The sequence below is a fragment of the Scatophagus argus genome, chromosome 10 (genome assembly GCF_020382885.2).
Source record: "Scatophagus argus isolate fScaArg1 chromosome 10, fScaArg1.pri, whole genome shotgun sequence".
In the NCBI taxonomy this organism is placed as follows: Eukaryota; Metazoa; Chordata; class Actinopteri; family Scatophagidae; genus Scatophagus; species Scatophagus argus.
The window spans coordinates 3,748,316-3,807,459 of NC_058502.1; the positions used below are offsets into that span (position 1 = coordinate 3,748,316).

Consider the following 59,144-nt stretch of genomic DNA (forward strand, 5'->3'; position numbering starts at 1 on the left):
TCATCAGCTGTTTCATTTGTCATCCAATTCATTTCAAAATGAACTCAATAAAGCCAAGCCAAGTTGTTTATTTCCAATAAAAAATACATTATTAATGACTTTTCCAACTCCCGAAGAATTCTGTTGCGTATTTAAAACCTAAAAAATGATGACTGAGTGAGACCCCCAAGAAAGTCTTTCATATCAGTCCCTCCAGGCCAATTTAGAGTAGCCAATTAACCTGATGTGCATGTTTTTGGTATTGTGGGAGGAAGACAGAGAACCCGGAGAAAACCCACGCAGGCACAGGGAGAACATGCAAACTCCACATAGAAGGGGCCAGACCGGGATTCAAACCTGGAACCCTCTTGCTGTGAGGCAGCAGTGCTAACCACTGCACCATCATGCCAGCTCACTTCCCACCAGACAAACAGTAACATCCATGTAGCCACACCAACATAACACTGAAAACATTTGGAAATCTTGACAATCCATGCAAACGTGGGCACAAAATCCTGACATGAAGGACGCGATTATGTGATCACTGTCACTTTGTCTTTGTTTTGTCTCCACCTTCCTGATACACAAATGTACAAAACACACATTGTTTTCCGTCTGCTTCTTTCATTCTCGCTTTCTAAAAACAAAAACTGCGGATCCTTAGCCTTAGTCGGTATCTCTGCTCTCTCTTCACACACGAGTCTGAGCCTCATTCACATGCCGCCCGCCTCCCTGCTGCTGAAAAGCCTCTCCAACACCCCTGTGTGGCTGTATGGCAAAGTCCTCGTGGCAGATAAAACAAGCACAGCGGCGAGATCCAGGAATAGTAATATCAACTATGATAACGCTGATAAGGATTGCAGCATAATCACTTTCTCCACTGGGCAGAGGTGTTTACACGGTATTGTGTGCGAAATCTCAATTTAGACAAGAAATTACGTTTCTCGCCATCCCATTGTGTGTTGGTTTCATGAGGATACAAATCAGTTGTCTTCTCCATGTCTTTGTGTCACAAAGGATGAAAGTGGTGCAAAAACGCTTTCTTTCTCTAAAATTACATTTCTAAACCGTGTCTATTCTCCAGTTTTCTCATTTTAGATTATAGTTCATTTCTAGGCTTTTGTGTTTAATGTTCTTTATGTGCCTTACTGTATATCTCATTTCATGCATTATTAAAACGTCGGTTTTGCATCTGTTTAAATCTGATGGGGGCTTAGATGTAAGCTTCCACAAACGGCTGCACCCGTATCAATAACAAATGACTTAAGATTCTGGACTTAAATGGTCATAAATCATTCATTTAATTTTATTATTTCTCATGAATTAACATGCCCATACATTGAATGTGTCAGTGATAGCCACCAAGCTTATTTTAGACTGCAGCTCTTTGATAAGATGTTCAAAAAGCACTGAAGTAGCAGGTCTAGAAATATAATTAAGTCATTTGATAGCACAGGGTTTCATAATGACATTTAAAAGTTGTAGCTCCTTCGTGCTACAAGCAGGGTGTGTATGCAAATATTTAAATTTAGAATAAGAGAAAAGAAGAAGACAGCAACTTAACCACAAAAGCATCAAAATCAACAGCATTTGACCAACAAAACACAGATGAGTAGTTCTGTTATTTAGCACATTTTACACTCATTGGCCTTGATAAGCATGGAGACAAGACAAAGTAAAATGTGGACAGCAAAGAGTGTTTCAAGTGTTACTAAAAATAATTAATTTCACACATGTGAGCAACTCAGCACAAAGTCCTCACACTTCCAGATGTACGTCTTGGGACACTGGATGAAATGACGCCTTCACTCCTAGTGGGAGGACAGTTTCCAAAAGCTTCAGATCTGTTTGACCTCTTTGAAATGCATCTGTAACCACACCCAACAATGTGTGGGTGTCCTGGGGTCCGTTGCTACGTCACAGCAGCACGGTGGGAAGTTAAACCACTGGATGTCAGCAAAAACAAGACTTTCCACTTTGCACAGGGTCCAGAAGAGTCTCCAGCTGTAAGCGGTTAAAATCCAAGCAAATTTTAAAAGGACCTGGAAAATAGGACTCTCAGTGAGTTTATTTGGATGGCTTTTGAAATTCATCTAGCTGTGCACATAGTGTCAATCTGTTTTCTATTCTGCTCAGTGTCATGATGTTTCTTTCTGCTGTCTGGTCAGGTCCTGGAAAAGAGATTATAATCTCAGTCATACTTGGTTAAATCAAGGAAACATAGGCTAATTTCCCAATAGAGGTCTTTGCCATAAAAGGGCAAAAAATCTTATTAATTTTGGTCCGCAGATATATATATATATATAAGATGAGAAAGTAGCAATACAGACAATAAAACCTATAATTGGATTTTGAAAAGTCATTTTAATTCTCGTATCGTGTCTCAGTGGGATACTTTCAATTGATTTGCAGTGACTCACTGTGCTGGGAATCCCGTCCGTGACCACCGGACCTGAACCACTGCATTACATGATGACAAACAGACTGTGAGCAGCAGCCCGCAGCCTAATGGGATGGCTCTTTCTCAAACGTTGTCAAAGCAGAATAGCTGGTAGTGGATGTTTTGCTGAAGGATTTTGGCAGAGCGCAGGGTCTTCAGGTCTTTTTAATGACTAAAGTACCTTTCACTGAAGCTGTGACAGCAGTGAAAGCTCTCTCTCTCTCTCTCTCTCTCTCTCTCTCTCTCTCTCTCTCTCTCTCTCTCCCTCACTCCCTGTGTCTCTCTCCCTCCTTCTCCCCCTTTCTTCCCCTCACTCTGCGGAGTGCAGCCGAAACAGAAAGTAGTGTCTTGCCTCTGCTGTCACTGCCGCGGAGTCAGGCGGATGTTGGCGAAGGCTGCGGACGCAGAAGTGCACAATTCATCAGGGATCTGGAAAGTGTGAGAGTGTGGAAGAGGACTGGAGTGGAGTAAGAGGCAGACTATTTCCCTCCTTCACTCACAGGGCTTTTCTGCAGCATCCTTCCACTTCATCATGGATCTCTGGAGTCAAAAAGTCCAAGGAATTATTGCGCAGGTCGTCCTGATACTTTTCAGCTCACACTGGGCAACAGGAGGAGGTGAGTGGAGATTTGGAAGTGGATTGATGATCTGATGCTGAGTGCTGATCAGTTCAAATCTGAGATGTTTGAGCAAAAAAGTGCTGCTCTATTGCCTTCTGCAACAAAAAAACAGGAGTTGCTGATCATGTAAATATTTTTACCTTTTAGTTGTGCATGTTGTGAATTAAATGATGCGAATGAGTTTTTTTTTTTTTTGAAAAGTGTCTAAATTTAGTGCAGCGATGTATTTTCATTAATTTCTTTTCATATGTTATATACATTATGCAAAGATTCCCATGCAGAGTTATTGAGCAGGGCAGTGGGAATCACTGTGTGCTGGTGGGCAAAGTCAATGAGAAACACTTTCCTCTCACTATCACTATTAAACAGTAGCCCTTGAGCAAGGCACTCAAGCCTCACCCACTCTGGTGGAGCTGCACAGGCTGCATGAGTCTGTGCTAACGCTGTGAAGCAGGGCATCACTCGTATCAGAGAATGTTTTTGTAATTTAGTTATTATTAATAACTAAATTATTATTAATAACTAAATTACATAATTAATTTAATTGCTGAGGTTTTGAAGCCAAAACTCATCCATTGTTGTTCATAAAGAAGAAAATGTGACGCAGGAGGCATGAGACTCTTCACCTGTCTCTGCTTCACTGTAGTCAAAAGCAAACTTGAGAAAAAATAGTTTAATTTCCTCCATGTTATCTTCCTATTTTTCTCCATCAACTTGCTTTATCTTCTTATTCTATTTCGTTTTTCCCACCATTTCAAATAATTTCATCTTTCATCATCTGAAATCTGACAGGAAAGAAAAACTGTTCCCAAAAGCCTTTTGAGTTACAAAAACCCACAGCAAAGTTTCTGCTCTATTTAGGATCAAGAAGCTGTTCACATGTGTCAGAGGGTAAATGTTGTCCATCATTAGGCTCATTCTGTATTAAAATGTATTCTGTCTGGGAAAATAAGATTTATTAAGCATCTGAGGGAATCAAATGCCACTAAAGGATTCAGTGTGAGGAGAGTGGCAGCAGATAAATTGTAGATATTACAAGACCAGGTTTATATTCCCCTCGACAGACAACAGCTGCTTGAGGGAGCCGCACTGATATTATGGGCTTTGAAAGAGTAAAATAAAGGAGATAAAGAGATTTCTTTGCCCTGAAAGAAATTGGTCTCACCAGAGTGCCTATCAGAAACCATGACCTGCATAACATAAATGCAGCTGTCTCTCAGATCAATACGAAGGGCTTGAAACCATTTATTTGCCCTCTTAGAGAGCAGACGTACAGTACATCATCCACTTAATAATCTCTCTTCACATTTTATTTGACTTTGTGTTTGTGCTGAGCCAGTGCCACAGGCAAGGTCTGGCTCAAGCTATTTGTCAGAGCGACCAGAGGAGGTAAAAGTATCACGAGAGGGCAGATGCTTCTGTTTCTGCTGCCGGTCACAGTGACCCTGCTCAGCACTGAAGCAGCAGTGCACTTTTAACAGGGAAGCAGTGGGTGGAGCGGCTGGAGTGGGTGGAGAGGCTACGCTGTGACACGGTGAGCGACGCGGGTTTTCTACATAAGTGAATCCTCAAGAAAGAAAAATACTCCACACAAACTAGTCAAGTTGTCCCGCAGATATCCAGTATTTATAGTTCCCATCACTTTTTATAGGGACTCATCTGTACAAGGACCAATATTTTGAAAATTATACAGAAAGAATTCAATGACAAGGATTCAAAAAATAAACCAAATAAATAAATACTGTGTACATAGTAATAAAAATAAGCCCAGATAAAAATCCACCCTTGAGCCTTTACTGTTATGGTCCAAGTGACACACTAGAGCTGACATTCAACAGAAACATCTGGGGAGGAGGTCATATATCATAAAGCAATGTCATGTACCATGAAAAATGCAGGTGTGTGGAGGTGCTGGGGATCGGGGACAACCTGAAATATCAAATGGTGGGAAGTTTGTGTTTGTGCAGTCGTGGACACTTAATGTGCAGGAGAGCAGAAGAATCACAAAACTAAGAGGCTAATTGGCTGTCGACGTGAATGTAACCTTTCACTGCAGGTGTGAAGAAAGCTAAAAATTTACTGCAACTAATTCACTGAAACCCTTTGTGGTGCCAAGCAATACATTACTGGAATTAATTCTCCTTATTTAATTATCAGCAACAGCAAAATGTGTTGCGTTTTTCACTCCACCAATTTAGAAAAGTGCTTATTTAGTCATACATTAGTTACTCAGGGCAGGTTACATGCAATTTAATGCATGACATTGACAGTAATTATACATTTGTGTTGATGATATTTTAATTCAACGAAAGTTTATTAGAAGTTTACCATTTATATGTTTCCCATATCCAGTCTAGAGTAACGTTGTTCCCATCAAAACAGAGAAACACACCGAACAACCTCAGTTTTGTGAGCTTTTCCATCACTAAACCTGTAGCGGCTTTCCTATAAGCCGCTTGCTGTTGCTGTATAATTGACGCACGCCACTGGCTTTCCTTTACGTATCAGACACAAAATGACTACAAACAATTTCCGATCTCCGTGATTTTCTTGCTTCTTTTATTTACAACAATAACATTCGGATTGACACATATCGCATTGTTCCTCCTTTACTGCTGTGACCACGGTCAAATTTACAAATAATTAAAAACATTTATAAATTCTTCCACTGCCCTTTTCCGGTAAATGCCACCCAGTGTTCGAAACATACATTGCAATTCAGTCATTATTACAGAAACACAAGAAAGGGACAACAGGCTCTTACAAAATCCATAAAAAATCATTAAAAGTATTGTTGTTGTTTGGTCAGGGACGAGAGCTGCTGCAGACACTAATTAAATGGCTGCACCTGTGCCTGATGAGGACTGGGGAGACTACAAGCACTCCAGAGTGTTGAAATGGAGAGAGTCGAGCAGGGGCAGGAGGTTCTGGGGTGCAGCACCCAGTGTGGACATCCAAACCTGGCAGAGCACTCGTTGCTGAGGGTGGGGGGACCACTGGATGTCTGCACCAAGTGCTGCTCCCTCTAACCGCCTGCTCCGGCTCAACTCTCTCCTTTTCAATACGTAAGGGACAGTTTGGAGACGCTTACAGGATGTAGTCCATCTCCCCGAGTCCTCATCTGCCACAGGTGCAGCTACTCAGTCAGCTCCCCTCCCTGACCAAACAATACAATGATTACACACCAAAACACCTGAAGGCAGATATAACCACAAGTTCACATTTGTTTTATAATGAGCACTTGTGTTTTGATATTTCAACAAACCAACCGTCCACAGGAACATTGAAACCTCACGTCTGTTGATCAGTCTGTTAAGAGGTCTGTGAGAGTGACTGTCGGACTGGCAAACTACAGACACCTCCAAATCACTTCATTTCATGTCAAGTTGAGGAGCTTCTCTGAAAACTTTGTTTTCTATTTGCCACCAACAGTTGATTTCTCACTCCAGAAATTCTCAGAAGTGGATTTAAGGGGCAAAAATGGTATATAACTTGTTGACCTGGTTTCCCTGTACTGCTTTGGTGGGAACAACACAAGCTGCTGGGCTGATTCGCTCTCTTCCCAGGACTGTGCAGTACAGAGCCAACAGTGCACAGTGTTTGCACCTGCTCTTCAAAGACAAAGATAATTTTGTAGAAAAATGTGTGAACCCAGTAGGTACAGCTGTGAGTGTACAGCCACTCCAGTTATCTGCACAGTGCTCCTGCAAATACATAAGCGATAAAGAGATGCGCTGCATACAGCTGACATATGGTGAGTGCGTCTGATGAGGCAAAGTGCACTTCCAGGCTGCTCCGTCTGTGGGAGAAATTTCATGCACGGGTTTAGCCTTACAAACGAGGTGCATGAGGCTTGTTGTTCTTCAGGTGTGGAAGCAGAAGTCCTCCAGGATTTTTATTCTTTCTCTCAGCTGATTTGGAGTCAGTGGAGGGTGTGTTTTAATTGCAGTCTAGTGACAGGTAATACTGCTGCTGACTGAGTGTGTATGTGTGAGATACGAAGCAAATAGCCATGTGTGAACATGGTGCATCGCTGCAGTGTGTGTTTGTGTGTGTGCACGTGTTGCCTACAAATGTGGCTAGCGTGCTTGTGTGTGCACATGTTGTGTTCAGATAACAAATGACTCACCACTCACGCTCAGCAGTCTCCAAGGAGAGACGTTGTCAAGACTAATGTGTCAGTAGGTGCTGCATCCAGAGAGAGGAGAGACAAGAGGAAATGTTGTCTTTGCTCAGTTCAGAGTCAGCTGGATTTGTACCAGAGCTGTCTGAAGGTGTCTGTGGCTTCTGTAGGTTCTGCTCTGTTATTCATCAAGAGACCCAATGAGAGTTACAGGTATTTTACTATATTTTTACAAAGTAAATTCAGTTCTCCTTTTCAGCGAGTAGTAGGAAAGACTCATGATGCACCCGAAAGCAGAAGAGTACAAACACAACATTGTGATATGAGCTGCTGGGAAGTTTCAGCAGACCCAGTATAGGGTTTTAAGATTGAATTCTGTGAACAGGAATGGCTGCTGCTGTTAAGGCTACTGAATGTGCTTTAAGGCCAACAAACTGATCGGAGTTAGAATTGGTTGGTTCAGATCCGCCTATGACTATATGTTGCGAGTCAGTACAGCAGAAGTATGGGCAAGGAAGTACAAAAATCAGGATACTATACATAATGTTTGCCAACGAACAGAGGATTCCCTCTTCCTTACATGTGATTGCAGGAGTTGAAGACAAACCTTTCCCCATGAAACTGTCGCCTGTCTCTGTGATCCTTTCATGGAGGAGAAGAGTATTTCACATTGGCAGGGGTGTCATTTTGAGCCCTGGTCTCATCCATCAGTAAGTGAGCAGAGAAACTGGCAGAAGTGCTTTTGAGCAAAAGGCTGAATCCAGGCCAGTTTTGGCAGCGCTGTCCAGCACATGTGTGATCTGTGCCACTTGTAGGTGGAAACAAATCAATAAAATATCAATCATTCTATCTATCAGTTCATTATTATGCCTTTGAATGTGCAGTCTTGCACAAATCAGCTTGATTGAGAGGAAGTCTGGGAGGGAATGGACTTAACTTTATGCCAGTCATCCATATTATATCCCACTCTGATGGAGGATCTCCAGACATCTTGTCTTACTCCCTTCAGAAGATCATTATTTCTTTTAACCACATAAATCTATTTCGGTGATCATGACATTTTGATTTAAACTTGTCATGCTTCAGTTGAATTGAGTGTGTTTAATGTCGAGTTCTGCTTCCTGAAAATAACCCCACAAAGGAGAGAATGTAGACCTCAACTGAGAAATCTAATGCTATAAAAAAATGTAAAACCAGGCACTGAGTGAAGCAGGTTTGGTCATCCAGGTGATTTGATGATGCAGGTGCATGTATGGTTCAACAGACAGTGTTTGTATTTGTTTTCTAATCAGATTTATTTTTTATAAACATCAATAATTCTTGGTATTGAGCTTTGTGCTGTCTACTTCAACAAGAAAATCAGAATTTAATATTTTTATGATCTGAAGTCCAACATAAACTTGTGGATATAGTCCAATCAGGGTGCATGTGTTGTTCATTTCCCTGCAACGCCTCACCTGTCCGTTGACAGCATATTTTTTGCTCCAGTGTCATTTATGACAATGCATATTTAGAGAAGAGAAGCGATGAATGCCATCTGATGAAGTCAAAACCACATGACGGAAAGAGCGGCTTTTGGCTTGAGCTTGTAACCGTCAGTCAGGAATCGAGATTTATTAACCCAGGGACAAGTCGTTAAGTGATAAAACTGAGGCCTGCAGTTCATCCATCTGAGTTTGTGACAAACTGATACTTGCTGAAGGCTACTCCCACTGGAGCTTTGGCTCCCTCAACACACACTCATTCATCACACAGCCCTGTCATCACTTCAGATGTCATGTAGTTGGTCCAGGAATCTGTCAAACTCAGCTGAGGTCGTGGTGCTCTGGGACTCCGGGTCCTGATGTGGACTGAATAAAAGCAATCCTGGCTGTAGGCGCAGAGGTGAGTAGAGTTACAGCTTTGTCACGCCACAACATTCCCTTGAGCACTTTCATTAAGTTTAGGAATACTTAGGTGATGTTTCTGGTCTTCTGAGTGAAGGTTGTGTGCATGATCCACCATTGAACCCCAACCTTCATCCTTCTTGGGACTTTCTCGCTTGCAAACTATTCCACATTGATATACAAGGATACCCTCTGCATCTGGATGAGGTGGAAGGAGGTGTCAAAACGGCCACATGAAAGCTTACAACCGACAGGAACGCTTTACTGATACTGAGCCCAACTTCTGCTGTGAAATGAGTAGAAGAAGAGCAAGAAGTAGAAAAAGAGGATGCAGAACAGCATGAAGGAAGAGAAAAAGAACACAAGGAAGAAGAACAAAGAACTGAAGAAGAAGAAGAGAAGAGGAAGAACAGGACAAAGAACAACAGTTTAATCAAAATGATGATGAAGACGCTTTTCCCTCTGTATATCCCTCATTAGTCAGACACATACTGTAGCTTTCTGTTCTGCTCCTCATGAGAGTTGAGTGCTGTAACTGCAGCTTTGAGGTCTAATTGTCTTACTCAAAAAGTGAACCGAAAAGTGAACCAACAACCGGCTACAACGTCAAGGAATCAAAGACCTCTTTACCTCTGGACCAGCCCCTAATGAAATCAGTTACGTATTCTACTTATTCTGTGACTTTCGATGACTGATCGCAGTCCTCCAGAAAGAAACTACTGCATACCAGGTTAACATGTCATTTACTGTTACCGTCTTTGCTGTTTTTAATTAACGTTGTGACGCAAACAGATGCCAACTGAGGGCTGTCTTCAGAATTCGGTTGATTCATGATTTCTATAGTTGCCAGAATCCACTTCTGAGGATTCTGGAGGAGTCCTGGGCAAAAGTTATGAAAACATATACATACTGGGGCTGTCTCCACAAATCGTCATCTGTTTCCTCTCACACTACAGGCTGCAACAAGGCATAATTAGATCAGAGGCAGTGTCTTGGTAAATGTGAGTGCAGAAGAAATGTCAGTGGTATTAAAGCCTGTAGCTGACACTGAACACCACAGGCAAAGGCTGAGTCAAAGCCAAAGCTTTAATGTGCAGACAGAGATAAAGTACCTGATGAGCAATTTAATGACTGAATGAGTTAATGAGACGGAGGAGAGCATAACAGCAGTTTCTAAACTAGCAGAGTTTTTCTGAAAGTTTGTCTCCCGCCTCATTTTCATGGTGCTTCATGTCAGGGTCAGTTACAACACAGCAGCCCTGCAGCTGGCAGGGATTCAATATCATTAGCCCCAAAAGGCTGATGATACTGGTGCATCATGTTACATTAAGCACAACTCATGTAGTTTCAACAGTTTCTCCCTCTCTGTGTCATACGTGCTTAATCCCACAAAGGAGAAAACAACAGATGATGTAATGATCAGAAAATCTGTCAAAGCATTGACAGCCATGGCTGCAAATGCACTCACGAAGATGACTAAGCATCAAAGGTTCCCCTCCCATACTGCAATACTGAGAAATGCATCTCTCTGTTCAAATTAATACTTCACATCGTGTTGTCAGGAAAAATAAAACATGGAATAAAAAATGATGACAAACAGTCTGATCTTACAGGTTGGTAGCATAAAGTGGAACCTAATCAGTTCGAGTTAAATGTTTGATTTTTATGCAGCTTCATACTGTAACACATTTCAACAAGGAACAACAATTTCACGGGACGTGTCTGTGTCACCATCAATGCATCCATGTAAATTTCTCTCTGCTCCACAGAGGGAAATGTTTTTAAATATGCATAAGCTAAGCTTTGTATATTTATAAAAACGTTATGCTGAGCTCAAACAAACTGTAGTACAAACTACAGCCAGGATCATACAGTAATTGCAAGACTGATTCTCAGAGTAGTGCCATGATTTCTGATCATCATGACGCTAATAAATATCATATCATATCATATCAAATATCATTTTAATTCTTGAGAACGTGGCTCTGTGCTGCAGGGGACCTTGTCTTGGAGTCTTGTCGTAAATCTGACGCAGTAGGACGAAGTTTAGGAGTCTGTCCTTCAAACAGGAAGTCAGCAGGCCTCTTGTGAAACACTGAACACCTGCCAAGTCCAGAAGTGCTGATCAGTAGCTTAGTCTGCACGCTGATCCGCCTGTGAAATATCTGCTTCACGGATCAATAGAGTAACACAGGAAGATGGAGGTTGTTGATTATCAGCGGAGATGATCAACAGGTGATGGTGTTTTAACATTTCCTTGAGGAAGAGCCTGTAACACGAAGGCATTATGAAGAATGACTGCAGCACAAGTGTTGGCGGCGAAATTAGGCAGTCACGAGTCACTGACCTACACAACACACACACACACCCACACACACCATCTGTCTTTGATGTTTATGTATAATTTAGGCTACTGCAGTGCTGAGGAATGCTAAATGAGGGTCCACAGTCCGCACTGTACTGTTGCTTTCACTCCAACATTGTCTCTCTTCAGTTGGTGCGACGTTTTCGCCCTAACGTGTCTGTTCAGTTCGCTCATTTTAATCATTTACAAATGTTTTTCTCTTACTGACGGGGTGAACATTGTTTTATCCTGTGATCTGACTAAATGGAACAGCCTGAAGACTTTCTTTCTGTCTTTGCATAAACGACTAAAAGTAAAATGCGTTTGAAATAAGGCAAAAGTCTCCTGCTGTGACAGCATATGTTCTTGTTCGTATCGTTAACAAGTAGCTGTAGCTCCCAGCTGTTTTGAAGACAAATAATTCATTTGATTCAGTGTTTTAATGACTATCGCCTTTTTTAAAATTATGAATAATAAACAGTGCCCCCAAAAAAGCTCTTCCACTAGTGATTTTTTTTATTCTTTTGCTTTGTTCCTTTTATTCCCCCGTCACTCGGCTGGGGGGAGCTTGACATGCATTGTTCAAGGGGTTCCACAGTGTTACTGGTGTTTTTTCAGCGAGATTCTCTTGTGGCAGCTGTGGAATATTCACTTTTCTGTCTGTGTGAAGGTAAAGGTGGCAAATTCTGGGTGAAAACGGTTTGCAGGATTGTGCCACCCTTTTGGTAGTCAAAAGAGTGGAGATGGTCAGAAAGCAGCAGAAGCAGGTCTTTCTGAAGTAACTTTAAATATGAACTAATGTGAATAATACTGCAACATGTTTCAGTGTTTGTGCTGCTGCCAGAAGAGAAGTGCAGTTGTGGTCTTGACATGCTGCCACAAACGTCTGGTTGTGGGCACTCATAAGGTTGTTGAGCTGAAATCCCTCACCGCATATGCTTCCTGAGGTGCTACCATGTTTTTTAATGCCCTTGTCCTACATGAAATGCAAGTGTGAGACACCGAGTAGACTTGCATCAGTGAACACAAGAGCAGCACCAACAGGAAACACTTCTAACTTCGCTGTTTCTTACAAGTTCCTGCCTGGAGTGCAGACATTTTTACACTGTTAGAATTCTTCACCACACTGAGGGTCAGGCCCTCCCGCCGGGGAAGGAGACAACCAGCAGTTTTTAATCTGTGGAGTACATATCAGGAGGGACATAAGGAGGAATCTGAGCCCTTTTGTTTGCCTGTCTGGTCCGGTCTGTATTTTGTGTGCAAACTGGAGACATTTTCCAAACATCTGCATGTCGGATTATTGATTTTTTTTCAATATTTGCTTAGTGCATTTGATTAATACCCCTGAAGCAGTCACCGTGATTGTGTCAGAGTGGCTTACACTATAAAAATGCAATAAATATACTGAATAATGCAGTCCGACATGATATTCAGCATAAAAGGCCACATGATTTGTGCTCAACATGTTGCCTTTCCCACTCATTCACAATAGAAGAATACCAAACTGTGTTGATGGTTCTTAATGACTGACAGTCATATTTCAATTGGTTTCTGGAACATTTGACCCAAATACGTTTTGCTGTTTGAACTCGGCCACAGACTCTGAACTCGAACTGTAGTTTCTGGTGTCACAGTCGTGTGCTTTTGACATCCACTGTCCAGCCTGGTGCAGGCATAAATGCATGAATGTAATGTCTGATTCCGTCTGGACAGAATCCAGGTTTCTGTTTCCCTTTCGATGTATTCATTCTTGCAAATTATTTGAGTATAAACATAATTTCTGCAAGACATAGTCATAGAAAATGAGTGGCACATGAAGACCTAGAAATGCTGTTTTTGAGCATCCAGGCCTGTGGATGTGCTGGTCGTCACAGCCCAGTAGCTGTCTGACAGTCAGGCTGCTTTCCCCAGCTGGAGAGGTGTGCTGGGAGGTCAGGACAAAAAGCTCAAAGTGCCCTGTCATTGTCAGCCAACTGATGTCTCAAAATTCCCCAGTAAAAGTGAGTGTGAAAACATTTCTCTGAATACGAAGCCTCTTTATCACTTTTAAATTAGACATTCAGTTTTTGTATTTCAGGCTAAACATGTCGCTGCTCTGCTACTGTTCTGTGTTTACACAACCTTCGTCATCTTAAATATAGATCCAAAGATCCTAGTTTTATTATTTATTTATTATTGATATTATTTCTACAATGGATGACTGTAATATCTGGATATCTAACGGCTTTGCTTCGAGACCTTTCAGGCACTCAGAATGTCACTTTGAATAAAAATTACACCTAAATATCAAAAATGTAAAATGCCATGTAAATGTACATAGCATGTACTATTTATGCTGCTGCCTTGCTAGCTTTCTCATCTTATCCTTATATTACATTTAAACTTTAATGAGTGCATCAGTGGCAGGAAAAAGAGGATACATCACTGTATACACAACTTCAAGTTTTAAAAGTTCATATTTTTATAGCAAATTTAATCTGAAGCAAGAGCAGCCTTGGGCTCTCTGTGACCATGATTTTTTTGTGAATTACGGCGCATGTTTGGGGCCACAACCTCACTGTGCGCAGAGATGCATGACTCAGTGGTTTCAATAAGCTCTGAAACTGTAAATCTGACTGCTGTTGTTTATTGTAGCAGATGCTCATCAGCTCGATTTATTCATGGTAACCAGTAACAACACGGTAATGTAAGGAGATATGAGAGGACGCTCACTGATGAAGCTCACTCTGCTGAATGTGAGAACTGACAAGGTGGAAATGACTCATGATTCACAACATCTCTGTTCAGACCAAAGGCTGTTCAGGTAACGCTGCTTCTGAGATGCTTCTGCAATGTGCTAAAAGTGAGCCAAAACGAGTAAAAATATACACATGCAGTATATATGTATAGTTAGATGTGAAAAAAAAACGGCGTCAGAGAAAAAGTCAGAGAAAAACCACCAGCAGTGACAGTTGAGCATAGCAGTTGTCAAGGTGGACTGTGTGGTTTCTGTTCTCTCGGGCTGGAAGCAACAAGATCTGAAAGACAAACTGTAAGATACAAGCAGATGCTGAGTGTTTGTGTAACCAAACATTTTTTAATATACAGCAAGCAGTGCTTACCTGTACGACTGGGCTGTTAGCATTAATGCAAAAGCTATGAAAATGTCATGTGACAATATCAATTCTAGCTATTACCGTCTCTTATACGTAAACTATGCGAATCACGTAAGCAGCTGGTGTAAAATGTTCAGTTCACTACAAAGGAGGCTCATATTGTCAGAAATGCCTCTGGCAATACGGCCAAAGTTACGGATTTTAATAAGATGGGACGAAATGTTAACAGCTCATATGATACTGTGTGTTCAAAGCTGTCGCATGAAGAGTGCAAATGTTTGTCGGGCTCAGTGATCAATACTGAATGTTTAGGGTTTCAGTGGCAGACATGCAGATGGATGACTCAGAATGGAAAATGCATCGTGTTATTGCATTTTCCCTTTTCAAGATCCTTCTGACTGATCAATAACGCTCATTAAATCCTGTATTGTCTCAGTTTAGTATAACCTTTTTCTTCACCTGTGATATGACTGTAATGGCATAACCAGAAGGTTGTTTTTGAACTGTAGAACATTTCACGCCCACATGTGTACATTTGTCAGTTTTTATATCTACTATAGCTGCTGTTTATCATCACATTATCGTGTGTCAGATGTCTATAAATTGTGGCATGTTGTTTAAAAAGAAGGAAACGTTTGGCAGTGCGACAATGAGGGATTCATGACCCAATCACTTCGGGTCATAAATTTGGGTCTCGGCACAGAAAACCTTGTATTTTAGATGGAAAAACAACTGACCAACTAATTTTGAAAGGCAAGCTCTCTTTACACCATTAGGGCGAAACCTCATATATAATTCCTGACTGAAATAGGTTGAAAAATCATCTCTCATGTCAGAACATTGAGACATGTTTGAGGAAGACTTCAGTAAAGCTTCTGGAATAAGGCAGAAAGATTTCCCATCTTAACGTTTCACGGAGTTTCCTTCATTAAATTCTCAGTCAGTGTTTAGCAGTTGGGGATCCAGCGTGAACTCAGAATTTATTTCCTCTTCCTGCTGGCGTTTCGTGGGATTTTGTGCCCCACTGGTTGCAGTCAGCAACCCAATTGCAAGTAAAGATTTTTTTGTTTTGTTTTGTTTTGTGTTTTGTAAATCCTCTGCATTTTCTGTCTCCAACGTGAACTACAGTAATTTTTGTTGTGGTTTCTCCTGCGTCTGTCAGCCGCTAAGGCACAAAGAGCTCTCGCAATTCAGGGTCGTTAAATTATTTCTGGGTCAAAATATAATGTATTGTTGCTATAGTGATAATCTTTTTCTATTCTGGTTGAGTAATGTTTGCAGCTCCTCTTGTATTAATTAGCGAAGCAACTTTAACCACTGAGAGAGAGAGGAGAGGTCATTCGTGTGGTTTTGGCTGTGATAGTTCAGTGGCTTCAGTGTTGGGCCATTGAGGTTATCTTGTGTGGGTTCATATACTCCTCTGTCAGCACTGTGAACAAGTCCACATCATTTCCATCCACAGATGATTAGTGTTTTTTGTGTGAGAAGCACAGCTTAAATTAAGACTTGCTTTAATAATAAAGTGAGTTCTGGTGCTTGAAAACTGCCTGGAAATGATTAAAAAATAAAAAAAATACCTTAATACCTTGTTTTTATATAAGTTTCTATGTAAAGCACAGCGGAGGGCAACTTAGCGGTTAGATATTTCATTCTTTTCAATGAGCAGCTTCCCACGCTGCATGTGGGTGAGATATATAGACAGTTCAATTTTTAACTGCATGCGCCATATTTGAATTTTAAAATGTCATGTCACATGAAAAGATGATACTTGTTATATTAAAACTTTTTTTCAGTTCACTGGGTTCTTACTGCCTGTGTTCTTGGATTCAGTGTCAGCTTAAATGTGGCAAAATGAAAGGCTGATTAAAGGGCCATTCTGTCAAACTGGTGCAAACTGCCGCAAGCAAAAACCCATTTAAAGCTCCTAAATTTCAGCTCATAAAAATGACAGAACTCATAAAGATGATTGTTTTTGTTTGTATTTTTTTTAAAGTTTTGCAAATTTTTCCATTGATATTTTTAACAAGGATATGTTGTTGTTGTTTTTTTATTTTTTAACTTTATGTAATATATATATATATATATATATATATATATATATATATATATATAAAATAAAAAATTAGTTCCTGTCCAAGGGCTCAGACTGCAGGGTTTTATCCAGTTCAGTATGACGTTTTTCCTGTTCTACAGAAAGGTCCATATACAACTACAAGCAAAGGATTTATATAAAAACCTGGATGCTGAGAAGATTTATCAGATGGCACCTTGCCTCACGAAGAAAACAAAATTTATACAACATGTCAAACAAATTCAAACAGCAACATTAGGCTGTCTGGACTCAACTGTTGATTGTCTGAGATCAAATAACAATCACGACTCAATATTCATAAAGGAAGCAAGCAACTAAGAAAGAAAAGGTTGAGTGTTTGTAAGACGGGAGGCGCACAGTTTCAGACTTAGAAAACCCCCATCTGAACCAAGCTCACACCTAAAACTCAGACCTTCAAAAGAAGTTTCACTTTCCCTATACGTTTTGCATCCTTCTTTTGCCGCCGACAGCAAGAGTGAAAGCCTTTCAAGTATCGATTTGGCATAATTAAATATTCTCTTTAGTATCCAGAGTCGTTCCCCCGCCAACAACGTGTTTTTATGAGATGAAGTGCACAGCTGTACAGAGTCAGACCTGCGTCTGTATGCAACATATCTATTTCACTTTCACAAGAGTACATCACCTGATCGGACCATATCTGATTTAACATCAGTTACTGTGCAAATAAATATTTCTCATGTCATTGCAGCACAGTAAGTTATGTTTGGCTGTGTTGTCTTACGTTTCCATAGTGTCATTCAGTACCTTTACTTTTCCACACTGTCAGAGTTATTACTGGTATTCAGGCTTTGTACCAGTAAATATTTCAAATTCAAAAAATAGATGATAAGAAATATGAGTTGTTTATCCACATGTGAGGATTTCACTCACTCAGCGAATAATGTTTTAATGTTTGAAGACTCAGGACCACCGTAATATTAGCATGCTTGGCTAAGTTACTGTAGCACTGACCTGTAAATGCAGCATTGTGCAAACAAAAGACTACAAAGAAAATCCAGCTATCAAAGTCCCATGAAAGATGGGCCAAAGTCAAACTCGTTAGTCACCCTAACAGGCAGAAATTCAATATCAAAGCTGCGAGGCCAAGTCTTATTAAATCTTGACTAAACAAAGTAAAGACAGCTTAAGATGCTTCCTTAATACCATCTCACCGAGGGATATCTCAGCTCATGGAGATCTGTGGCTGTCAGGGACAGAGGGAAGATTCATTAACGAGGGGGGAAAGTCAAATTTCACTAATTTAATGCATTAGTTGAAACATGAATGCTCATTACTGTGCATGCATTTCTGTGTAGCCTACAGCTATGACATGACCAGAAAATGTTTCAACAAGCATGTCCATTGTTCACCAAAATTTAACATGCAGCTTGAGGCAAACAAAACAAAATGTGCTGTATGAGTCCATGCAACCTGTAAGCTAAAAAAGAGAGCAAATTAGTCTTGTTGAGCAAAAGCAGTAAAAGATTGTGTGTGGTACACAAATCCTCCTCCGAGGATAACTAATCCACTCCAAAGGCCAGGCTGTCTCATTTATGTGCCCTTTCAGACAGTTAGAACGATGCATTTTTTAATCCAGCAGGGTCTATAGTCATAAGTGTTTATAAAAAACTCTGACAAAAGGCCTAATGAGTGAATATTTTCAGCACTGAAATCGAAGAGAGCATTCTTACTGGATTGAAGGAAGAACCACAACAGTTCTCATGAGCTTAAGTCTCCTGTTTCCTCTGTTCTGTGGTTCGCAGACGTCTGTCACAATCCGCTGGTGTCCAACCTACAGCCGTCGTCCTTCAGAAGCTCCTCGCAGCTGTCCGCCAGCCATGGACCAGGTTTTGCTAAGCTGAACCGAAGAGAAGGTGAGTCCCTGATGCTGTTTGGTGAATAAATCTGTGGTATTTACAGGTGTTCTGTGGTGGTAGGCAGAAGCGGACAGGAAATATCAGGGGCAGGACAGCAGGACTGATCGGCAGCTGTTCAGATTTTTCCTGTTTCTAAGCAGAGGATGTTCCCATCATTCACTGTGTTTAAAGAGAATCCAAAAGTTTTCTTGTTTAAGGGAAATTAAGGGTAGCACAGTGTCATGTTCCAACAACTCTATCTCTTCAACAGCTACTTTTCCTCTGCCCCCTGGTGTTTTAGCCAGCCTTGCAGATAAAATAAGCTATAAAAGAAAACTAGCCTGCTTCAGAGCTTTCTTTGGGACCCAAAAAGCAGAGACAGACACAATGGACAGTGGTTAAAGATGAATTCATTTCAACTAAGTAAGAAGATGATGATGGCTGAAGGGTGGGCAGAGGAATCAGAATCAGAATCAGAATTGTCTTTATTGCCATGTAAGTGAAGAGGTGAGCTGCTACAGTAGTGTCAGTAGTGTCAGTGCTGAGACGGGTGATCCTATGCACAGAGGACAAAAGGTCAGTAAAAGGATGAGGAATCAACACAAGGAATAAACTCAAGTAAAATAATACTGAGAGTGCAACTAGCAATTAGGCCATGAGTGAAGGTAGAGACACGGCTCTCCTGGTGTGGTTTGATGAGCTCACTGCAGACAGGTGTGGAGATCAACCAGGTGAGAGCAGTCCGGCTGTCCGGGGGCACAGTGGAAGGTGGAGACATGATGGAGACAGGGAAAACAAAGGAACTCGGGGAAAAGCCAGAGGTCAGAGAAGTCTCAGCTGGATACCTCAAGGTGAATAGTGAACAAACTGACAGGAAAAAGCCCAAAAGTACAGTGGTTATATCCTCCCTTCTGCTGTTTGTACATGTTTATGTTTTAGAAGAGTGCATCACACACTCTGCAGAAAGTTTGCTTTTTACCAGAAGAACTGACAAGAAAGTTGAATAAAAAAATTTTAAGAAAACAAACCTCAGAGCTGTCTGGTTTACACTCCTACCAGAGACCAGATCTGGATGGATGTGCTGTGGTGTCCTGGTCTTCGACACACCTGAGGATCTGGATGATTTTCACCACCTGGGAGACTGCAGGGAGCACAGCCTGCAGGTTGCTGTCTATGTGGTGTGTTTACTGGCGAAAGCTGTGAGCAAACACACCCACTGTGCTCGTTCACTTTAGTCAAGCCGCTCTGCCTGTTTACCAATGTGGGTTTGATCTGCCGTAAGGAGGATCAGATGCTTCTAAAGGACCATCAGACACATCTGAATGGCAAAACATAACTTATTTATCTGCACAGAAGAAAAAGAGAGAAGCAAAGAAACTGACAAGAAGGACAGTGAAGACATGTGACTTGACACAAAATCAAAGAAAATCAAGATGTTGGTGGATGAAAACATTTAATACCCTGCAAGCATCACTTCAAAAGAAAAGTATCATTGATTCATGCAGTTGTGTGTGTGTGCAGTCTCTTAAAGATACACGCAAACTGCTACAGATATTAAATGTGCGTTATACATAATATGTCTCGCAGTCTCTTCTGTTTCATATAGCTGAGGGTTTAGCTCATTAGCTCTTCTAATTCCTTTTTCCTAAAACCTTGCAGGTTACAATATGTTATTAATCCTCAGCCTGAGATTTAAAGAGTTTAAAAGTGAATTAGACTGATCAATAAATCTAATCCAGTTTTGAAAGCCACGACACACACCTCAGACGTGAAAAAAAAGGAACACTGATATTTAAAACCTTTAATTCCAGAGTCCCAGCTGTTCTGTGTAGAAGTCAGTGAACAAATTAAAAAACCCTGCTCGTTTTCATCTCCTTCAGCTGCTGCTAACGCTCCTCACCCTCTATAGTGATTCTCTGAGGAGCTGCCTCATTCTGAGTTAATTTACCAGCAAAATGAGCAGAGTCTCATAGAGGCAACACACACACACATCTCTGTTCAAAACGAGCTATTTTGGTTTCCTGCAAACACAGTCTTCTTGCACTATTAAACTGTGCATTAACCCATAAACGAACATTGTTAATAATTCAAATTTTACTTCAGCTCCTTAACTGGTCATCATCTACATTCAGGATCAATCGCTGATCACTAATTAAAAGCTTATGAAATACAAGAAGCATATTTTCCTTCTTATGAAAGCTGAAGTGAATGTGCCTGAAAGAAACCCCCAAGCCTCTTAATGTTCAGGAACATTTCCTGCATGGGTTCATGTGTGAATGGGAGCAACATTCAGGGAAATCTTTTACCCCCAGTTTCCCTCTTCAAGTACTGGCACCATTTGTGAGGAGACACGTCTTGTCATATCTTTTAGACAGGCGAATGAAATGAGCTAAGACTGAACATGAAAAGAAACAAAGTCTGATCTTTTCTCGAATCAGTGAAAAAGCAAATGACAACAAAGGAGGCCTAAGTCACATCCAAGTCCTTCATGACTCACATCTGTATGATGATTGATTACAAATGATTGCATTTGTTGATATTTATGGCCCCGTCCAGTTTATACTGTGATACTGCCAGGCTCTGTCCATCTGCCCAGTGCAGGCATAGAGATCCGTGGTGCTTCTCCTGCAATCACGACATCCAGGACATTTAATCTGCCAGGCTTCTAACTGTTCGAATTTTGCTCTTGGGTGCAACCTAGATATTGGATTTAAAACACTAATCTCTGGTAGTGCTGTAGTCTCTCAGCCAAGTCAGGAGCCAAAACACGCCTTTGGTGGTGAGACGACTACTCTTCCGACTATAAGATGCTGGCTCCAAGAACCTTGGCTGCGTTAAAGTGAGTACAAAAAAAACAGGCTTTGGAAATGCAAAGTCGATGAAGTTTTTCCTGTGCATCCTGGGGAAATTTTGAAACTTCTTGCTCCTATGAGAAGATTCAAAGGCATAAACGAGCACCAAAGTGATTTTCCTTTTTACCCAAAGGCTGTTGCTCAACCTCTGACTCTGCTGATAACCAAGTGGCTCAAAAGGCAGAGAGCCCCGACTCGAACTCAGACTTTGGTACAGATATCAATACATTTCTATAATCTTTGGCTGTCACTTTGAAAAGAATTGTAGTGCCAAAAGGATGGCACTGATACCGTCTGTGGTTGTCATAATTAATTAGAGATTCATCCTCAAAGTCACCCACGAGAGAGCAGTTTTTAAACTAAAAAACACATCTCAGCCTGTCTAATATGACCGTGAATTACGGATGCTATTACAAAAATACAGGAGTGTTTTATGGTGGACTTTTTTCTTGCACTGCTGTCTCTATGAGGATCATTATTGAAAAGTGAGAACATTTTGTCATTCCTATACAAGACTGCTAAGACTCAGTTTGCCCAACTCTTTCTTCCCCCACGGAAAGGGGAGAGTAGTGACAGATGGTGAAGAAGAAGAGGTGGTGTGACACATTTGAGCAAAAACGCTTAACAAACAGGGGGGGAGGCTGATGCTGGGCAAACCATTGATCAGTGGGATAAGATGCTCAGAGGATGCCGCAGGGTTCGTTGGATCTTCAAAAATAAAATCGCTAAAATTGTGATTTTTGCATTCAGTGTTTTCAACCAAGATAATTTGCTGGTGTTCTTGAGGTTGTGTTGGGTGCATTTTTCTTTATTTTCTGTTTACATTTCAAGTCCTGTGTTTTTAACTGCATTTGGTGGCACATTGCTGGTGTCACCAGCTGTCAAAAAGTGTCCTCATGCGTGCCGCAAACAAAATGGGGACCCACTTATAAAAACATTCCCTCTTAACTCCACCAGCCCTCCCAAAGATTAGGAGAGATCCACGGTAAAACAGTCCAGGAGAATGATTTAATCAGGACGGTCAAAACGCTGGTCTACTCGAGGCAAATGCACGGCCTCACAAATGTGCATCTGAGGTTGTGACAGAAAAATGTCCCTTTGGAATGACTCAGCACTTTCACCTGTGCACAGTAACACACACCTTTTGGCATATTAATTATTTAGTGTGTCTTCCTCCTATGGTCCTCTGCCCTGGTGCTCAGGTTATATGAATGTCTGCTGCCAACTTTAATATTGTATAAAGCTCGCAGTGTTGACCATAAATGCCTCAGCTGCAGCTTGTATTATGCACAGAACCGTCCTCAAGCTGCAGATTAAACTCTTCTGACTGCTCCAAATTAAACATCATAGCAATGGGTTGATAAAGTATTTGCACTCAGGGCTTTTAAACTCTGGGAAAAGTTTGAGTCTGATTAAATAAGTTTTGTGAGATATATCCTCTTTCAAGAAACAAGTGAACTATGTATGGGTCTGCATTTGTCAGGAAACTTTTTTAATTTTACTCTTTTACTTTCCTGAGAAATGTGTCCTACAGGTAATGTTATGAAAAGTGTGCTGTTATTCATTGTGTTTTTGTTGTCGTTTTGAATAGTCCAAATATAATTTGAATTTCAAAATAAAGAGCCAGAACATCAGTTCTTTAAATGACACACAGATGTCCTTCTCTCCCTCCAGGAGCTGGCGGTTGGTCGCCTCAGAGTTCAGACGGATATCAGTGGTTGGAGGTCGACTTGGGTGGGCGGACACAAATCACCGCTGTTGCTACCCAAGGCCGCTACGGCAGCTCCGATTGGCTGACGGCCTACCTGTTGATGTTCAGCGACACAGGACACAACTGGAGACAGTACAGAGAGGAAGACAGTACAGGGGTGAGTGAAGCTAGCCAGACAGCTGCACATGTAATATAGGAAACATGAGTAAAACTGACTGTTAGGAGGAAAGTGAGTCTGTGACTGCACAGTCAGAACCAGCAGAGACAAAAGGTCTTTTTTACAGAAGACATTTTGACGTAACATTAACAGTGGCTCCACTGTGCTGGGAGAGCAGCTGTTCCTGTAGGTCCTCACAGTGTGATAACATCATCACTGAGTTATTACACACAGCTGTCTTTCTTTCATTACTTTGATTTGAATTTTTGGAGTAAAACAAACCCTCACGGTAGAGAATAGAGAACACAGTACCATTACGCAAAATACCAGAAACACAGGAGGCTCGCGTCCCAGTCCAGAACAAAAAGGAAGTGAAACATGAGATCAGCCCTTCTATGAGCGAGAACAGCACAGTTAACTGAAAAATTAGCTCTCACTTAGATGTCCAGATGATCTCTGAAACTGTCTGGGATGCCAAAAAAAATAAATAAATAAATAAATCAAGCTCACAAAAATACTTCCTGTTTATTCAAATTTATAAAATCCAGCAAAGTTACCATCTAATTCGCTCCTCTTCACTCAGATTTTCCATCACTCTTACCTGCAGTGTTGACCACATTACACTTAGCAGGTGAAGGTGGTCAAGCATTACCTTGAAGCTGGTTGTGCAGACACAGGATTCTCCCCATTACAGCAGCACTGTGACAAACAGCTTCAATTTAAAGTTGATGAGAGAAAAGACTCTCACAGCGAGGGTAAAACTAATGTCAAACTAAGACTCCTTCAGAGAGAGAGAACAGAAAAAAGGCTTCTCACGGCTTAAAAGCTTGTTGATTTCACACTGAGCATAAATCAGGATAAATCCACAACGTGTCTCAAAAGTCCTCCTAAAGCTCCACGCATTAGTCAGCCTGGTTTATTATGGCTTTCGGGGAACAGAGTCGACTGCTGAGCTGCTTCATCAGTCACAATTCCTCCAGGGCGGCTCTTTCTTTTAAGCTCAGAGGCCAGAGTTTGTGAGGCTGAGTAACATTATCTCCTCCTCTGATTTTCTCTTCCTGTCTTCACATCCACCGCAAAGGTGAGAAGGAGCAGGTGGTGCTGGGAATCTATACTCTCCTAATCAGGGAACGAAGCATCCTTAAGGGTTAATGGAAGTAAACAAGTTGAAGTGCATCATAGATTTCCCTGCAGGACAGGCAAAGGCAGGTTCTGTTAATCATCCTGAAATGGAAATATGGGCTCAGTGTGCCAAAAGGGAGACAAGCCAGAAACTGAGAGTGGAAGATGAAGGTGTGGAGGATCAGGTGATGGATGTACAACATTTACATGAAATTTACTGAAACTGAACAAACTTTTACTGACAGTGTTTTAAATGGATAATTTTGTGTCCATCTCCTATTTTTTCTTATTACTAAGTTCTGAAGTCAAGTTCTGAAAATAAAAACTAGAAACTTTTTTGTTGAACTAAGATGAAATTAAGAAAAGTGCGTTGTCAGTCTTGCAAATCAAACTCAATCAAACCACATCTACACAGTGAGGATGAAGCAGAGGAGCTCCTGCACGATCCAAATATTTAATGTTACGATTTTAAATAAATCTCCAGGGATTTAAATTTGGACATTTTGTAATCCATGCTGCTTTAAAATAGCCATCAGAATTTCACCTGAGGTTAGTAGAGTGAGTGAACTGGTTTTATCAGAGCTTTGGTTTCCTGCTTTGCTTCCTGACTTCTCCTCAAGCCTTCGCCACATTTTACTTTCTTTCAGTCCGTCTGTAATCTTGGAGGATTTTCGACCTTTACTCAAGTTATTTTTCAAAAGCCAGTGCCTCAGCTAAATGAAGTGTTCCCCCCAAAGCTGCAAGATCAGTATAACACAGACTTCCAGATTTATTCTGACATTTAGGAGGAACAGTGACACAAATATGCAGATGTCCTTCAGTAGTCACACTCCCTCAAATCTCATTTGTTAACTTTCAGCCTCATTTAAAATCACAACATCAGGTAGAAATTCAAATATCTTAATCCTGTTCAGAAATCTTTCCCAGCATCAGTGAGGTCAGAGGTCAGGATCAGCTACAGACCAGCAGCCTGGAGTCGAGGGAGACTCAGTGGCTTCTTTAAGGACAATGCAGCAGGGTAGACAGGACATCACTTCTCAGCCGCGTTACTGTGGAGCTGAATTTCTTCTGTTAACTGTATCTTTAGTTTACAGTATTTGCATATAAATTAAAAAAAAACGATTAAGTGTTCAGAGTCGGCGTGACGAATGAAGTTTTTATGTGAAAGATTAAAATGGCAAGATGCCAAGAGAGAAGAAAATCCAGACAACAGTTTGAAGCAGATGTAATTCAGGTGGAACACACACTGAGTCATAAAGATATAAAGATTTAGGCACAATCAAACAAAATATTGTTTCGTTACGTGACATTATTTTACATTTGTGTGAAAAGAAGCTGAGCCACCTGTAAAGAAAAAAATGACTCAAAGTAGAGAAAATGGACAGAAAAGTTGATAAAAGGGCTTAAGATCAAATCCAAATTGAAGCTGAAAGGTGAGAGAAGCCAGAAGGAGCAGGGCAGCATTGCAGAGGTTAATAAATGTTATTCTCCATGGACCAAGTGTTTACCAAAGCGTCTAAAACATATAAAACTACAGTGAGTGCTTCACAGATCTAATTTTCTACCTGATTGAGGAACCATTCACCAGGAACGTGGCCCGTTCTCCACAATATTCCCTTCATTAAGAGGAAAATCAAACGTAGCGCTTCCCACACAGGCCTCGGGGACTGCACCTCAGCTTCAGTTAAAGAAAGTGAAAGAATTTGGTCACTTGCTTTTGTTGACTACAGTAAAAGATCCAGAGGGAGAAGTCTTTGTCTTTGTGGATACAAAAAAGCAGATGAAGGTGGGAAGCCAGACATTTAGCTCACAGCTGCTGTTGATGCATTTTTCTTTCTAGGCATTTCCAGGTAACAGCAACGCAGACAGTGTGGTCCAGCACAAGCTCCAGCATCCAGTGATCGCCCGATACATCCGTCTGATCCCCCTGGACTGGAATCCCAATGGTCGCATTGGACTCAGGCTGGAGACCTATGGATGTCATTACGGTGAGTTTGGACTGTTTTTTTATCCTCAACTTGCAGACGTAAACTGAAAAGATGACAGGATCATCTGCACCAGAACAGATACATTCTTATTTCACTGCCTTTGTAGGCCTAAGTGAACAGGACTCTATAATTAAAGTCTGAGGGAAAAAAAATTATATTTGCTATTTCTCTCATCTCATCATAATCTGTGGTTCTGCATCTGTTGGGTCGCGCTGCAATGATGCTGAAGTCATGTAGTCTAAATCAGTGAAAGAGGTTTTAATATTCTTGAAGAAGAAATAAGAGACGATCGGGAGCAGATTAAAGGGCTTGATTTCTACTTTCTTTTCAGCCGTTGTAATATTTCTGTTCATTGTATGTCCCACAACACTGTTCAGTAGTTTAGACTCCACCAGCATGACATAATTTCTCAAGCACTAGTAACCGTAATACATCATGACATTTCCACTGTCTGAATGGCATTCACATCATTTTGTTTCAGTGAACGTGTTTGTCTTCACTCATCCAGCTGTATCCTTTGGCATTTTTAATCAGCTGCTGTGGCTGACACAAAGGAGAGGAAGGGGAGTAAACATCTGACTGGATCAGCTCACACCACCTCCTCCATATTCAGATAAAAAGAACCTCATATGCACACTATATAGACAAAAGTATGCAGACACACTTATTTTTGAGGCTGTTTTTCAAGGTTTGAGCTCAGCCCCTGACTCCCAGTGAAGGGAACTCTTAATGTTTCGGCGTACCAAGACATTTTGGACAATGCTATGCTTCCAACTTTGTGGCAACAGTTTGTTGAAGGCCCTTTTCTATTCCAGCATGACTGTGCCCCAGTGCACAAAGCAAAGCTCCATAAAGACATGGTTGGATGAGTTTGGTGTGGAAGAACTTGACTGGCCCACACAGAGCCCTGACCTCAACCCCATCCAACACCTTTGGGATGAACTGGAATGGAGATTGTGAGCCAGGCCTTTTGGTCCAACATCAGTGTGTGACCTCACAAATGCTCTGCTGCATGAATGGGCACAAATTCCCACAGAAACACTCCAACATGTTGTGGAAAGCCTTCACAGAAGAGTGGAAGCTGTTAGAGCTGCAAAGCTGTCTGTGTGTTTACAATGAGACGTCATTAAATTCACAGTTGGTGTAATGGTCAGCTGTCCCAATACTTTTGTCTATACAGTGCATAGAGAATACACAACAACACTAATTGGAGATGAGGAGCAGCAGATCAGGGCTGGTTAGGAGTGAGCCACACGTGCCAAACTGAGAGAAGAACAGAAGAAATGTGGGTGAAGGATGCAGGGGAGGAAACAACAGCTGTGGTTATGACAGAAATAGAGGACGTCTTCCTGCGTCTGCCGTTCGGCAGGGAAAGTTTCATTATGTGACATGAACTCAGGCAGAAGTAATTTGTCTGTAAGAAGTCAAGCCAGTGTGAAAAGTTAATCAGTACTCCCTCGCCTCCAAAGAGCGTTTTCACAGACTTGAAAATCCATCTATGTAATTAGATGCAAAAACAAACTCAGTCCAACTCTGCAGACAAAGGCAGTGAAAAATGAAAAAACTACACACGACAACAAAAGTGTCCCCAAAAGTGAAGTAATGACATTTGCAAACTGGGAGACAAAAATAAAACGACATTGTGATATCAAAACATGAGGGACTAATCGAACTCCGTGCATGAAATATTGCTACAAAACAAAATGTTTTTGTAATCCTGAATGAATTATCCTAGAAAGAGCGTGGCTGGTAAAAATAGCAAGAGTGTCTGCTTATCAACGAAACGGCCGCTCTCAGCTGGAGGAAATCACCTTTAATTAGACTTGTTTCATCCAAAAGGTGTACAAGAGGAAGAGGAAGAAAAAAAACATGACTTTTAGGTTTGTACCATTTCCAGCATCACTGTCAGCAGCAAAGGCTCACATGCACTGCATGCAGTAATTGATGCATCTCTGGTGACATTTCTAATTTGATGCTTCGATAGCGACACTGTAGGCGTGAGATTTGTTGCGCAGCAGCACTCAGCACAATGACAGGAAATGTTAGTGTATCATTTTCTTTGGGGTGATATGACAGATGCTCCGGTCTAGTCTATAATCTGCTTCTCATATTCAGACATCAGCTTAAATATTAGCTTCTCTTGGTCGACATTTTGATTTGGCTTGATCAGTCTTTAGCAAACACCTGCATTTGGTTTATGGCTCTCAAACTACACTTATTGATCCATAATGTGAATAATGACAAAAATGAAAATGAACAAACACACAAACATGCCATGCAAAAAAGGATTTAACAAAGACAAAACAATGAAAGTTAAAGTTTTTTTAAGGTTAGCATGCATGTCATCTGTTGTTCTAATATAAATAATGCAACAATAATCATAATATCTAAAAGTCATCTTGTTTTCTCAGACTCTGACGTGGTGAGCTTCGATGGCAGCAGCAGCCTCCTCTACAGGTTGAGTCCCAGGCTGAGGCAGGTGACCAGGGAGAGCATCTCTCTGAAATTCAAAACGCTGAGGAACTCCGGGATCCTGCTTCACGCCAAGGGACAGAGTGAACGCAGCCTCACCCTGGAATTAGAGAAAGGAAAGCTTCTCCTGCTTCTCCAAGAAGGTACGGCGTCATGACATACCTTCAAAACTTTCCAAACGATGTAAGCGTCTTGCCGTATGAGAAGCCACAACACCCATTAGCTAGAGCTCCACTCTTTTTGGTTTATCAATTACCAAGATGAGCATTTGTTGCTTGTGATGTCAGGATATCGTGAATTTCTCTGTCTGTGGTACTGGACTTCCTTATCAGAAAGTCTGGCCAAAAGTATGGGCTTTGAAAGAAGATTGCCTTTAGGATTGAAGTAAAATGAATGAAAGACAGCGTCCAGTGTTTCTGTTGACATCTGCTGCCCATTCTTCCTCTAATCTGTTTCTCTTGCTGGAGAGCTCATTTTTTGTGGCTGACCTCATGTACTATTGTACATGTACTGTTTGGCGACATACTGATGATGTACCTTGTGCTGAACCTTACTGATCAGACAAGCATTGGAGAAATATTTGCCCTCACGAGCATTCGAGTCACGAGTCATCATGCTTTGCTGTTCTTCATTTCAGCTGCATCTGAACTGCTGAGCTCACGTCCTCCAGTTTATGCTGCTTAACAAAACGCCACATACAGCCACATTTCACGAGAGACTGTCCTCCCAGCACACTACTATATTACTTTTGTGATGTTAAAATGCATAATTAAAAGTCTTAGCCTGCTGGTAAAGTCTGTGGATCAGATTTATGTGTCTCAGTTCAGTACAGAGTGCATCTCTTTGTGGTCTGAGGTGTTTATCAGGATGCACACAATAGCTGATGGCCATCATAACTCTTTAGGTGTCACTGTGTGTGCCTGCAAGCAAAAAAAAAATTGAAAAATTGCTTTTTATAAACAAATTGTCCCTCTCACTTTGCTGTGCAGACTGCCATCGAAGGGTAGTGACGCTGACACTTGAACTTAACTGATGTTATGAAAGCCATGCTGCTCCAGAAGGAGCGACAACAAGGTTAATTGCGTAGCATCATTTCTTCTTTTTCTTCTCTGCGGCTGCACAGACTTTGTCCTGGTTTTTCTCAGGTTGAGGGAGTTGCTGTCGAAAGCGGCCCTCCCTGATTTGACTGGGCAGATTTGTTTTGTGCTGACACGTGTTGTAATATATTCCTCGTGCACTGATGGATTTTGAGGGATTGAAAGTGCCAAGTTTGATTATTCAGCTTGGTTTGCCATACAGAGCACTGTACACATGGACAAATGGAAAACAAGCATCCAACCATCTTCTATACCGCTTATTGGTCAGGTTCGTCAGGGGTCTGGAGCCTATCCCAGTTAACCTAACGGGCATGTTTTTGGGATTGTGGGAGGAAGCACAGTAGTACAGCACTACCCAGAGAAAACCCGGAACCCGGAACCGTCTTGCTGTGAGGCGATAGCGCTGACTGCACCACCGTGCCGCCTGAAAACAAGCAATGCTGACAAATCTCAGGAACTTGGACAAATAGTCACAATTGAGATCCTCCAATTAACTTTTAGTTAACATTGAAACCCAACATTTTTCTAAAATGAATTGGATTCCACAGGTATGAAGAAGATAGATCAACTTTATTTTCAACGTGCACACATAACTGAAATGCGAGCCGTTTTGTCAGTGCGGCTCTTTGCTCCACCATACGAAAGATAAAGAAACTCCTTTAAAACTCAAAACATGAACTTTGAAAACCACGGTAAGTAGGTATTTCAGACCCTTGCGTGCATTCGGGTCTCAGTGTGTTGGTCTGGCCCCCATCATAACACCCCATTATGAGATTTTTCCTCCCTGTGTGCCCTAACCCGCCTTCAGCAGCACTTAACAGAAGACACTTAGTTCCACTCTGTTTGCCTGGAGCCGTCCAAACTGTTTGAATAAATACACCGGCTTATTAAAATTCATGCGCTCTTTCCAAATGCATCCCATTCCCTCGCTGCTATACATTCATCAAAATGTTGGTTTATAGTTCTGTATCCCACTGGCTCGTAATTAAGCTCACCTTTTTGTTTTGTTTTGTTAAAGTGAATATACGAGGGATCAATGCTCACTGAACTTGTGCCTTCTGACTGAGCTCTTGTTTGTTAGAGAATGAAGGTTTGAGGAGGAGGACGGGGCAAAATTTTCTCCCATATAATGGAAAAAAATGAATTATACACACATCAAATCAATGCAATTTAAGCTCAGTTTCAAGATTTAATAATGAATATTTGCTCTCAAAATGTGTGTGTGTGAAAATGACAGAAAGAGCACAGAGAACAGACCAGGAAAGTGAGCTCTTGGGATGGAGAGGTCGTCGCTTGCTTTCATTTTGTGTGAGTTTGTGGCGTTCAGAGTAAATGTGAAAGTTGGATCTGTTGAGTTTGCCCATGTGGTTCACTTACGACCTGAAGGAGGAGTCTCAGATTCTTCCCAAAGGAGCTGACTGGAGCTGCCTGACGAGCTCAGACTTTCATGGCAGAAGCTGCTGAAACAGAGAAGATTGATTTGTGGTCGTATTAAATCTGCTTGGGCTGGAGGCTCAATTGCTGCTGGAGCCTCCATCACATAATAACAGACTGATAGGTCTGGTCTCGCTCTGTGTTGTTTTATTTGGTTTTTCATTTATTCTCAATACAAAAGTGAGAATCTTGAGCACTTTTGAGAGCTTTTGTAGCTCCTTTATCCCCACAAACAGATGGTGACTCATTCTGGATACAGTCTGTCAACTCGGCTGTCTCAGTGAATAGTGGGCCGTGTGTTGTGTTCAGTACTGCATTATTGACTTACCGTGTTATTCTACTGCGTCCATAATGATTTATAGGAAGGTCTCTCAGCTGCGTTCGGTCTTACGGGGTCGTAAATAAACAGCTAAGCCTTCATCCGAGAGGCAACACGCTTTGGTCAGAGAGAGCCAGCTGTGCTCAATTTTACAGGCCACAGCTGACTCGTTCCAGTAACACAGAGGCCATGTTTCATGCACAATGACAAGCTGATTAGCTGCATGGCATATGAGGCTCAGATGGTCTCGCATTTAGCCGCTTGCTCTGTGTTACGTCCAAGTGTTTTTAAATCAACAGCAACAGTTTCTCGAGTCTCTGCTGCGGGTGATGTTCAGACATCACTGAGTGAGTCATGGAAATGAAAATGGAAAGATGAGAGCAAAGAAACTATCACAACACTTGATTGTCACAGTACAGAAGACGTTTTCTGACAGACAGCTTCATGCACAATGTGAGAAAGTTTGCTCATATTCTTCTTAAAGTTTCTCAAAAGAAGAATTAAATCAGCAGTGGAATATCAATGTAGTGATAACTTTCTTCTCAAGCTTCTTTAAAAGTCTTCAAACGCACAAGATTTCTGATATATTTTTGTTTTCCAGGAGCACTTGTTGTGAGCAGGTTCGGAGGTTTCACATTATGCCTGTGTTGACTGATTGTGTGTACCGTCTCAATCATTTAAGCTGAACGAAATGAAATGAAAATGCTGAAACAATTATAGCGAGCTGTCATCTGATAAGACGTGTCAATGTCTTCCAACAAAATTAGATTTAGAGTTGTAGCGAAGAACCGTAATGCAGAAGCAGACAGCAGATGATTAGGTGATATTGCCTTGGGGAGCTGTCTGGAATGATCTAACACAGAAAGTTACACTGTAAAAAGAAAAAAGGCTTTGAGGAACTTCTAGCAGCTCCTCGGGTCATAAAATCAGGTGCAGTTCAGAGGGTTCCCTTTGAAAATACCTTGAAGAAGGCTGCATGAATCCTGAGAAGAGATCTCTAGAAGTTAAGATGACCCTGGTGAGGTCACACAGGAAAACTCCTGAAAGTTTCCTCCAGACATGAAGGCAACTTACAGAACAAACATTAACACTGTGAAGAATCTTCTGGGCAATCAGCAACCTCTTGCACTAAAGCAATTATTAAAACCTTATTGTTACAACCTTGTTTAAATATGTTTGTTAAATATGTTGTTTTACATTCGGTGTTACTCAACAAAACACACTGTGTCTGTCAAACAAAAATACCGAATCACTGCATTCTTACCGTCTTCTTCCTCTCAGCCTTTCTTGGCGCAGGGCAGCATGTCTCGCCACATCACTTCCCCCTGTAGAGTTTGTGATCCGTGTGAAATCGCACACACACGATCGATCTTTGTGTTTCATGTTAGCCACATGTTAGAAAGACTTTGTGGCAGGAAGCCTCAGCGCGTCGTATGCAGATGCTAACGAGTGCCTGAAATTGATTTCACCTCAGAAAGAAAACTCACTTCAGTTTCACATGATTCCCAAAAAGAAAAATGTGTGGTTTAAATATCCCTGAAATGAACACGTACTTCAAATAACTGTTGATTTTATCAGCACTAAACAAGACCGTGATATTTGAAGAAGCCAAATGCTGTGAATGCCTGAAACATTTTGAATTGCAAAAGCCGATATCATATGAAAACAAATTAAAAATCACTGTGTTAATTGCAGAGTAAGTTTTCACACACACAAGAGGTTTGCCTTGAAATTTTGATGCATACATGAACAGTATGAGCAAATGCAGAATTGAGATAAAAGCATAAATAGAAACATGTGGAAAAATCTTTCATAAAAACAGTACTAACAGTATGTACATTAAAACTGTATAAATGACAGCTGAACAATTAAGTGCAGATTATTAACATGTCAGTATCAGCATGCGTTCACCATAAATAATTTGATCACATTAATGAATAACCAGCCCAACTTCACGCTTCTCTCAAAGCAAGTTTGGTGCTGCATTAATTATCAGTATATTAGTATACGACCATACATGTGTATCAGTAATGACTCTGCCTTCATTTCCATGTTTCTCTCTCTTTTGACGTGCTAACATCTGTCTGCTGATGATTAAGTACACTTCACTCCCCCTTCCTATGTCTCTGTCTGTCTCTGTCTCTCTCTCTCTGAATCTGTCTGACGGACAGACGATGATTGATGACTGAACACATTTGACTCTGTCCCGGCCACTGTCTGTCTCCTTTCCTCTTTCCCACACGGGCTGCGTTGTCTCTTCTCAAACAAAACCTGATTTATATTTCATGACCGAGTGCATTTAGCGCCTTCCACCTCCTTCTCTGAGCGCTCTGCCAACACGTCAGGGAGTGCAGAGATCCAGTGGCATTTCCTTTGTCATTTATTTATGCCTTTTTCTTCTCGCGTTAATTATGCGTGATCACCTACATTTTGGCTGTGTAGATTTGGTTGTGAGATGTTGTGATCCCCAACGGAAAACTGTGAGACTGTTTGACCGCCAGCTCACGAGGAGTAAACTGGGATACGATAAACACCTTGAGAGATTAACAGACAGAGAAGAAAAGGCTGAATTTCCCGCTTTGCTGTCGAAAATAGCAAAATATCAAACTAGGATAAGAGTGTTTGAATAAAACATGAGGAAAAAACTTTACAATTTAACAAAAGACACAACTGACAACCAAAAGAAAGAAAATTCAGCAACCTTAAATATTTGATATCAGTATCTACTGTTACCACATCTTCCTCCCACTCTTTGTCCTCCTCCTCCTCCAGGCAGGAGTTCTTCTCCTGACGGCAGGCATCTGGTGTCTCTGGGCAGCCTGCTAGATGACCAACACTGGCACCATGTCGCAGTGGAGCATCACAGCACTCACCTCAACCTCACTGTGGATGAAAGCACACTGTGGGTGCAGATCCCACCGAGACTCACCCACTGGGACCACGACCAGGTGTGTTGGTGTATGTTGGTGGATGCACACCAACAGAAAAACATCCACTTTTAGTCCCACCTGCTCAGATATTATGCTGTTTTTTTTCCTGTATGTGTTCATTTTTCTCTGCACAGATGAGTGTGGGAGCAGAGCAGGGACCCGGCTCTCGGAGTTCAGTCGGCTCACGCAGAAATTTTCTCGGCTGTTTGGAAAACCTTGTTTACAACGGCATGAATCTGGTCAACCTCGCTAAACAGAAAGACCAGCGGGTCACCGTGAAGGTAAACTGGCTCACAAAGTGCTAATGAAAAGCCTGTTTGTGTGTGGGGGGTTGTGCATTAATACTGTGGGTTCAGTGTTTGAGGGTTTGTAAAAGCACATAAATAACAAAAACTTGATCAGAAAGCAGATTCTTTCATCAGGGACCAACTGTTTCAGTCATTTAGCAACAACACGTTGCTTATGCTTAACAACATGCTTATGATATACACAGTGTGAATGTTCAGGGCTTTTAATGCTATCAGGACTTACTAATGCCAATACCACCAAATATTAGCATCCAAAATACTTAAGGTAGCAAAAGTAAGACTTAATACAGGATGGCCTGTTGCAGAGTAATGGAGGCTATATTATTTTATTGAATTAGAATTATGATGCTGCATCAGTCAGTGAAAGCCAATAATGCAGCTTACACTGTGAACATAAGGAGTAGACTCCACTCTTCCTCATCCATTATTTCCGCTGATCAGGAGACCTCAGAGTATTATTGCTTACAGATATTTGCTGATTTATATTGTCCAGTATATCGCTGTCTGCAAGCTGTTAAGCAAAAGAAAAACAATGGAAATAAAAGTGTGAATACGAAAGACTAAGTACACAATACACATCTCTGTATCTAAACTCTAATAAAAGTGAAACTGTTGTCTTAAAGTGCACTTGTTAAGAAGGAAGGAAAATATCTCCTCACTTACATCCCCTTCAGCGTAAATGAGACAGCTCGTTCGTGTATCTCTGTCCTTGCGTTTGTGTGTATATGGACCGCTGAATCCCTGCGGACTTCTCCTCTTCGGCCTGCGTTACTGTATATCGCTTTAACTACCCCACAAAGAGCTTTTGGATTTGATCAGGTGTCTGTGTGTTGCATACTCCACTGAAAATAGAAACCCAATAGGGAACCTGGGATGTAACATATCACTGTTGGTGCCCTGGCAGTGGACTTACTGTAATTACCACTTCTCAGAAGTGTGCGCCTGCACAGAGAGACGATCGGCTGCTCCCAGTCCCTTAATCACAGTTTTATTTCTCACTCTCTGTCTCACCTCTTCTTCACCACACTTACTCCCTCTTTGACCTTAGAAAACTGTTGGGTGACATTAGCTCACTTTGGTCAACTTGTGCTTAATCTAAGCCTGGCTATTATCATTAAGGTAATATGCTGATGCTTTTTAAGGAGATGCGCTGATGAGATCATCAGAGTGCCGTCACACAGCCTTGAAATGATTTCAAGTTAATGCATTATCGTGTTTTCTATCCTGCTCGTAATAATCTCTCTCTATCCCCTTCTTTTCCCCTCTGCTCCTACCCACCTGTCTCAGGGTAATGTGACCTTTTCTTGTGCTGAACCCGTTTTTGTCGCCATGACCTTCACCAGCCCCCAGAGCTTCCTCTGCTTGCCAGGGGCGACAGAACCGTCTTCAATGGGCACGTCGGTGGGGCTTCAGTTCCGGACGTGGAACAAGGCAGGGCTGCTGCTGACCTTTGAGCTTCCAAAGCAAGGATTGGAGGTCTGGCTGTACCTGAGCAAAGGCAGGCTCCATCTACAGAGCCACAAGGCTGGCAGGGCACCACTGGAGCTCATTGCAGGTCAGTACAACCCCGAGCCTGTGACCTAAACCTTTCCATTTGTGTGTTCTTAAATCTGCATCATCGTGCAACACACAAGTTTTGGGTCCTTGTTTCCATCACCGGCTTTTTGCAGGAAAAGATTACTTTATATATCCCTTAAATTACCCAAAGCAAACCCAACAGACAAAAGCAAATGTCCGGTAACAGAAGCCTATCAAATAAAATGCCTCGTGTGTCAGTGCCTGTATTGTGCAGCCATCTTGCTGTAGACAGTTTGAGCCACATCCTGACCAGTTTCAGCATCACCGTCTGGTAGCTGAGCTTTGCCTCTGACCTCCATGTGACACAAGACAATGGCAGAGAATCTCCCCACAGCGTAAGCGACTGAATGAAATGACCGTGTCTGTGTGCCCTCAGGTTCAGCTCTAAACGACGGTCAGTGGCATTCTGTGGAGCTGACCTCCAGACGAGGACATTTGACAGTCACCGTGGACGGAGATGACGGAGCCTCCGCACACGCATCTCCTTCATTTGTTGTTACCACAGGAGGTCAACTTTTCTTTGGTGGTAAGAGAGCTGCATAGTTTCATTCAGACAGGTTCAGGGTGGTTTCTGCTGTTGTTTGGTTTGCTGACTGATGTTGTTTTGTTTCCTGTGCAGGTTGCCCTAGTGAAGGGAGCAACCAGGGGTGCAAGAACCCTTTCAAGGCTTTCAGGGGCTGCATGCGCCTGCTGACGATGGACAACCGACCGCTGGACTTGATCAAGGTACAGCAGAGGCTGATGGGAAACTACAGTCATGTGCAGGTCGACATGTGTGGCATCATCGACAGGTAAAAGTACCATTTGTTTGATGGTATTTATTCACGGGAAAATGATCAAAGTAAATACTTTGCTTTATGCTCAATTTGTGTAACCTTAATTTGTCCAGCAGAGGTTTATTTGTAACTTCAGATTTTGCAGGTTAGAAGGTGCTATCAGGAAAGAGGATAAAATCATGTTGAGAAATGTTTTGATTTTGTTGCAGTTCTTCCTTTGTAAACCCTGTTAATCTCCGTCTGAAGACTCTATGACTGGATTCCTGTGAAATGGGGTTACATATGGATTATCAGACAGCAGTGGATTGGATACAGAGGGATTTATGGCGGCAGCATTCCAGTTTCTGTGTTTCCCAAAATGTTTCCTCGCTGAGAAAACAATCCCGTTATTGTTTTGTCTGTCCAGCAACATATGAGGACCAGCTTTTTTTCTCTGAGCTGAAATGTGATTTAGCTTTTCTGTTGCTTCTTCAAAGGGTGATTTAATTGTCAGAGGCAGTGATACCATACTGCATGGACTGTTACAGAGACAATGCACTATCCAGTACGCACACACACGCACACATTAAGAGCTGGTGTCAGAGGATAGGGAGTTTTGGCTGGTTTGAAATAATATTTCTTATTTGCTCAGTTTGCTTTCTGTTTTGCATTTTAAAATGCTGTTTCCAGACGATCATCACCGTTTCAAAGCCTGACCGATACTGGACTTTTGGGGTTGATCCCGAAATTAGGATTTTTAGCAATAATCCCTCAGATGTGATCATCAAACACAAGAAGCTATGTTATGATGGCAGGATATTTTACATTTAAGCAACAAACGTTATCCTCCAAAATGAGAATGCGTGAGTGTAACTTTCACACTGATTTTTCATATTGGCACATGTTGGACAACATATTCACAGATACAGATACATCTGTGATATGCCACTATTGGCCAATTAAATAAAATAAGATAAAATAGATGCAAGAAATGTCCTAAATTTAAAACACCTCCACAAATGAAGCATTATAAATCTGCTCTCAACTGTTTATGTGCATCCGTTTGTGATTAATTCATGCATTTTAGATGCTCCAAACAATAAAAGGCAACTGGATATTAAAGTGATAAACAGGCCTCCGTATGCACAGGACAAAAACAAACCAACACAGTAAAGAAAAAAACAGTAAAAGTCCAACTGTAAAAAACAATCTGCTGTTGGACAGAATCAATAAACCAGACATTTCCGTATCATTAAATACCATGGCCTCCAATGTGTCTCTTTTCTCTTTCTGTATTGCACAAAATGTCAAGTCAAGCTCCGCTGCATCAGTCTGATGTTCTGCTGTGTGTGAGCAATAACACATTGCTTTCAGAACATGACATTAGACCTTTTTCCAAATCATTACAGCCCACTGGTATATGGCGCACGTATTATCCTCTGAGCAGCGTTTGTTTCAATAAAATGTCAACTTGAAAAATTGATTTGCACTCTACCAACCTCTCATCCCCAACTGTAGGTCAGAGGCGAGGGGTCCTGAAATGAGTGCTGCTCGAATGGTCATGTGCACAGCAAATTTATCAGTACTTGCAGATGAGCGAGGCAACAACAGACATTAGAAACAGAGTTTCTAAAGCCCAGTGTAGTGGAGTCCATACAAAGTACTTCACCTGCCTCCATCCCAGAAAGAAACTGCTGCTAAAAAAGCAAACGTTACCATGTGACAAGCCTGCTGAGTAAGGCTTTTTTTCAACGCTGAATTTCCCACTGAACTCAAAGATTAAAAATACATGCACTCTCTCTTTCTCTTTCAGTCTCTCTGCAGGCGCAATTCGCTGACCTCATTTCCCCTCCCAAATATGTTTACTCAGTGGCCGCTGAGCTCCATTCATCCCAGCCTTCATCCTCTTTGTGGCTTCCCTCCTCCTTCACTCTGTCTCTCAACCTTAATTCCCCTTCCTGAATTCCTCTCTCTCTCGCTCTCTCTACAGTATTTCCATCAATTTTCTCTTTCCTGTCACAATTCCTTCCATGTTCCTCCTCTCCACCTTGTTTTGCTTGCCAGCCCCAGCTCAGTCCGAGTTAACTGCAGCAGAGTTTCCTCAGACATGTTTCGCTGTGTGTGACAGACTGTGACAAAGCTAACGTGAGGTTGTTGGAGAAAATAATAACACCAGGATTATTTTCCAGTCAGGGAAATCAGCAGAGTTCCTGCTGATCACCAAATAAATAGATTCTCTCAAGTCATGTCCACAGAAGACAAGGAAAATACTGGCCTGAATGTGTAAGCTTTTGTTTGCAAAGCTTTGTTCCAGTCGATGTTGTCAGAAAGATGCTTCAGATAACAGGAATAGTTTGGATCTCCGGCCGTTACTGGTGTAGGGATACATCCACTTCACACGGCTTCACACACATGCATTTGCACTCATTCACTCTCCAGCACACCATGACTGATGCCGTTGAGGGAACGAGGGAAGAATGACAGGAGGAGCGTCTCTGATTTTGCTGCTGCTGCTGCCTTCTTATCATTCTCAATGACAGAAGAGCCTGTCTCGATAGTGTGCCAAATGTTGTGAATTAAATTAATAATGTCTAAAAGAGCCATGTCATTGCAAAGGATGACTTTATGGTGATAAATGAAGTGATGAAGCCAGAAATAAGCGGCAGTTATACTGAATGCAGTGAAAACTAAAGAAGGTCAGGTTAGGGAAGTGACTTAACGAGTACATTTTCTTTCACCTTCATCTGATCTGGGTTCAGGTCCCAGCTACAGTGGAAAACTTTTAATGGACGTGTATTTATCATGAAGAAAAACTTACCCTCACCTTAACATAAGTTAAATGTAATCTCTGATTATTGTTGTTGATTGTATTTTGTATTATAAATCAGAAAGGAAATGTATCGTCAACAGTTCTGTTCCCTCCAGAACTGAAGTGTAAAGTAGCAGAGAACTGAAACTATTCTGTTCTTGTCTCTACAGGGGAAAAGGTTAAGGGGGAGCGTTGGGTCCAAATGTTTGCTTTCTTTCTGACTCTTAGGTGCTCTCAGAGTCACTGTGAACATGGAGGCAGCTGCAGTCAATCATGGAGCACCTTCCACTGCAACTGCTCGAGCACCGGCTACAGCGGAGCCACCTGTCACAGCTGTAAGGGCACGTGTTGTTCTTTAAAGGTCACACACACACACACACACACACACTGGTGTTTTCCACATGTTTCCTCTAATGACACAAACTGCTGCTTTTAACCCGAGGCCCCTGCAGGCATTGTGGCGGCAGCAGGTCAGGCTGAGATCAAACTTCTCTCCGGCAATCATCGTTTTGTGAGAAGTCCAGAGGAAACCAGTCGGCCCAAAGAAAATGGAGGGAGATTTAGAGGAGGTGTAGAAACAAGGGATGACAAATAAGAATTACATGGCTTATCTGTAATTCTTTTCAACATTCAGTCCTTTTGAGGAAAATGTGAGTGTTTGAGAGTGTTTGTTCACGTGCCTTCCTTTAAGGATTTGCTGCTTTGCCAGTCATCTGAAACAAGATGATGGAAGGAGCCTACGTGAGTCAGGGGGTCACCCACAGCTGGAGCTTCTGTATTTAGTGACTGTCCATTAAATATGAAGCTACAGCCAGCAACAGATTAGCATAGCTTAGCATAAAGCCTAGAAACAAGGAGAAACAGTGAGTCCAACTCTGTCTGAAGGAAAAAATTGACCTAACAGCACTTCTAATAACACATTTACATCCTTTTTGTTTAATTAGTTCAAACATCAATGCATAAAAATTATACATTATGTTAAACTGTTCCATATTGGGTATATTAATTATGTTTATTTTGCATGCTTAGAAAAGCTGTTTGAAATAGTTTAAAAGCAGAGACTGTGGAGAGGATTGTCAGTGTGGATTTGTTGGAGGAGAAAGTTTTCAAAAAGAGTTTCTCCTTATCTTCATTGTTAACATAGTACTAAAGTTTTCAATGTAGTTTTAAAGCAATAGTGGACAAAAGTAAAAATAACTAATAGCGTAAATTATTGTGATGCTGATATTGATGATAACGATGTGTTTCTCTCTCCTCAGCGATATACGAGCAGTCCTGCGAGGCGTACAAACACAAAGGCAACACGTCAGGGTATTATTACATTGATGTGGATGGCAGCGGACCCATCAGACCACAGCTAATCTACTGCAACATGACAGGTAGCTGACACACACATCAAAACACACACACACCAAAACACACCACGCAGGTACCATCGCATCCTGTCTGTCCCTCTCGCTCTTTCATTCTGCCTCTGTTTCTGTCTGCCGACCCTGCTGAGCCAATCATCTTCCCACGCACTCACACAAATACAAAATGAAAAATAAATTAAAACATGTCTCGTGTTTCTTTTTTTCTTTCGTTCCACCAGAGGACAAAACGTGGATGGTGATTCAGCACAATAACACAGAGCTGACCAGAGTCCGGCCGTCGCCGGGGAAGAATCAGCACACGGCTCACTTTGAATACACGTCTGAGGAGGAGCAGCTGGTGGCCATCATTAGCCAATCAGAGCACTGTGAACAGGAGCTGACCTACCACTGCAGGAGGTCACGCCTCCTCAATACACCGGGTAGAGTTTTGATATTCTGTGACGCCATTTTCTTTAAAACTTTCAAAAAAAGGAAGTTAAAGTCAGACGTGTACGAGAAGAAGCTGGCAGAGCTGACACTCACTGTGGGTTTGGGACAGCATGGAAATGTGACAGTCTGCACATGTCAGTCAATCACAGGGATGCATTGTTTTCTACAAGCACAACTGGGGCAAAATATTCAGATTTTTTTTTTTTTTTTTTTTGAATTTCTGAGAGCCCATCATTAACATGCTGACATTTTAGTCCCGTTTTGTATCTATGACACATTTCGTCGTAGTATTATGAAATATCAAGACCACTGTTTATATAAATGGCCCAAATCAGACTTAATGTTACCCTTAAATAGCAGTCAATGACGTGTCCTGACAAGTGACAAACACGAACGTATTAATGTGTTGCAGACGGGCCTCCACTCAGCTGGTGGGTAGGCGGTCCAGGCGGGGGACAAGAGCAGACTTATTGGGGCGGAGCACCACCAGGCAGCCAGCTGTGTGCCTGTGGGCTGCAGCAGACCTGTGTGGACCCCAAACACCACTGCAACTGTGACGCTGACCGCAATGAATGGTACCGATAGTGAATTAGATAATAACATAACATTTTCTTTTTCTGCAACTGATAATAAAACTCTGTGTTCTTGTTTCCCATCTTTTTATGCTATGTATCTTCATCTTAAATTCAGCTTCTTCCTCTTCTTCTTATTCTTCTACTATTTCATCCTCTCCCCTTCTTTCAGGGCCAGTGACTCAGGCCTGCTGACCCATAAACAGACCCTCCCTGTCAGATCTCTGGTGATGGGTGACATCCACAGGCCTGGCTCAGAAAGCGCCTACAGGGTGGGGCATCTCCGTTGCCATGGAGACAGTAAGTCCAATCCAAGGACGTCAATGTCAACATTTGAATGTGTCTGTGATGTTTTAAAAGCTGACATCTTCCTCCAGTCTGCAGCTGTAAGACCATTACTAACAGCTTTTCATTTACCGTCAGAAAATGTCTGGAACGCTGCTTTTTTTGACAAGGAGACGTCTTACCTGCACTTTCCCACATTCCACGGAGAGCTGAGTGCAGACATCTCCTTCCTGTTCAAAACCACCTCATCCTCTGGGGTCTTCCTGGAAAACTTGGGCATCAAAGACTTCATTCGGATCGAACTCAGCTGTGAGTAAAACCTTTCAGATTAGAGGTCTAATCTGGACTTCACTTACATGTGAGAACAACCTGAGCAGGAGGGATCATCCCGCGAATTAAAGTTTCATCTGGATCGAACGCAGCAGGAGGTGACGGTCCTGCCTGGGAGTCCACTTCAGTCCATCTCAACCCTAAAAAAAACAATATATATAAATATACTTTTCCAGCAGCTTCGCCATTATTGTTCCTCCTTTGGGAAATCACTGCGGTGGTATTTCTCCCACGCACCTCAAAACAATTCCTTTATAACCACCAGAGTTTATCACTGTTCACACTTCATGGTAGTTCACAGAGTGTGTGCTGCTGCAGCTCTCTTTCATGACAACAGCTCTCAATTAAGCTTTCAAAGAAAACTAGGAAGTAACTCATTATGATTTCTATATAACACCGTATGATATATCCACATGAGAAATTAGATTTAAGGCTGCAGCTGGCTAATCTGCCTCCTTGAACCAATGTGTCATGTTTGTTAGTAAAAGTATACAAAGCTGCCGCCTGTGGAGTGATGCCAAGAGCACATCCTCTGCAGTGAGAAAGTAGAGTTTTTCCATATTCTGTGCATACCTCAGACTTTTATATTTAGTTATTTATTTATCAGTTTTCAGTTTTAGACAGATTTGGGGTGTGAATATACAAGCTATAACACACAGCTATAAGAGTAAAGATTTATCTTCCATCCTTTCATCCATGCTTTCCACTGGTTAAAGGGTAACAAGAGAAAGATAAGCAACAGGAGAGGGTTTGAGAGGATGAAAGTCTGACAATCAGGCGCTGCAGAAAAGGTGCTGCAGTTTTTGTCTCTTGTTGCTTTCTGTTTGGAAAAAAAACTGAAGGCTTTGTTTTACAAGATAAACAAGATCCTTTGTTGAATATGTACAGTAAGTCTTGATGTTCATCCTTCCCCAATCCAGCCTCCACTGAGGTCCTCTTTTCCTTCGACGTGGGTAATGGTCCGTTGGAGGTTCGTGCGAAGGCCGACGTCCCGCTGAACGACAACAGGTGGCATCGCGTTCGAGCCGAGCGTAACGTTAAAGAGGCGTCGCTTCGCCTCGATGAGCTCCCCGCTGGCACACAGGAGGCTCCAGCTGATGGACACATCCACCTGCAGCTCAACAGCCAATTATTTATAGGTGTGTGTGGCTGTGACAGGGCTGCTGCACAAATTAAATATAATTTCCACTCCCCTCCCCTCTACGAGGACCGTGTATCTCTCATTATCGAAGACTGTTGGTGTTAGTGGCTATCAGCCTTTTTCCTCCTTGCATGCGTCAGAACACCTTGAGTTGTTCAGTATTCTCTGCCTCTGCCTCCCTTTCACTTCCTTCCTTTGACTCACTGTGTCCTTCTCTCTCTCAGCACAAAAATGACTCGTACGCTCCATTTTTCTTGACCCCAGGTGGTTTTACATCTTTGCCTCCTCTGCTCCTCCTGCAAAAAGGAGATAGTGACAGAAACCAAATCCTTCAGCAAAACTCTGCTCTAAAGCCCTGCTTCCCATCCTAGTTAATACAGCATGGGGAACAAACTGCAGTGCTGTCTCTGGCTATTGATCCACAGTGAAGGTGACAGCTTTAAGTGAGCTCAATCAGCCTATAAAAATCCTTGTTCCTAAGCCTTGACCATGTAAGATGTACAAGCTGAGTTTGTGGAGGTAATTCCTTTATATACACTTAATAGAGTGACAGAAATCCTCACTCAAGACGACGATGCAGTGAGAAGGTAAGTTTTGTAGCGGTCATTTTCCTTGCAGTAACCTTGGCACAGTGTTTGAACCCAGTCTGTTAGTTAAGGTAGTCCTTAGCTGACAGCTCCTGATGAAACTTCAGGCCGCGATATGAACCTCATCAGCTCTGCAGTTCTGGAAAGCTGTTTATCTCATCATTACAGTCTTGAGGTTGCCAGTTTGGCACTCTGAGACAATTATAACATTGCAGAGCCTGAACTCTGAGGACAGCTGGAGGTTGTTATATGAGATGTCAGAAAACAATAACTTTTGTAGTTTAAATTCTGCCCTAGAATGGTAAAAAAAAAAAATATTTTTCCTGTCACAGTCAGCCAACGAAGCAGGACAAGCCGACTGTCAGATAGATTGACAGCTCGCCAACTTTCCAGATATCAGCAATCAGCAGGTGCTTGGCTGGCAAACAGTCAGTGAGGAGCCAACTCCTTGAATTTTTCACCTGCCAGTTTGTGTTTCACTGTGTTTCATCACTGCATCATTTCAGTATGAGGGCATGAGGGCTGGGACACATTGCCTGGGGGGGGCAGAGCATGTTTAGCTGTTGATTTAATCAGGTATCAGTAAGTATTTATGTCATATCTATGTTGGTCTGTCAGAATAAGTTATTTTAATATATCTCTTTGGGCGTTGGGAGACTGTGAAGCGGACTGAAATGTAAGAGACAAGAAAAGAAAATGAGAACAGACTGGATGGTTTGCAGCATGCTGAAGCTGCTCCTTTGTGCGTGTCTTCAGGAGGCACAGCGTCCAGGCAGAAGGGCTTTCGAGGTTGTATTCGCGCTCTGCAGCTGAATGGCGTCACCCTGGACCTGGAGGAGCGAGCAAAGATCACCCCCGGCGTTCAGGCGGGATGTCCAGGCCACTGCAGCAGCTATGGCTCACTCTGCCAGAACGAGGGTCGCTGTGTGGAGAGAACCAACAGCTTTTCCTGCGACTGCGGCCCATCTGCTTACACTGGAGCCTTCTGCGACAGAGGTACAAAGGCTTTGTCACCAGGCTCTGCTGCAGCACCTGCTGCCATCACGGAGACGCACTGCAGAATTAGCTTTGACTAATCACTGATGACTTTACAAGACTGTTATGCTGTAGGTCAGTTCATAAATAATCTGTAAAAAGCAGATTTGACTTCACCTCAGTAGTCTTTTTATAAAGTGTAATGAAAAGCTGTATGACTTAGCCTTAGCCATGTTTAGCTTTGTTAATTGGCCATCGAGTGATACGTTTAAGAGATGCTGAATTGCAGCTATGGCTACAATTTAATTTTAGTTAAAAATCCCATCTTTGCACATTTAACAGCTGAGTTTCAAACCTTTAGCAGTGAGCTGGTGGATGAGGATGTTTCCCTATCATCTGCTGTATCAACATAGCTATGTTTTAATATCCAAAATAGGAGAAACTATTTTCACCTGAAATAATGTCAGGCTGGAAAAATCATCCTGTCCATATTTGGTATATTTTTGGAAATTTTGTTTAACTTTCTATGAGTTTGAACAACGTTTGGCTGTACAAAATGAGTTTGTAATGACATTGTCATTACTTGTATCAGAGGTTAAATAATCAGTTCCCAGATAAATGCACAACTGAAATGAATGAAGGCTCAATTAGCAGCTCTGGGTCAGCCATTAAATTCCAACATGGCCACCTGAATGTGTGTAACAGTGCAGCTCCAGTCAGTCTAGAAGTAAAACATTACATATACACGGAGAGCATACACACTAAAGAGACACACACACACACACACACTGTATACCATATATATAGGAGTCACAGTCATGTTTCACACGCTGCACTTTCATTCACAGCTGCTACTCGTCTCGATCCTGTGAGAAACATGATATACAGCACAACTTGAGGACGTTTACAGTCAGTGGTTGGCTGATAATTCATCTTGTCTTGACCTTTCTCTGCTGTGTTTGTAGTATGCATGAATGCTTCAACATCTTTATAATTCATATTGTTAGAGTCTGTACATCTGCTTAATATGTTTTCCTATACTGATGGCAAGCAATGCGGTTAATGTACTGCAACCAAGCTTTCTGAGAAATCCTCAGCCTGTAAGAGGTTTCCTGACATCACTGTCTGCTGACAGAGGACTAACAGAGCAAGGAATTTAATGAATGATATTTTGGCCTTTTCAAGCTGTGTAGTATTAGTAAATTGTCATTACTAATATTAAACGCTTGTTGCCATCTAAGCATTTTAATGAAGCTGTTTCAAAACCACGGTTATCACAGGGACATTGAGACATCACGCAAACGCAGCCACATATGTATTCAGTAATTAACAAGCCCAGCTGTGCTGTGTGTTGTGCTGAGCTCCACAGGTATATTTGCGATGGAAGTCACAGCTCTGATACACGACTGTGTTATAATTAGTATCCAAATTCTGCATTGTTCTTTTCAGTTGTCAGACGGTTTTTCTGTGACTGCTTTCTCTCGAGCTCACTAATTAGGCGTCGTCAGTGCAGCCGAGGTACTGCACACACAGTATATGAATCACTGATGTGGTCTCCCCTGCGGGATTAGTTGTTACTTAGATGCAGTTTGAAGACTCGCAGTATATACTAATCCACATTTAAATGCAAATAAATCTGTCACACTGTCTCTGGGAAGCGATGTTGATGTGGGGAAAAAACAGTGAATTGTTGAGTGGGTATATGCACAGGATGAAAAAGTTATTGAGTCTAATTACCAAGAAAATAAAGCTGAACTTTTGTCAAATTCAACATGAGCTCATCCCACATGTACAGCTTAAGAATATACCAAACATTCCTTCTGCAGAGGTTTCAGCCAGCTTCAAGGCAGGAACATCCGTCAGCTACACCTTTAACGAGCCAAACAGGAGCAGCAGCAGCATCCTGTCCTCCTCCATCCATTCTGACATGACCCTGCGAGCAGAAAACGTCTCCCTGAGCTTCAGGACCAGCCAGAATCCTGCTCTGCTCCTCTATGTAGGCTCCCATCGCAGAGAGTACCTGGCTCTGCTGCTCAACAAGCACGGTGAGCAGTCAAATCTTCCCGTCTGCATCGTATTTCTTCTCTCCACAAGGTGTGTGACATATTTCAGACATATTAATAACCTGACAATAACTCCATCCACTAAGAGCAGAGAGACTGCAGGAGAGGCGCTGTTTAGTTGGATATGCTGAGTATGTGTGTTTAGTCTTGGATCTATATAATTTTCTGAAGTGTGTACGATGCACACTCAATCCTATTTTATACACTGCAGCCTATACTGCATACTGTCCTCAGTAGAATGGCGTCAGAGTCACCTTCATTGTCAAAGTGTCAAGTAGCAATGTGTAGTTGTTGAAGAGCTGAACACAGCTGCCTGCAGTGTTCCTGTTTTTCAGTGATTATTCTGTAGCCTCTGTGCTGCTGAAAATATTTTAGAGGCGACAGAATGACAGAGGTACTTCAGGGTTAGGGTTAACTTCCTGTCATCCTTCTCTTCTCCTTCTACAGAGACTCTTTCTGCTCTCCTTACTATTCTTTTCATCTGGTTCTCCTCTCCTGTGCTGCCATTCACTTCACTGTTTAATCAGCCTGTCATGAGGTCAGCCTAAGGAGTAGCAAGTGGGTTCATTTGAATAGGAAAGGACAAAGAAGGCTGATAAAGCCATTATAAGCAGGATTCCACCTACATTAGCTGTAAAGAGACTGTGAAAAGGCTGCTTTAATAACCCTGACTGGAGGAAGCTGATGGCCTGCAGGTCATTAGAGTTACTGTGATGATGTTAGTCGGCAGGTAGCTGCATTCAAACTGAGGAGCAGGTTTGTTTTGGTGATAAAACTCTTGCAGCTCAGTTGATATTTTTTAGTAATGAAAATAGGTGACCCAAGTCTCACCTCAACATTTTAATCAGGCAAAGTGCGTACTTTCACATATTTCACAGATGTTCCTTTAACTTTAAATGATTCCGTCTTTTTCTTATTGGCAACAAATTCCAACTTATTTACGAGAAGGTTTGTTGCACAGAATCATCTGAGAAGTCATCCTTAAAAAAGGGCATTCGATAAGAGATTCGATACTAGATTATAAACTGAAATTCCCAGAGACGTGCATTTCAGTTTTTTATTTGGAAAACAAAGTGATTCCTTCAGTTTTTTGGCAATTTATGCCATTAATGCCTTGATTGAAAACCAGAGGATCAGTTAATAACATTAAATTTTAATCAATCTGTACTAATGAAGCTTATTTTAATTGATGGGTAAATTTACTTTAAGGTGCTTTTTTAAAAAAGTGTAGCAATTAAAAAGCAAATTAAAATACAAGTCCTCTACGAACTGAAAGTTATGCAGTACCCAAAATCTGTTTTGTGTTCTGCAAGTCTTTATTTGAACATCACATAAAATGAATCATCTGCCAATCTAATAGGCTTCAGCAGCAGAAAACAGGGACATGTGGAACTCTGATGTTATGAACAACTGCTGAAAGGCGAAATGTTCAGCCATCACCTGCTTTTCACCTCCTACAAGCTCGCAGCGTTCGCCAGTTCAGTAGTCGTCTCCTGTGACTTGTTAATCACGGTCATTACAGTGTGAAGACACCATCTGGCTGGCTCTCTTCTCCTGTAATAAGCATGTTACGAAATGCTGTAAGTGTTAAAAATAGGGCTGAAAAGTATAATTGGGATTCAAGGAAACTTTTCTCTTATCTTATCTTATCTTATCTTATCTTATTTTTGTTATTCTTTGTTTTATTGTTATTCTTCTTCTCACTCTTACATGGAAACACTGTGGCCTCACCAGGATTACATACATTCAAATGATTATAAGGTCAGCGTCAGAATGCTTCAATATGCATTAGTTCTTTTTTGTGCATTTGCACGGTAAAATGGAAAATGCACTTTCCGGGCTTTTTCCTGTGCGTCTTATCATCAGCACAGCCTGCAGACATTGCATGGTGTTGATGTGAATGGAATGAAATAATCTATCTGACACGAAAATCATATAAATTAACTTGATTCTCTTTAACACTAGTGGCAGCACAAAATTGAATTCTTTTCAGCTTATTATACAGCTGCTGTTGCCTTGGAACATTCAGATCTATTTTGATGCATATTAATACTCTCCAAAATAAATTTCTATCAAAGCTGACAATGGATATGAGGGGAGAAAAGATTTGAATTTTTTGCTACAATTAACTGAAATGTTTATAAAGTAAAAATCTTGAATATTCAAAGTGATTGTATAATTATTGTATATAATTATACAATCACTATAATTACAATTACAATTACTTTAAATATAATTGATTGGTGCTAAAAAACAAAAAGCAAAAAACAATAAAGCCTGAGAAGAATTTAATCAATTACTTTATTCTCTATTCTTTTCTTACAAAAGAAAAAGTTGTTTATACACAACTTTTATATTATACTATCATTTTATTTTACTTATATAAGATTAAATTGCAGAGTCACGCACAGGAATGAACCAGCATGTTGTTTTGTTTTTGATTTGTGTGTGCAGACCAGCTGGAGGTGAGATACCGACTGGATGGCAGCAAAGGTGCAGAGATCCTGAGGAGCAAAGTGAGGAACCTCGCCAATGGTCAGCTACATGCTGTTACCGTCAGCAGACATGCAGATGCTGTCTCTGTGCAGGTAACTCACACACACACACACACACACACACAGCAGACTGAAATATTCCTCTCAGTCAGATCCAAACACTGCAGTCTTCAACATCCTCTGTCAGCCAACTTCAGCAAAAAAAAAGAGCAGGAGAAGACAGAAGAAGAAAGCAGGGATGAGCTGCAGGAAACACTTCTCATACCTTCAAAAAGACTCTTTGCTGCTTTGGATACTATATTCTATAGCCTAAAGAAATACTGAGTTGTGGCTGGCAGGTGATTCAAAGATATGCTCTTTGCTTAATGATAAAGTCACACTCACTATGCTGATAATGCACCGCTGTACCTTCAACTGCGTTTCCACATACAGAAATCACAGAGGAACCGCTCCTTCACTGTTTTCATAACCTTTTTAAAATTCAAATATCAGAGCGCAGGGGGCCGTAACAACTAACTAACACCAAAAACTTCAAAATTTGATTTTTGAGATTTTTGATTTGATTTCAAGATTTGATGGATCACGTAGACAGAATTACTGGATTCCCTAATTTGGGTAGGTTTAAGGTCTGACAGATAGTTGGAAAAGGGAAATGAGCAGCAGTGTCATGTATTTAAGTCTGTTGTGAATTGCCCTGTCTTCCCCCTTTGCTCCTGCCAGAAATAATGCAGCCACTAGACGGTTTTGTCACTTGAACGTAAACATGTCATCTTTGTGCACTGGCTGAAATGACTGATGCCATGTTTTAGTATTTTGTATATTTGGAGGTAATACATTTATCGTCTAGAACATGGTCTTTGCAAATTGCCAAAATTTGCAAATGTCATTTTCACTTGTGTAATCAGTTTTGCGCTTGAAGTATTTACCCTCCAGTGATGCCAAAGTGAAACCTTTCTCTTCCTTTCAGATCGACCAGAACAGTAAAGAGGACTTCAACGTGACATCTGATGCAGAATTCAATGCCATCAGGTGGCTGGTTCTTGGCAGAGTGCAGGGTAAGTGAGATGTTGACAAAGACCCAGACAAGGCCTTTCAACTTGCAGAGCACTCAGACAATCTAATTTCAGAGATGTTCTGCCTTATCAGACAATGACATATTTGGAACTTTGAGCATGATGGTTGTATCCCCTGAACAGCTGTTGCCCAGAGTATTAAGGGCTCCATTTCTTGGCTTGCATTGGCAGCATTCTCACTACTGGCAGTTACTTAATTCAAGACTGACTGTGTGCTGTGGTATTAAGGCTGTTCTTTTACTCCTGGAATATACCTTATATTCTGTTTTAATTGCTGTTTTATTCAAATAAGCAGTTCATCCATCTAGGGCTGTGGTCAACTAATCTGAAATCAAAGTTATTAAAATCTATCCTGATGGGGATTTCATAGCAACTCATCAAATGGTTGGTAGGATATTTCACTCTTAACCACAAATGCTAACCTCAAGTTGGCACCAGATGAAACATCATCCTCCACTACTGATAGAAAAATTGATGTAATTAATTGTTGAAATAAATGAGCACAAAAGTGGTGGGCCAGCATTAGCATAGCATAGCTTTGACAGAGGCATGTCACTAACATAACTTAATATCAAAATAAGTTGTTGATATTGTTTATGAAATGATTAATCATCTGACTGAAAAGAATTCCTGGTGTATTCCGGTTTTAGGTGTTTTTGTAGACCTAAAACAATTCATCACAAAAAAACAAAAAAACAAAACAAAGACAGAGCTACTACAGAGCTAATGCACAATTTCATAGACCTTATAATGTAGTATATATGCAGATAACAGACTTCCTTCATTGCCATGATGTTTTGCGACCCATTGTTCTGAATATGTTCTCATTTGGCCACATGTCGAACACAGAGCAGTTTTAAGGTCTGTGCTCACTATGGACTGAATGTACTGTAGTATAGTATACTGTCATATAAAGTGAGTTCATCTCAGTGTTGAAACATGAAGCTATTGGCTCTGATTCTCCCAGACCAGACATTGACAAGAACAGACATCATGCTATTCTGATAAAATGTTTAAAGACTGTTTGGAGGGAGGAAAAAATAGCTACTAATGGTGATTTGGCCCTTAAATAAAATCTGACTAAGCCAGGTAGTCAACCTCTCCCAGCATGAAATATTCCACTGAAACACCTCTGCTCTTGCTCTTGTTTTCACCTGGTAGGCCTGTTAAACAGATCAGACATCTAACGAAAACGAAAGTGCTGTAATTTTCTTTGCCATGACCTAGTTATGTTCTTTTTGAACAGCGCCTTCTGAGACACACTAAGAAATAGGATGTTAATAAGACGAGAGGCTGTGGGACTTCCCAGGCCCAGGTGTAGCACTGTAAAAGTAGCACATCTTTATCAGCATGATTTGATTCAGTATTGATATATAGGTTGTAAATCAGAATAGTACAAGATAATTCATGTTATATCTGGAGAAGGTCTACATGATTGCTTCTGCATCGTGCTCCGCCTCTTGTTTTTGTCCAGACTCTGGTGAGTTGGACCCGGAGCTGTCTCGACTCGCCTCTCTGGGTTTCACAGGCTGTCTGTCTGCTGTCCTCTTCAACTCCATCAGCCCTTTGAAAGCTGCACTGCTCCACCCAGACACCAACCCTGTCACCATTACCGGCCCACTGGTCCAGTCCCTGTGTGGCTCCACTTCAGCCAATCCCTACGCAGCAGAAACCACACACCACCTATCAGGTCAGAGGAAATGGTTAATGGTAAACGGACCATATTCAGCGCTTCCAATCCAAAACACTACACAGTATGTCTACCTTCAGCCATTCACACACACACACACACACACACACAGTCGCACACCAGATGGCTCAAGTCACAGACCTCGCAAGTCACAGCCACCCCAGGAAGCTTTTGCTGTTTTCTTTATTTGTATTGTTACCACTTTAGGCTCCAGTTACACTTGACATTTCAAGCATCTCATATCCTGTAAAGAAAATCCAGATGGGATTCAATACAATGTCACTGACATTTAGCCACACATCTTTGGCTTCATTGTTTTCCTCAGCTACATGCAAATCAGGGTAAGCCCGGAGGGTTGCAAAAAAAAAAAACACCAGAAGAAGAATAACTTGCGCACTCCAGCAGTTACAACAGAAAGAGTTGGCTGAATTCCGTTCACAGTGGGTCCTGCAAAATTTGAATTGAATGAATCATACATATATAACGTTCATAATCTGCAGTCTATAAAATCTGACGTGTTCCAGGAGTTGTGAGCACCAGCAATCAAATGTCAGTCAAATGCTGCCTTGGGAAATGTCGACCCAGAGGCTTGAGCATTGAAACCAAACAGATGAAATTGTCACATGATCACTGCAGCATCACAACAGTTTATTTTCACCTACAAGCACCTAAAAGCTGAGGACAATTCAAGCCTCAGTTCGATGTCAGCACTACAAATACAAAAAATTACTCAGAGTTAGCTTGACTCAGCATTTTCTCATTGTATTTATTTTTCACAATAGCAGATCTGTTTTTTTTATTGTATGTCTTGTGGAAAAACATCCACACTCACTTTCCTACCAAATCAAATCTACAAATATGGCAAACAACAGTGGATGAATGAATGACAAACACAAATCATGAGTAACAACAGTTCTTTGCAGGGTATAAAATCAATCTAAAACTTCTCCTGGTCAAGAATGGTCAGCAGTAATGTAGAAAAACAGACCGATTTATAGCATTTGGAGGTCGGTTTCCTGGACTGGGGTCTCTCTCGACTGTGGTTGGTGCAGCTTTCTCATTCTGATTGTTGAAAGATGTGGATTTGCTGATTTAATAAGTGAGAGGATTGTGGCCAGTGAGCAGCAAATCCAAACTCCAACTCATGTTCATCGAGTTTCTTCACGAAAAAATCTGTGAGTCTCAGACACCACAGCCACATGCTGACGATGCAAGTCTAAAATTAGAGCACCCACTTTTTCAAGGGAATGGATGTTATTGAGCTTAATGTTGGCGCCACCTCTCATTGGCCCTGCGGATCTCTAATAATGTAATGGCACTGGGTTAATTGTGACCAGTTGAGGCGATTAATTCAGACCAGGAAAGAGAAAAAAGTAGTTTTTTTTTCCCTACATGCTCTTTTTTTCCCTACATACTCTTCTTCTGTATCCGCCCTCTCTTCTCTCCCTCTCCCTGCTTTCTTCTGTCTGCCTGTGCTGCAGGCCAGTCTGGCTCAGTGGGAACAGATCAGCCCGTAGTCAACGCCATCAGGAGTGACTCGGCTCTAATTGGAGGTACTGCAGCAGCGACGTCTTTCACCGTCACACTGCCATAATTATCAATCAATATCAGTGTACACCTACAACACACAGTTTTGCGGAGACCGTTCTCTTGTTTTGAAATATTCACTGGCTGTCAGGCAGCAGCGTTTTCATAATAACCTGCATGCTGTGTAACAGTTTAAATGAGCCCCGAGTTGTCCCTCAAACTGAGCACACAAAGGAAAGCACATCTAATTAGGATACAAATGACTCTATAGTGCATGTAAAAAATAAATTTTTTATTGCTAACATCGGTGCAGAGACTCCCTAACAGCTGAAATTGCCGGGGAGCCTGGGGAAAATGAGCTGACTGCATCGCTAATGATGGGCTGAAAGTGATCCGATGTTTTCTCTCTGCCTGCTGGGCCTCTGACCAGTTGTTTTTAAGTGGGGGTTTTATTTCCTAATATAATGTTTTATCTCCAATTTGTGTCTTTCTTCAGTTTGTCCATTCTAATCTGTTCCATTTTGAAAACAAAAAGTCATAAGCTGCTACTTGCCTGCTAAAATATCAACATTTGAATTGTACCAAATTTTGTTTCCACGGCTTCACAAACTCACAGACGACGTTTCAATTTTTAACACTCTGTTGTCTTGTCCTCCCACGGACGGACACGCTTTTGGTCTCACACGCAATTTCTACCAGGCTTTTTTCAGTTGTCTCCATACAACAATGAAGTGAAATCAAACAATTGATGTCAACAGCTCACGTCTACCTCGATGGTGGGAATCTCAACATTTAGTTCCGTGAAGTCGCATGAATTTCTAATTGAAACTTGTTCAAATAAATGGAGCAAAAGAATCTGTGCGAGAACACAACAATCTCGTCAGCAAACTGAAACTAAAGCACAAACACAAACATGTTATGTTTTTGTAACTAATTCATGCCAACGTTTATTTTGACTACGAAGAAGACCTTTTTCTCTTCCTCTTGATAAATCTGATGTTTGTTTCACTGGCCTTTACTTGGTCTTTAACGTCTGTCTCATTGGTCTGAAATGTGAGTGCAGAGAGTCTACATTCCCGCAGCTGAGCGGCTGTAACGTTTGCCGCTTCTCTCCCTTGCAGGCGTGATAGCGGCGGTGATCTTCGTGAGTGTGTCCGCATTAGCCGTCATGGCTCGTGTCCTCTACAGGAGGAAAGGGACGTGTCGGAGCCAGGAAGTAAAAACGGTAAAAACTGAAGACAAGCCCGAGCTGGCGTTCAGCGGCTCACAGAACGGTCCGAGTGAGAACCAGCAGAAAGAGTATTTTATTTAGGCGGAGGTTTCGACGTGAAGCTGGCCTGCCCAGAGGCAGAGAGACCTCGTCAAGCCTCGGTGCTTTTCACCACAAACTGAGCGGGAACTCAGACTCAACAAGACAGGAAGACACAAACAGGACGATTCACTCGTGTTCTGCCGTCTGTGGTTCAGTTTTGTTTTTGCTTCTGTGGTTTTGTAAAGACTGTATAAAGATGCACAAGAACAAAGTGTTGTATTTATAATATGTCAGTACTGTCAGTAGAACAGTTGTAAATACTTAATACTTAAAATTATGACTTTGTATCAATCAGTCTTTCCTCCATCCTGTTGAAATGTTTGAAATGGTTGAATAAAGAAATGTATTTTTCATGGAGTTGCTGTGGGAGGTAAAATGGCTTCATTGGGTTTGACGTGATTTAAATGTTGGACAATAACTGTAATGTAACTGAGTGAGTGAGTCTGTTTAATTCAGTTTTCAGTTTGTCGGGGACTGCGGGCCTCTTGGTGACGCTCACCTCCTCCCATGAAATCTGCCTTCTCATGCATGAAAATCAGCCAAACTTTACACAAGTTTGGTTTATTTTAAAGCTGCCTTCGCAACTTGCACTGTGGATTAATGGACCTGCTGGGGGCGCTACAGCAACTGTCTAATTTTAAACTTTGAAAATCCATAACAAATCAGTCGTACAAGCTTCTACTTTGCAAAGTCCATCATTCTGTTAATTAACTAATAATTAAACACATCACTTTCTACATTTTTTGCTCACTGGACACTGGACTTGCTCCACCGTATCTTCAAACTATCAAATTCTGGCAAAATAAACCTCGAATCATTGTGAATTAATTTTTAGAAATTCTTGAGGTACAAAGTGTCTTTAAACATCAGTTTATCTCTTTGGATAAATAAACAGACATCTCTACTCTGTCTGCATAAGTAGCCTTTGGTGTTTGGGGTCATGACTTTGAGCCGTGGGTGATGCACGATGAACATCTTATTCCTTATCAGTCATTGTGCTGGCCAGTATTTTTTAGTCGCCTCCCTCCTCCAGCACACCTGATCCAAATTATCAGCTCATCATGAGACAGAAGCCTGATAACGACTCATTCATTTGAATGAGGTGTGTGAGAGCAGGAAACCAGCTAAAACAGGCAGGGCAGGACTGAAACACTGCATCACAGACACATGATTTTAAAGAACTGAGGTCCAGGTTATTCTACAGATGAAACCTCCTGTATGTCTTCTTTATCTTATCTTATCTTTATCTCCTCAAGTCTCACTGATTCACTGCTGCAGTATGATTTGTTTGTTTGTTTGTTTGTTTGCGACTGTATGATCCGTGGAAAAGCAAAACGTATCCGTTCACACCAAACGTTTCCTGTTTTCTCATAAAGTCTTTGGGTTTTATTCACCTTGTTTCTCTTGCTTTATGTTACAGCTCATAGCAAAGCTCAGCTCACATATTATTTTCTTGATTTATTTTGAATTGCCTCTCCTGCCTCCAGCTCCCAGTGCAGTTTTGAATAGTGAAGGCAACGAGACGGACACGATTACTGTTTTTATTGTGGACAACAAAATACTCCAGCATTTGTGTTCCCAGCATCATTCAAACTAAAACACTTTATTTATGTTTTAAACACAAAAGCCGTTTTCTGAACGACAGAGTCAAAGATGCAAAATGTATGAAAATGTGAAGATAAAAATGATGTTGTATCAACTGATGGACAGCAGAGGATTTCATGGAAAGTGACCACAGTGTAACAGAAACAATGTAAGAATAAAGTGGTGTGTTTGCATGCTGGAGTTTAAGCAAAAGACTGAAATTTAAAAATTTGATTTGATTATCAGAATTGGTCACATTTTTATCACAAAATCCAGTGTCTGCAGAAAAACTTTCATAGTGAGTGAAAAGCCTTCATTAAAAGGCCCCCCAGCCAACAAACTAAAATCTGACGTCTAAAAGTCATTGACTCATATTAACATGGCAAGCTGGGAAACAGACTCAGCTGGACAGCACTGCAGCGTGAACTGTTTACTGAAACTGTGGTGAGGAATCAGTTTCCGGTTTGGATGTCAGACGTTCAGTTTCCCTCCTGGCAGTGCAACACTTCTGAAGTGTAACAACACACTCCTGACAGCAGGACGGTGACTGCAAATGAGTGACTCACTGTAAGATCTGAATTTGTACAGATATTTTAGTAAGAAACACAATTCTGTTCAGTGAAAATAAAATGTTTGGTCTTTTTTCTGATGTTGGCTTCTTTGTCCTTTTCATTGCTCCTTTAACTGTTTTGTCTTGATCAATGAACATGAGGTCAATCAATGAACCCATTTTAAACAAAAAGCAAAGAAAACAAATGTCTGAATCAATTGTTCTTCTGTTAATTGAAGCTGAAACACACCAAATTCAATCAGCATAAATTTGCATCTGGTATGTTTGCCCCTTGCTAGTGGATGGGTGACATTTCTCATGGATATTAATATGCATCTGTCTGCAGAGAGGAGATAACTTCTCTGCCTGCTGCTTTGTGAGGCGTTCAGGTGCTGGACATGTCAGGCTAATTCTCGACAACACAGAACCACCTCACCTCTCCCCGCTATGAAACGATAACACACGGACACAGAGCTTCGAGATGTGATGGGGCCTCCCACCGCCTGCTGTCCATCCCCTTTACACACACACACACACACACACACACAGGATGATGATCCAGATGAGTGGGTGTTTGTCAGCAGGTATTATTTACAGAGATGCCTCCAAGAACACCTCATTAGGGGGAACAACAAGAGGACGTGTTGGAAAGACAAATGCTGCTGCTGCTGCAGCTTCGAAAGAGAAAAATAAATTCAGATTCTAAATCGAGATCCTCACCTCAGTTATAAGAATATCATGGATTATTAAATTGAGATTATAATAAACTGACACCATCAGTGTAACCTTCTCATTTGCAATGAGAAACTGTCATCATTAAACAGCAACATGGACACCACGACTACATGAAGGTTTAGGGTGAACTAAATTAGGGTTAGGGTTAGGGTTAGTAAATTTTCATACTTCCAGACTGAGTTGGGTTTGGGGCTAAAATATCTAAATATTACCATTAAACAATACATGTTACCATACCACTGAAATCACAACAATACTTTGATTATAATTCATCAGATGTGCGCACTACAGCACACTCTGTCCAATGAAGTTTAGACCTTCTGAAATTCTTCTGTTCTGGATTTTACTTCGTGGCAGCAGCTTGAAGAAGGTTTGTGAATCTGCACGGTAAAACAAAACACACAGTGAGTCAGTTAAGCCGTTAAGCAACTGTACGCCGTGTGATGGTTGGTTGAC

At 41.5% G+C, this 59,144-nt stretch overlaps 1 protein-coding gene across 1 annotated transcript; it reads left to right on the forward strand.

The window, feature by feature from the left end:
• The first annotated feature begins 18,958 nt into the window (after positions 1-18,958).
• On the forward strand, positions 18,959-57,802 carry LOC124066362 (contactin-associated protein-like 4). The gene is made up of 23 exons (XM_046402703.1): positions 18,959-19,286; positions 22,962-23,155; positions 26,118-26,265; positions 28,677-28,880; positions 34,360-34,535; positions 34,652-34,798; positions 36,113-36,380; positions 36,780-36,929; positions 37,023-37,194; positions 40,196-40,302; positions 41,227-41,346; positions 41,559-41,759; positions 42,182-42,344; positions 42,514-42,641; positions 42,765-42,935; positions 43,877-44,095; positions 45,441-45,680; positions 47,486-47,704; positions 50,177-50,310; positions 51,185-51,272; positions 52,765-52,980; positions 54,462-54,533; positions 55,629-57,802. The coding sequence occupies exons 1-23, from the start codon at positions 19,091-19,093 to the stop codon at positions 55,817-55,819; spliced, it is 3,924 nt and encodes a 1,307-aa protein (XP_046258659.1). The 5' UTR covers positions 18,959-19,090; the 3' UTR covers positions 55,820-57,802.
• Positions 57,803-59,144: the final 1,342 nt, after the last annotated feature.

Excerpts from the sequence above, each read along its gene's own strand:
- LOC124066362 (XM_046402703.1), top strand. The coding sequence starts at position 19,091 with ATGAGTGAAGGTAGAGACACGGCTCTCCTGGTGTGGTTTGATGAGCTC. Across the intron at positions 28,881-34,359 it reads TCTCCTGCTTCTCCAAGAAG|GCAGGAGTTCTTCTCCTGAC; the intron begins GTACGGCGTCAT and ends CTCCTCCTCCAG. Across the intron at positions 54,534-55,628 it reads TGACTCGGCTCTAATTGGAG|GCGTGATAGCGGCGGTGATC; the intron begins GTACTGCAGCAG and ends TCTCCCTTGCAG.